The 69,220-nt window shown below is 46.5% G+C and overlaps 1 protein-coding gene and 2 long non-coding RNA genes across 3 annotated transcripts in view; 2 read left to right on the forward strand and 1 right to left on the reverse strand.

Annotated features, from left to right (window-relative positions):
- Window positions 1–514: 514 nt before the first annotated feature.
- On the reverse strand, window positions 515–33,573 carry SHH (sonic hedgehog signaling molecule). Its single transcript, XM_080974202.1, has 3 exons — window positions 32,770–33,573; window positions 24,160–24,421; window positions 515–2,470 (listed from the first exon to the last, which is right to left on the reverse strand). The coding sequence occupies exons 1-3, from the start codon at window positions 33,070–33,072 to the stop codon at window positions 1,767–1,769; spliced, it is 1,269 nt and encodes a 422-aa protein (XP_080830328.1). The 5' UTR covers window positions 33,073–33,573; the 3' UTR covers window positions 515–1,766.
- On the forward strand, window positions 30,108–34,712 carry LOC308459211. Its single transcript, XR_013977904.1, has 2 exons — window positions 30,108–30,850; window positions 34,255–34,712. It is a non-coding gene; the product is annotated as an uncharacterized lncRNA (long non-coding RNA).
- Window positions 34,713–62,199: 27,487 nt separating this feature from the next.
- Window positions 62,200–69,220, forward strand: part of LOC308458976 — an 8,074-nt gene continuing 1,053 nt past the window's right edge. Inside the window, exons 1-3 of the long non-coding RNA XR_013977798.1 lie at window positions 62,200–62,349; window positions 65,261–65,428; window positions 66,548–68,303. This is a non-coding gene — a long non-coding RNA (uncharacterized lncRNA). The remainder of the gene's footprint in view (window positions 62,350–65,260; window positions 65,429–66,547; window positions 68,304–69,220) is intronic.

The following is a 69,220-nucleotide window of genomic DNA, read 5'->3' on the forward strand; positions in this document are numbered from 1 at the left end:
AATTCACACACCTCCCAATCAGTTCTCCAACCAATCAATGTGTGCAAAAATGTGTATATTTGGATAAAAAGTGTATGTGCAAAGGAATACATTAGTGAGCATAATATAGAAAAAAGAGCATTGTGCTAAAGGAAACGACTTGCAGAGATGTGTATATTAGTCAAAATCGCATATAAAAATGTGTACATTGGGATAAATTTACGCTAAAATACTGATGAATCTTCATGAGTATTATTTTTTTTTTAAAAAAAATGCAGATGGCTGCAGAAATTTAGAGAAACTGAAATTGACTGATTCATCCATCTTCAGTTACCTAAAGATCAGAGATTTTAGCACAGCTCTGGAAATGGCCACGGGAGTGTTCAAAGGTGACTACGTTATTTGAGAAGGGGACTAAGTAATAACGAGAGAGCTTTGGCCATACAGCAGCCCTTGGAATGTTGATGTCAGATATTCACATTTTCCTACCTCAACAGCAGTTTAAAAAGAAAAAAACAATGTGATGCACCAGGAATCCTTTGTTATTATATACTAACCAGACTGTGCATGGCACATTTTATTTCTATAAAACTATTAAAACTATTACAAAATATTCAAAAATACATTTTAGTAAATTGACAGCGGTTATTTATCAGTTTATTAATGCAAAACATCCTTTCCCCCCCCTCCTCTGTACAAACTATTCTCCATTGTCACATAATAGCCAACATGTGCGCTTTTTAAAAAATATTTTCTCATAAATTTCTTCTTCTTGATTTTGAAGGTAAAAATAAGAGAGTTTCTCCCCCACCTCCCCAGAGTTTTGCAAATGAATCAAGGTGTGTGTAACAGTCTTGCGTTCCAAGAGTGTGGTTGAAAAGGGGTGGCTGTTATCTTTTATACAAAGCAAAATATTTCCAAAGACAATTAGAAACAATACAGAAGCTGACATTACATTTGATACTATTTAAATTAAAATAATATATTCTTATATTTTACACTATTTCAAAAAAAATGAAATGTGACTGTTAAGTATTGATCTCTCTCTCTCTAAAAAAAAATTGAATTTACAATTCTGTGTATAAAAATATAATTTACGGACCCCCTCCCCCCCTGTCTATGGAGTAGTATGTCTTTCGTTTGTTCCAGGACTCGCTGTTGTAGAAGAGCAAAGCAACGTACAGATGGGAGGGACAGAAGTTTTACTTTTGGAAAGTCTGGACGTGTGTCACACATAGAAAAATAGAACTCTGTGCACTTTTGCTTGGCCTTGCAAAATAATTTTCTTCTCCCCGTTGAGTGTACAGTTCACATGATAATAAATTATCAAAGAAACTATTTAAGGCTCTTGAAGGTCGGGTTCATATCCTTTAAAACATCTATTTCAAAATACCAAACAAATAAATATCCAGGAGATGAGGACAACAAAACAATCAAACAGACAACAAAATAGAAATCAAATAAAAAATATATATATTTCTCAACTAAACTGGGGGGGGGGGGGTATTCCTGGGCTCTTCCTGCTCCTTAAAGTCTACTTTGGACTGTCCTACTATTATTATTATTATTGTTTTAAAGTCTTTCATTCTCTTTCTTTCTTTCCTTCTTCATCTTAGTTTTCTCCCCTCCCCGCCCTTTGTACTATTTTCATCATCGTCATTGTTCACTTGCAGGCCACTTTCCCATGGTAAACCATGCTCAGAGTGGCTCACAACACCAAGAAGTTTACCTAAGGTGATTCTCTGTTCTTATGACAGGTCAAGGTGGGGTGTGGAGAGCCGTCCCCCTCAGCTGGCCATGCCCAGTGGGTGTATCATCTCAGAATCCAATACCCAGCGGCCAATGTGGTAGAGGAGGCGGGAATACCAGTGGACTCCTGCTGGGGCGTCGTCCAGGGCAGCGGCTGGGAAAAGGACCGGGGAGGAGAGGCCGCTGGGGTACAGCATCGCCAGGAGAGCGTGAGTGACTCGGAAAGGGGCAAACGCCCAGTGGGCCCAGCTATGCTCCTCAATGACCGCATAGCACGACGCCAGCACCTCGTTGATGAGGATAGTGCCCTGAGCAGTGAGCGGGGCGTAGGCGCCCAAGGCCTCTTCTTGCAGGGACACGCTGCGCACCTCGGCCTGCAACAGTGTCTGGCTCCCTTTGCCCAGCACGTAGACGCGTTGCCCCGGCTGGACACGGCTGGCAAAAACAGGCTGGGGCTTGGAGTGGTTCTGCGGCGGGGCCACGAAAAGCAGGTGAGCCGCCGTGAGCAAGAGGCGCGCCCGGGGCCGTCGGGTCTCGATCACGTAGAAAAGCTTGCGGACGGGAGGCTCCTCCTGGTCCAGGAAGGCGAGGAACTCGCTGTAGAGCAGCTGTCCTTGCACATCAGCCGCCAAGACCCGGTCTCCAGGGTGGAGGTCCTTCACCAGCTTGGTGCCCCCTTGCTCCAGGGTCACCCAGGCCGATCCAGGGAAGCAACCGCCCGATTTGGCCGCCACTGAGTTCTCTGGAGGTGGAAGAAGGGAAGGAGTGTTAGAAGAAAGCAAGGGCACCAATGAGAAACAGAACAAATTGGGACAATTGTCAGGGACCTATCAAAATCCGGATCCTGAATTTTACCAGGAGCAGGAGGAGAGTATAGATTTGGATCAGTGGTTTGCAGAGGGACATAGTTCAGAAGGCAGAAGCTGGGAAATACTGGATGGGGAACAGCTAGGAGAAGAAATACTGGGGGAGAGAGGGTTAACAGATTCACAGTCTCTGGGCAACGTTCACCAAAGTGAACGCTGCCTTCTCCAAAGTCACTGAGAGCTCAGAAAGTGGCAGAACAGAAAGCACAGCGGGTACAAGCTCAGATTACATGATGTAGGAGTGATGTAGATTAATAGGGACAGAAGCGGGTGGGATCCTTAATTGGGAGCACCACCATTCTGAGTGCCACGGGGGAGGAAGCCGGTTCCCGGAAGCCTGACAACAACAAGCAATTCCTAGCAACAACACAAGTGAAACTCAGAGTTATCAGGGATACTAAACTGCCGCCACCCTGTATCTCTCTAGCTCCTCCTTCTGCACAATTTCTATGACATCACATGGTGCAACGCAGTTGAATGTACAAGGAACAGGGATCTGAGAGACACAGGCTTTTGTAACTCTCTAGCCAATTGTTCTGATATAATGTGCACCAAAGTCAATAGGTCCCTCTCAAATTTGGCTCAATTTAAAATAAACATTGGAAGCATCGGAACTAATTCTACTGTGGCTTCTCTAATAGTAAGGTGGTGATGAGAATAATAGTAGTAATGTTGTGGTTGTTGTTGTTGTTGTTGTTAAACTGCCCTTCAACGCAAAGTTTCCCAAGACAGGGTACAAATATTCCAGTAAAGCACAACAACAGCATTAAAACCAAAAAATATTACTCAACAAGATGGTAACAAAGCACAGCTGAAGATATTCCCTACAAGATAGCCTGGCTGCAAGTTTTTCTGTCCCTCAAAGCCAGAAACAAGAGTTTCTGATGTTCAGGCTGTGAGAGCCAATTCTTACAAATCGAAAATGGAACTTTCCACGCACAAGTGGGCAATATCAGCAGGCTTGTGGGGTGAGGGGTACCCATTATTTGCAGAAGTACATAAATTCGGTAGGGAAGGAACCCTAAAAAGTGGGGGAGTCTAACCCCCCCCAACAATTCTATGTTTCTGATAAATCAATAAAATAGGTATTTTGAAAAATGAGGGCCGAGCATCCTCAGAGGCCACAGAATGTTGACTGATGGCCGGAGGATCCTGAGGTCAAGCCATACTCTCTCCCTCTAGTCAGCCCTGCCTCTTTGAGTGTTTGTGGTTGCCTGGAATGTGTCCTTGAACTCAGTAGTGTTTCCTGGAGGTGAGGATGGAGGAAAGAGAGGAGAGAGTGAGTTTGTGTAGAAACCAGCCTACGGTGCACTGGAAAGAGATACATTGGCTGCTCAGCTCACTTTTGCTTCTGGTACCACACACCACTTGGTGGGGAAGGTGCCCCACCTGTGCTCTAGACTACAGCACTGGGGAAGTTCAAAGGGTGGTTAGATACAGCCATCCAGGCTACATTAGTAAAGAAAAAGCATTTTATATGTGTTATAACACTGTGACACCAGATGGCGCTGTGGGGTTCCATCTTTCGCCAAGTGATATATCCCACTTTGAGGTTTACAACGCATTTTCCTGAAACGCTTTCTGGACGTGTCTAGATCCAGCCCAGCATTGCCTGAAGTGCTGCCACCACAACCAGAGCGCACCACGACACACTGACGCAGCAGGAGGCCCCACTGTTGTCGCTTTGCTCAGGGCTCTCGTCAAACCTGGAGCTGGCCCTGGGAAGGACTGACGTTTGTGATGAAAAGGGCTTTCTGGCAGCTCACTAAGAGAATTGGGCTGACTCCTCCTTCACTACTCCTTCCTGAAGATGGTCCCTGAGTAAGAGTATTGCCATTCAATCCCCTCCAGCAGAGCACAGTCATCCTTTTGTGGCTGGGGCAGAGGCTCTGTGTGACTCCAACAAATGCACTATGCTGCTTCTATTGCATCCCCTGTGTGGGGGAGCGAGATAACAGGTGCAGGAGCCTTTGGGGGACCTCTGCTCTGCAGCAGGAGAGTGATGGGACCTGTTGATGGCATTTTACCATTGCACGGTGGAGAGTGTATTAACTTATGGTCTGTGTGTGTGGTTTGGGAGCTGCACGGCCAGGGAAAAAACAATGCTGTCCAGGGTTGTAAAGACTGCAGAGAGAATAATTGGGTGCACTCTTCCCACCTTAGATCAAATCTATGCTGCCAGGCACCATAAGAAAGCGGCAGAGATAGCGCAGGATAGTACGCACCTGGAAATGATCTCTTTCAGCTTCTGCCTTCTGGAAGAAGGTATAAGAAGAGAAGAGTTTGGATTTGATATCCCGCTTTATCACTACCCTAGGGAGTCTCAAAGCGGCTAACATTCTCCTTTCCCTTCCTCCCCCACAACAAACACTCTGTGAGGTGAGTGGGGCTGAGAGACTTCAGAGAAGCGTGACTAGCCCAAGGTCACCCAGCAGCTGCATGTGGAGGAACAGGGAATCAAACCCGGTTCACCAGATTACGAGTCCACCGCTCTTAACCACTACATCACACTGGCTCTCCAGTATAGGGTTATAAAGGCCAGGACTAGCCGCCTGAGAAACAGTTTCTACACAAATGCAATTCTGGTTCTAAACGCAGCACAAGGGGTCTCTATAGTATAGTGCATTTTAAAATGGGGTTTCAGGGTTTTTAGGGGTTTTTGAATGTTTTATGTAGTTTTTCAATTTCATTCTTCTGCCTGGGACAATGACAACAAAGATATCGTATATCGTATATATGGGCCAATGGGCCTTCAGGTGGCCCTGCAAGCAGATGCCTTCACTTTGGCCTGCAGCTTATTCACCTTGCTGCTAATCTTGCACCAAAGTGGAGCTGCTTCTGCAAAGCTCCCTCTCCTTCTGGCTGGGGTCCATGTCTGCTCCTAGATCACTACTTGTAATTATGATTCTAATACATTCCTAAGTGCAAGGGAAAATCCAGGATTTAATTTGAGTAGGGATCAGCCCAGGAACTTGCCTTGAATGCCAGAGGAATAATTAAGAAGGGAGTGCTTGGAACGTGCGTAAGGAAAGCCTCGTCTCCTCACCACTGGACATAGGTATTAAATATCTCAGGTTGATTACTTCCTGCCTGTCCTTTTTGTATTTAAATGCTCGGTGCCTAGGTGAGACTGGGAAAATCCCAGCTGCGGCCACATTACTGATTCTCAGAGCTTGCTGCCGTCATTTCCCACAAAACTCTTATTGCCACAACCGCAGCCCTTCCTGCTTTTATCCTCACTGGTACATTGGAACAGGCTAAATCAGGCATCCCCAAATTCGGCCCTCCAGATGTTTTGGGACTACAGTTCCCATCATCCCTGACCACTGGTCCTGTTAGCTAGGGATGGTGGGAGTTGTAGTCCCAAAACAGCTGGAGGGCCGAGTTTGGGGATGCCTGGGCTAAATGCTAAATCACCAGCTAAATTAAAATGGGTCAGAACAGCCATGGTCTACCTCTGCATATCTGGGGTGAGGAGACCAGCTTCCAGATTCAAGAGTGTAGTTCTGAGCCTTGCAACTACGCCTCCCCCCCCTTTTTTTAAAGATTAAATGCTGGGAAAATCCCTACCATTGGCAACAATGCCGGGCTGAGTGGAGGTGCATTATAATGCCAGACGAGGAGTTTCTAGCAAAACATGCCTGCCTCCTTCCCAGGACAGGCTAGGAAGCTTTGAAATCTAATCTCCCTCCCGCCTTGTTCCTTTCCCACCCGTGCATGTTTATACACCTGCTCCCTTACCTATGAAGTTAGCACGCATCACAGTGGAATGAAAGAAGGAGCAGAGAAAGTGTTAAGGGGCTCTCCCTTCTTCCTCCTTTCTCAGCTGCCCAGATGCTACTCACACAAAGTGATTACAATGAAAAGCAGCGGGGGAGGCGAACCCCACCCAAGGCAGCGTTGCCCTTTTCCCTTTTGTCTTTAAAGTTCGCACATTGGAGACACCTGCCCCGGGGTTGCCGGTGTAAGGTGTGCGATGGGGACACAGATTGGCTTTCACTCGGGACGGGAGGATCTGTCAGTTTGGCTTCATTGATGTCTCTTGTTTTTCCACTCTTAAGCTCAGCTCGTTTCTGCAGCAGTTTGCAACTCGCGAAAATCAGCCAGCGTTTTAGTGTTCGTATCTTTGGATGCCGTTGCCCCCATTAATAACATTTACCCACCCCATTTTGAAAATGTTTATATTTTCCCTATTTTAGCAACTCTTTCATATATGCCCTTTGCCCCTTCATACACGCATTTTTGGGTTGAAGAACTGCATTGCAAAATTCAGGGAAGTAAACGTTTCTAAGGATGGCTGCATTTTGGTGCTGTGAGCAACTTAAAATGTAAAGGGAACTGAATGTCTCTCCTATTCCAGGCTTGAACTCAAGGGTGTGAAACCAGCTGTCCTTCTAAGCAGAGCCAGATTTACGTATAAGCTAAATGGCGCTGTGGGTTAAACCACAGAGCCTAGGGCTTGCCGATCAGAAGGTCGGCGGTTCGAATCCCCGTGACGGGGTGAGCTCCCATTGCTCGGTCCCTGCTCCTGCCAGCCTAGCAGTTCAAAAGCACGTCAAAGTGCAAGTAGGTAAATAGGTACCACTCCGGCGGGAAGGTAAACGGCATTTCTGTGTACCTGCTCTGGTTTGCAGAAGCAGCTTAGTCATGCTGGCCACATGACCCGGAAGCTGTACGCCAGCTCCCTCGGCCAATAAAGCAAGATGAGCGCCGCAACCCCAGAGTCGGTCACAACTGGACCTAATGGTCAGGGGTCCCTTTAAGGCCCTACTCTCTTGGGGGCCCCCAAAAAATTAAAGGAAAAACAACCTGGATGTACATTTCCAAAATATAAGATAAAAAACAAATAGAATAAGGCCTACATACAGCAACAGTGTTTTGTGTTGTGTAGGCTCCTGTGATGTAAGTAATGGGCCTTGCCTGCTCCCTAAAATATCACTAGTTTGCTCATTTCTATATATAGGGTGCCTACATTCTGCATGGACTTTGCGTTCTACATGGACTTTTCAACAATTACATTGATAAAGTACATATTTTGTTATGTGCAAATGGCTTTAGATACCTATTAGGTCCATAAATTACCATATAGCACATATTCAACACAAAAACAGCGACAATTTGTTGTTGACAAAGGACAACTGGACATATAAAGGGCCCCATTACCTTCAGTAGTTTAGGGCCTCATCAAACCTAAATCCAGCCCTGCTTCTAAGGTTGGGTTGCCACATTTATATGCAATGGTGCTGTCAGGGAACAATCGTGAGGCCGAAGTCCTGAGCCCTACTCAGTAGGAGAGCAGGGCTCACCACATTTTCGAGTTCAGCAAGTGAAGGAAAACGCATCAAAAGGGTGGGGTTGGGGTTGTACATGAGCATTAAGTCCAGAGTCTAAAATCAGCTCACTTAAGCTAGAGTTTATAGACAGGGTTTCACGTCCAGGGATCCATTTATTTCCCCCCTCCCTCAGTTTAATATTTTATTATTATTGAATTAAGAGTTGCATGTGAATGGATATGATGAATCAAATCAAAAACAGGCCCCCGGTGACCGGAATTTGTTGACTGAACTTATATTTTAAAATGTCTTAACAACAACAACAATTCAATGCTTAACACTGTCTGTCTTGCTCTGTGCATTTTTAAAGATTATAATCAGAAATATGTACATTGAATAGGCCAGTTTTTATGCTCTTAAGGTTTAACCTAGTTATATAATGAACATTGAAACCCTATACATCTCAACTCAGGAGGTTCAGAGCAATCCAGACTCCCTTGCTAGAAGGCAAGAGGAGCACAGGAAGAAACTCCCCACCTAAAAAAAACACACGGGTCATTCTGAGAGGAGGAGGGACTGAATTAGCCCTGGATCCCAAGCTGATTTAACTGCAATCTAGTCAAAAGTAAACACCAGGTGAACATGTGCCCTGCAACTCTTTTTTAGAGTTCTCAGTTTCAAGTCCATCAAGAACTGTAAAAAGGGAGAGAAGATGGAAAAGGCCCAGTAATTGTTATCAGACACACAGGGTATCTGATTGTGGTGGTATCATGTGTTGTAGCTATATTTCAGCTTTAGCAGTGCTTTCTAAATGTGCATCTATACATATGAATGGGCAAATCTATCCTTTTTCTGAGCCATGCATTCCATCTTTTGCTAATGGAAAAGTGCCCCCCTTAGTTAGCCTTCCACACTATCCCCCCACCCCTATAAGCACCCTGCCATGCTCACAATCATAGGGAGCTATTCAACTAAACCAGGCATAGGCAAACTTGGCCCCCAGGTGTTTTGGGACTACAACTCCCATGATCCCTAGCTAACAGGACTAGTGGTCAGGGATGATGGAAATTGTAGTCCCAAACATCTGGAGGGCTGAGTTTGCCTATGCCTGAACTAAACTCACTGAAATGAATGAACATGACTAAGTTAGGTCTATGAATTTCAACAGGTCTACTCCGAGCAAAACAGAGCTGAATGCCACTCACAGAAATCAAAAGGGGATTTTTTTTTAATTTCCATGAACACTTCAAGCGTGTAGATAGTGATCTTGAAAAATCCACCCTGAGCCAAGGAAACATTTGTGTGGGTGCTGCTTTGGTCTGCCAAGTGGGTAATGTTTGGAACAATATCAAGGGCACCAGTTGCTGCTGATTATTACAGTGGTACGTCTGGTTATGTACTTAATTCGTTCTGGAGGTCCGTTCTTAACCTGAAACTGTTCTTAACCTGAAGCACCACTTTAGCTAATGGGGCCTCCCGCTGCTGCCATGCCGCTGCTGCCTGATTTCTGTTCTCATCCTGAAGCAAAGTTCTTAACCTGAGGTAATATTTCTGGGTTAGCAGAGTCTGTAACCTGAAGCATATGTAACCTGAAACGTATGTAACCTGAGGTACCACTGTATTGTTGTTTTTTAAACCAGAAATGTTCCAATTCTAAAACGAAGCCCTCATTGTTAAACAAAAACTGTTATGTCACAAATTTAAAAACGTCATTAGAATTCTCTTCCACCTTTCTTCAAAAGTGGCACACATGGTTTTCCCGCTCCCCATTTTTTCCTCACAACAACCATGTGAGGTAGGGTGGCCTAAGAGAAAGTGACTGGCCCAAGATCACCCAGTGAGCTTCAAGACTGAGGATTTGAACCCTGGCCTCCCAGGTCCTAGTCAACAGTTTAACCACCACACCACATTTGGGTTGCGTGCTTGTTTCTGAACATTCCTTAGCCGGAGCAGCCATCTGCTGGCCTCACCTCAGCTATTGCCGTGCTTGAATGGCCCATGGTCAAGAGCAAACACTTTGGGCCAGGTTTCCTGACTGACCCTGGGGTCTGAGGCCATAATATGTTCATGCAGGAGATTTATCTTCCTAAACAGGCTGAGCACATATGCCCTGCCCGCTCTCCCCTTCTGTCAAACAACCAGTTATTTGCACATGCAAAAATCCATCCTATAAACCGGGGGTCACCAGTGCTGCACTTGCAGGTGCGCCTGTGCCTCTATAGACCTCATCTGGTGCCCATGGGACCCACAACCCCACCCCTTTCCCCACTGAAATTTATGCTCAAAAGAAGATTTCTTTTGTAGCTAACAGAACACTTTTTTTCAAGCACTTCCCCGCTAGCTGCGGCCTACTTTGAAATTGCCCCAGCCTGCTGCAATTATGGTCGGCTTTAAAGAAACCCCTTCTGTTGATTCCAGTAGAAGACTATTCAGCTGCTTGCTGTCCAATACTTACACACACACACACACACACACACACACACACACACACACGGTTTTGCACAAGACTCATGTTTGCCTTTCCAGTGCCCAACAAATAAAACTACGTATATTGCTGCCATACTTCCTGTGGCAGATAATATACATGGGTGACTGTTGGAATCAAGGAAATTTAGGAGGGAGGACTGATGAGGCAGGAGGATAAAAAACAAATAAATTTGCTGTTTATTCTTCAGAACAACTCATACTTTAAATAGGTGCCTCCTACTCCACTCCATCAGCTAAATCTGTACTGTGAAAATATTATTTATACGTTTGTGGTTCTGTGTCTGTCTCTGTGATTTGTTTTGCTTTGGTTTTGGTAATAATTTTTTATTATCTGTATAGAGTGGTACCTCTGGTTAAGAACTTAATTCATTCTGGAGGTCCGTTCTTAACCTGAAACTGTTCTTAACCTGAGGTACCACTTTAGCTAATGGGGTCTCCCACTGCCACCGCGCAATTTTTGTTTTCATCCTGAAGCAAAGTTCTTAACCCGAGGTACTATTTCTGGGTTAGCGGAGTCTGTAACCTGAGCGTCTGTAACCCGAGGTACCACTGTATTTAATTCCAGATCTAATCTATATGCATATAAAGTTGCTAGGGTGGCCATTTACACATTACCAAAGAAGAGGAGATTCGCCAGCACAAAAAATGAAGACACCAACGAGTGTAAAATTTGCAAATGGACAGGTGACCTCCATCCCTGCTTAGTCTGCCGTCCAGGTGCTGAAACTGTTGATGGGACAATTTAAAGCCCTTTGCAAGTCTCCCTTCTGATGGACCTCTATCTATGCAGCAGACAGTCCTTCAAATTGACCATCTTCTGATCGCTCTTCAAGATAGAGGATTGACCTTTGCAGATTAGGGCTCCAGTCCTGCTAAAAGTTAAGTACCAAGCAATGTTCCTGTTCTTGCGTAAAATTAGAACTTACTTGGGAGAAAAGACAGCTTCTCCCACTAATATATGAAGTCTACATGTAAAAATCACATCCTATATATCTGCATCTATACAATGCACACACACACACCTTTCAAAAATAAAGTCTAAACATTCTTTTGCCACTCTGCAATGTCTTAAAAGAGCAAAAAGGTGTGGCCGGCCAAATGACCTCAGCGAGCCAACTCTCACCCTAGGGTCATTTTGCTGTCTCTATCAGATTTATCTGCCAGATATAAATTATCATCATCATTGCACCAGGCATTGAGTGCAGCTGTGTGGTAACTGCAGTAAAAGCATTGACTGGAGGGGCTCATATTTCTGTTTCGTCCAAAGCAAGCAAATCCATGAGCGCCACCTACACTTAAGGACCCACTAAAGTCAATACAGTGGTACCTCGGGTTACGTATGCTTCAGGTTACATACGCTTCAGGTTACACACTCCGATAACCCAGAAATAGTGCTTCAGGTTAAGAACTTTGCTTCAGGATAAGAACAGAAATCGTGCTCTGGTGGCGCAGCGGCAGCAGGAGGCCCCATTAGCTAAAGTGGTACTTCAGGTTAAGAACAGTTTCAGGTTAAGTACGGATCTCCAGAACGAATTAAGTACTTAACCCGAGGTATCACTGTAGACATGTTAAGTCATGCCAATGGTTCTACAGTGGGTAGGACTTAGCTGACTACAATCCTTACATTGTGTGTGTGTGTGTGTGTGCGCGCGTGCGTGTGCGTGTGTAAGAGCGATAAATTTTATAAGCATATATATGTACATAAAACCTGTGCAACTGTTGATGGAATAATGTAGGGGCAGTATAAAACTAGGGAGCTGTACTCTGCGGTAGCCACTGAAACTCTGTTACTATGGAAACGCAGTTGCCAGGGAGAAGAGGGACCTTGTGCCCTCGGATTTGCTTCAAACAGCAGACAAAATCTGTGGTCCTCCTAATGGCTTCACAGGTCCCATGTCAGCACACTTTTAATTTGACCCATTACTGGCCCAGTTTGAACAGGCATATCTCAGCTCAGAGAAGATGAATGCAGCCACTAAAAGGTGTGCACACCAAGATTTCTTCCTACCCATCTCTGAAATAAAGACACTATTTATCCTGGTCTGTCATTTTGTGACCTGTCCTTCCCCCAACCCCAAGCCTGCCTTGTCCCCTGCATCACCAAATCAAGACTGTAAGATCTTTGGAGCAGGGATTTTTGACTGAATGTTCTTGCATTTTGCCTGGACATGAGCCTTTTCACTCTCTTGTAACATAAGGCCAAGCCCAAGCTAAACGGACTGTGTTCGTCTTGAGCTGACTGACTACGTTTGTGTTGAGCTGATTCTCTTTCAATACTGAAGGGCAGGAGAACAAAGAAAATAAAGAGTCTTCTGTCTCTCCCAGAACCTGAAGCCTCAATTCCTTCTCATAAACGTCAGCCAATACCATGTCTACTGTAATATACCAACTTCCTTGGACATATTTATTGCCTGAAACAATTTAACACCTTTCTCCAAAGAAACCAAACATATTGGGTGGGTCTCTGGCTCTACCCAGGAAGTTAAACATCAGAGCTCAAACAAATGCTTTTCAAGCTCAAACAAGGAGCAGTTTTCAAATTCAGATTCAGATGTGGGTTTTTGTTTCTTGCTGAATACTTGTATTCAGATCAAAAACCTTTGAGGACTTTCTCTTGCTTACCGACACCCCAAATTCACCCAGGGTCAAGCTACTCTCTCACGGAAGACACAGCAGCCACCCCCAGAGATTGTGAGATGAAATCCCAGCTCCTTAGAAAACTTGGAGGAGATACTTAACCTTGTGCCCTCAATATAGCCTTGCTTTGGATCACCATAGTTCACATGGGCCAATTTTACAACATTAAAAAAAAAAAAAATCCTTAGTATCCATAGGACCAGGAATAATAATAGTCCATCACAAGTTCTCCTTAGTAATTATTCATGGTCAAAGCAGATATCCAAGGAAGGGGACAGATACTACAGTTTTATGAATGAGGAACTTCCTCAAGGTTACACAGAGAGTTCATGGATGAAAAAGGATTTGAACTCAGCAAGTCTCCCTACTTCAAAGTCAACACTCAGTTTGTTGCACGAGTTGGACAAGAAAGAACATAAAAAGCACGCCATGATCCCAAACACACTTGTTTGGAAACAAGTGTTTTCCCCATGACATAGAGATACCATTTCCATGGTGCCACTATTGAGTACCAACACACTGGGACTTTCAGAAATAACATGCACCAGGATGTAGTTCTTTGAAAGGCCACCACAGGATGATAATTTTAATGCATCTGGTGCCATAAACACTTCCTATCCCTGGAACTGCCTTCCGAAACACCTCTGTGCCTCTCTCTCCTACTTCAAAAAACCCAACTCCAAACCCACATTTTTGGTGTAACCTTTGGCACAACCAAGTAGCCACTTGTTGAAACACAACACTTGAATGAAGCTCACAGACCACTGGTGGTCCATGGACCACAGTTTCTGAATCACCTGGATCAGCCCATCTGCTGGCAATCTAAATGGAGTCATATCACAAGTCAGAACATTCCATCCAAGGAGATCTGGGTTCCAGCTTCATTGCTATGTTTAAAGCTGCTCTTGACTGTGGGTTAACCGGCTTAGACACATGAAGAAAGGTGGTAGCCAGGCACCAGAGGGGAGCCTCAGGAACAGTTAGCAGCTGCCAGACCTTTTCTCAGTCAACTGGAATGAAAGACTCAAAGGTTGCTTAATACCCTAAGAACCGTACCATCATCCTTGAATGTCATAGAAGCAGCAACCTGTCTACACCAAAGACAAACAGTGCAATCCTGTAGGTGTTACTCACAAGTAAGTTGCATGGTGTTGTAAATTGCTTCAGGACTTTTTGTTGTGGGAAGAGAGTTACAAAGTTAATTAACCAATAAATATAAACAGTGTTCAGTGGGGCTTATTTCCAGGGAAGGGGCACTGCTCTCAGTAGGTATCTGAAGGACTTGAGACACATGTCACATTTGTGGCATTGTCACAAATCTATATAAAAATTGCACGTGGTTGCAGGTAGTTTGGATCTTACCAGAATTGCACTTTGCAAGCGCATCCAAACTGCAGAAAAATATTAAAGAGGAGGGAAGCAGGCAGATTTGGGACTTGAAACAAAAGATTGTGGCTTTGTTTCCATGTAAGTGCGCATAGTGTTGCAGTCTTAGACTGACTACTCCATCTCCCCAGAAATCTTGGTGAGTCAGGAAGAGGAAGAGGGATGACTATGGGTATCAACTAGAGAACTATCAAGTACCTGCACAAAACTACAATTCTCACCATCCTCTGGGAAAGCTGTTGCAGTTAAACTGGTATACATTTGGAAATCAACAAAGAGTTTCAAAGGGTGGGCCAAGAAGACCCATCTGAAGATCGCTGGACACCCCGGACTCTCAGAAAACAGCACCAGAAGGCAGGATGTGGGCATAAGTTGCCCTCACAGTTTTCTCTCCAAAGGAAAAAGTAGAACTGAGTGCTTCTGCCATACTTTCCAGACATGAGACATCATGGTAGATAATGAGTACAAGCCTTCCTACCCCAGGGGTAGCCAAGATGGCACCCTCTAATGTTGGACCCTGACTCCCATCAGCACCAGCCAGCATGGTCCATGGTCAGGGATGATGGGAGGTGGCGTCCAACAACATCTGAAGGGTGTCCTACCCCCCCTCAACATCAGGTGTAGTGTCCAGGGAGGATGTGCAGGGCCTCACTGAGTGAGAAGGAAGATGCTCAGATGCACTAGGGAAAGATTCCCAGACACATCTTGCCAAGGGTTCCCCATATGACCATTCGGTCCAGTATCTAAAATTACCTCACGGTCCCACCCTCCAACATCAAGAGCTTTTGCAAAATAAGCTGCGTGAGCTGGCTGAAGTCAAATGCCACGCTGGGTTTCAACGGAGCCAGGATGTTGAAACCCATCTTCCCTCTCTGTCTTTCAAGTTCCCTCTTCCTTCCTGAGTGGGCTATTTCCAGAGCAAATTTCCTCCTAAAAGCAGGCTGGGTTGGGGCAGCCAGTGGCTCAGCTCCCTCTGTGGCTAGCCGGCTGAGCAATTACATTTCGAAATCAACCCTTGGAACCTTTCCTAATGCCTTTTCTCAGGAAGGGGTAAAATAGGAAAAACAAAACAAAACAGATTGGTATTGATCGGCTAACAGTTTTATCTCCCCGGCTTGGGAGTGGAGGATGGGGAAGGAACTGAACAGAAATCTTCGAAGAGGGGGACATGCCAAAGAAGAGGCAAGGACGCCCTTTGCGAGGAAGCAAAAAGAAAAGTTCCTGACACCTTCAGACAACCTCCCTCCCCACCCCACCCCCGCCAGCCCCCACCCCGTTCCCCCCAAAGTCCCAGCTTCTTCAGCCTAGGCTTTATTTGCACACTCAGAGGGGCCTGATGAATAGGTCCAGTTGTGTAGCAACTCAGTAAACATGCCAGCAAGCTGGCGGAGGTGTGAAAATCTGCTTCTTTGAGCAGGCCCTTATTTGGGTTCTCTAATTAAAATCCAATAAAAGGCCAGCATTGTCATTCTGATCTGTGCAATAAAAGGGAGGCACTCTCAGAAGAGAGGACACTTCCAACACTCCACCCTGCCGCCCCCTCGGGCCCCCTATTTGTTCAGGTGTGGGGGGGCCCTCTATGCCAATTCACACACGCATACTTTTGCAAAAAGAAGACCCTATACAACCCTGCCGCCCCCTCCCCACCAAAGGCCTTCCAAGAGCTATTTGCACAGACCAAGACACTTTTCCAAAACACTCAAGATGTGTATTTGAAATTGAAATGGAGGCGCTTGCTCTCAGTCTCTCTCCCCCCCCCCCATCCGTCTTGTCTCTTATACGGTGCCTTTCCCCTCTTGACAGTCATTCAGGCCTGGGGGGGGGGGGGGGAGCAGCTCGCCTCTTTTGCATTCCAATCTCCGGGATCATACTTTTTGCAAACAGAGATGGCAGCTCAGAGAACCTCCCCTGCCTGGACCGCTTTGGTTTTTTAATCTCCTCATCGCATTCTCAGTCATGAAACCAGCACTCGGCCATTGGAAACCAGCTGGAGCAGACGGGATTCAAGCCAGCGCTGGGGAAATCCACGTTGTACAGTCACACGACCTCGTGTGACATGCCCTCCAAGTTACTCCCCTCCCTTCCCAAATCCTGAGCGTGCCCTGAATCTCAATGCCCAGATTGAGCCTGATGGGGCCATTTGCTTCTGATGGAATTGAAGATGGAACTGGATGGTGCTGAAGATGAGTATGGGCACCCAGCCTAGGCTTTACCAACATGGCACCCTCCATGCTACAAACCGGGGCTGATGGGAGTTGTAGTTTAACAATCTTTGGAGGGCACCCAGTTGGCAAAGGCTGCTTTGGAGTACAGCACTTGAAATGGTTGTTGAAAGATCTATCAAGGGTGAATTCTTCCCTGATGTGAAAGCCCTATAAAACCATTTATTATTGTAGTATTGTTCCTTTTGTGTTGACCTTGTGGGTGGTAGCTCAGCTAAGAGATAATTCACTCCAGAAGGCAGGTGAGATTGAAAACTTGGATTAGAGCTGATTTGACTCCTCTGGCAGAAACCAAACTTTAAAAAGAAACATTGCTTAAGTGGGGGTTTAGAACTGGACCTAGGAGGCATGGGCGTAGCCAAAAGGGGGGTGGGGGCAGCTGCCCCCCCCAAATCAGGTAAATCAATAAAAATACTTAACTGACTGAGGTTCTTCCCCCCCAACACACACACATAAATCCTGACTATGTGCATGCTGGGAGGCAAGCTGCAGCAAGATTTGTTGATCAGACCTAATAAGTTCTCCATATCCCATCTGCCCCTGATCCCCTTTCCTATGTCAGGTCTCACCATGTAACAATTTGGGCATCAAAACTATGGTTTCCTAATTCCATTTAACAACATGAAATTCTAGAAGTAAGGGTGTTTTTTTTGGGGGGGGGGGTGAGAGTAAAAGTAGTAACTTTGGCACCTTGATATAAAATGGTAGTGCCTTAAGATTAAATGAGCAAGACTTCAAATCTAAGTTTCATTTAAAAAGTAATGCTGAAGGACAAATTTCAGTGAGAACCTGGAAATGTTTGAGAGATCCATAGAAATTCTGAGATCAATGGGAATTTTTAGTTCCAAACTTGGACAAGATTTTGTTGCAGTTCCCCCAGTTGCCTAATTTTAATATTATCATTATCTTGTGATCCACCTTTGAACAATTATAAGGTGGAAATGATGTATTTACATTTGTATATAAGCAGACTACAAATAAATATTTATAATCTAAAACTATTTGGGTTCCTTTACTTAGAAATGAACAACTTCTTGAATACTTATTTTGTGCCCATGGTGTTCTAGACTACAGCGGAGATCAAATGCTATGAAAACCTGCCAGTTCCCTATCAGAGGTCCTGTGCTTCTAGTAACTGAAGGACAGGACATTTTTTCAAAAGGTGCTAATTTTCTCAACACAGAGCTGTAACAACGGGCAAAGCTATATGTGCTGAGTTTCCCCCGTGTCATTGGAGCTAGTGAATGTGCAAAAGTGAGACAAAAGGAACTGGCAAGTACTATTACATCATAAGAATAACACTATTATACCATTCCACATTATTGCACTGCAATTGTCCTTCACCTCCGAAAGAGTCTTGGGGCAAGGCCCTTTTAACCCTCACGCCATCTAGATTCTATGGCTTGCCTCCAGCTACACTCTGCTCAAAGTAGACCAACTGAAATTCATGGTTTGTAATCAAACTAGGTTCTACTCAGAGTGGATTCTAATGGATAAACCTAAGTTAGACAAGTCCGTGCACTTCAGTGGGTTTACTCTAAGTAGAACTTAGTTGGAATCAACTCAGTAGTCCATTTTGTTCATTAATTCAGCCTTTGCCCACCTGGTGCCCTCCAAATGTTGTTGGACTACAACTCCCATCAGCCCTAGCCAGTACACTGGCTGGAGCTGATGGGAGTTGTAGTCCAGCAACATCTGGACATCATTGCATTGGCAAAATCTTCCTTAATCTACAAACTACAGTACAGGTCTGTCTGTCTGTCTATCTATCATCTATCTATCTATCTCCTGAACTATTTTTGTACGTATATCTTATAAGGACAAACATAGATGGTTCTAGGCTGCCACCACAAGATGTTCCACGCTCACTATGGGGATCATTAAAAGTATGGGAAACAGAAATTGCCACAGCCCATTATTCTTCCTATCTGCAATGTCCTAGACTTCTTGATGCTGTTATGGACCAATCTAGCTGTTATTAACTCTGGGTCCAGATTTCAACCATTTCCATGCCCTCTTCAGTGATTGAGTAAGGCTGCAATCCTAACCATGCCTTCCCAGAGGTTTATCCTGTCCAATCTAATTGGGTTGACTTGCAGGTAAGTAGGGCCAGGCGGCAGCCTAAATCTCAAACACCTTTAGATGTAAATGGTACCTATATATAAACTTGATGTTGTCCAACATGAACCACCAAGTCCTTTGGGGATTTCCAGTGATCCTGCAGCACCCAACATGCACCACAATAATGGTTAAACTATCCTGTATGAGTGTGTGTGTGTGTGTGTGTGTGTGTGTGTGTGTAGGGACTTAAGTTCCTGTTTTGGAAGCCAGGTTTTGGGGGATGGGAAAGTCTACACAATACAAATGTGTAAAGATAGATAATTTGCAAGAGCTACAGGGTGGAAATCCAGTTGTAGTGCCTTTTTGAAGGGAAATGAATAATTTGGGTCAGTTGTTAATTATAGTAATAATCATTAACTGGGAGAGGGCTATCAGTGGCTACTAGCCACAGAGGCTACACTCTGCCACCATAGATGGAAGCAGCAATGCTTTTGAATAACAGTTACTGGAAACCACAGGAGGGGAGAGTGGCTCCTGTGCTCAGAAACTACTTGCAGGTTTCTTACTGGCATCTGGTTGGGCACTGTGAGAATAGGATGCTGGACTGGATGGGACCATGGCCTGATCCAGCAGGCTCTTCTTATGTTCTTAAATCCAGCTGGATTCTGAAAGTTATAGATGAGTACCCCTGAGCATTCCCTGTGTAGGAAACTTAACCCTCCCTCCTGCCACTGCCTCTTTGTTTAAGTTGTTTATTTATTTATTTTTGGCGTGGCAAAAAAACAAGGAATATTTAGGTGCGTCCTCTGCCCGGGGAGGGCAACCAGTGACTCTCAAAATGTCATTGGACTACAATGCCCATCGTCCTTGACCATTGGCCTGGCTGGCTGAAGCAGACAGAGCTGAACAGCATCTAGAAGGCTGCAGTTTCCTCATCCCTGTCTTATGCACATATTCTTACGCATAGATGAAAATATGCACACCTTTTCATCTTCTTCCCGTAAACTAGCCTCGTAAGGCTCAGGTGCTTTGTTTTCACTGCTTAATTAAATAAGCTGATGCTGTTCAAGGCTTTTTAAATGTTACCTCTCATAGCCTGAAGCCAAAGAAATGTGGGATATGCTGTCTGCACATGAGCAGGGACCCTCTGCTAATTGTTATTTAAACAGGGGCAGTGAATTTCCTACTCATTTCATGGTAGGGTTGGGGGCAGAGATGGAACTCTGTGTGTGAGGGTGTGGAAGGGGAGAAGTGGGAGAGCATACATTCAGGGCTAGGAACTCTTTTCATTAGACATTAGAGCAGGCACCCCCAAACTCGGCCCTCCAGCTGTTTTGGGACTACAACTCCCATCATCCCTAGCTAACAGGACCAGCGGTCAGGGATGATGGGAATTGTAGTCCCAAAACAGCTGGAGGGACGAGTTTGGGGATGCCTGCATTAGAGGCTAGTTAGAAGAAACCCGAGCTGTTTCCATCCTCTTCTCAATGAAATCATCTCCATTGACTTAAATGGGTGGCTTCTCCCCGCCCTCCTCCCAAACACGGGCGCGCCGTTAACTCTTGTTTCTTATGTCAATCGATATATTTAGAGCAAGTTCATTATTTTTCTTTCGCGAATGCGTGTTTCTTGGCACGTTTAAAGTGGTGGTGGGGTTTTTTTTGTTTTTTTGTTTTTTTGCCCCAGCTGAAAGCTGCCATTGAACTACTGTTTAAACTCCAGGCAACAAACAAACGAGAGGAGGTGGCAAAACAAGCGGCCTGACTCCTCCGAAATAATTCACCGTTAACTGTTTTGCTAAAAAGCGACAATTTATGCAGATAGCTTGAGGGGGAGGGGGCCGGCCACATGCGTGCATTTCTCCGCCGGACCAGCAGGTGGCGCTGCAAGCACGGGGGATTCCCAGTACCGCCAGGTGGATTGTAAGAACGAAGCTGAAGGGGTGTGTGGAGGGTGTGTGTGTGTGTGTGTGTGTGTGGCCCCTACACCCTGTAGGTTTGGGCTCATCTAAACGGTGGCCATTTGTGATCCAGATTAAAAGAATCTGCCTCATGTCAATGTGCCGATTTACAATCCGGATTTGAGAAAACAACTTTTTTTTCATCGGAACTAGGGTGGTTTTATGGCAGATGACAGAGAAGCAGGAACAAGAAGAATAATGAGGAAGAGGTTTACTAATTAACCTATTTTAGGATGAATATAGGGCGAGGCGTGGTGGGAAAGCATTTGAAATCCAGTCGACACAGGACTTGGCCTCTTCCAGCTCGTTGCGAAAGAAAACGGGGTCTTGGCACACCCTGTCTGTCAGAAAACAGACCTGGCCCTATGTAAGAGCAATTGTGCCGGGTAAATTAGTTTGTGGGTCGCACTGCCTGTTGGAGAGTCAAACACTTGAGAATTCTTACTAGAATATTTTTCTTCTTCCCAGAAGAGCCACAAAGGGGATGCGCCCCAACCCCCCCATCCCCAAATCCCAGTGCCAAAGTTGCATTTGCTCCGGAGTATTTGGAAAACCTGGCTTGCCTGCAAGACTGAAGGATGAGCAGCAAACGACTGAGCTGTCCCTGCCTGAGAGTTGTTTGCATTTGAAGCGACGGATGGGCTTGAGTTGGGGGTGCCAGCTGCTTACAATCCCAAGGAACTAACTAGGTCAGGCCTGAAAGGGCTGAGTCAGTTCTAAGACAGTCTGAAGGAGCTGGAATTGGATTGTCAAGCCTCTAATCTTACTACAGGTGCAGCAATGCACTACTACTCCAGTTACATTTACTCCAGATAAATTGAACACTAGGCCAGCTCAACTCGCTGATGCTCACCAGGGAGTTAAAAGTGTGCTGTAAAGTAAAGGTAAAGGGACTCCTGACCATTAGATCCAGTCGTGGCCGACTCTGGGGTTGCGGCGCTCATCTCGCTTTATTGGCTGAGGGAGCCGGCTTACAGCTTCCGGGTCATGTGGCCAGCATGACTGAGCCGCTTCTGGCAAACCAGAGCAGCACACGGAAACAACGTTTACCTTCCCGCCGGAGCGGTACCTATTGATCTACTTGCACTTTGATGTGCTTTCGAACTGCTAGGTTGGCAGGAGCAGGGACCGGACAACGGGAGCTCACCCTGTTGTAGGGATTCGAACCGCCGACCTTCTGATCGGCAAGTCCTAGGCTCTGTGGTTTAACCCACAGTGCCACCCGCGTCCCAGGGAGTTAAAAGTGTGCTGAGGAGTGAGTTAAACTGCATCAAGGGCGACCCATGTTGTAGCCACGCTGAGTTGGAAGCCTGCGCCCTTCGAAACCAGCCTCTCTCACTCACTGCACCTAAATCCATCTTGCAACTTTGGCTCGCAGCCTCAAGTGCATTTGCCAGTGATTCAGCAGAGAAGGAATCCTGACTGCTAGGGGCAAGCCTGGCCTATGACCAGTGCGCTTTGACTCTTCCTCGGGATAGGGTAGGGTGCGTGGGATCTAATCTCCTTCCTTCTAGTGAGAACCCAGCATCTCCCTGTCTAAACACAGTCCTGGAAAGTAAAATGCTGTTGCTTGCAAACAAGACGGCTGCGCAGATTTTGTACTCGGGAGTTGGAAGTAGAAAAACAAAGGGCTTAACTGGCTTGGGGAGAGAGGTTTTCAAGGAGCTCTCTGTATTCAGATTCCTAGACAGTTTTCCTTGGAAGTAAGTCTCACTGACTTAAATGGAGCGGGCTTCAAGTGGGCAGCAAGACTGCAGCCTTTAGATCTGGCAGGCAAGTCTGGGATAGCCTTTTCTCTGGTAGTTTCCAGAGGAGGGTGGGAGCCACATCTCAGTGGATGGAGTCTGGGGCAAGGTCTTCCCATGGCAATGAAGGACAGATCCGTCTGTGAGAGGTGGATTCTCCCTTACATTATGGGTTCAATGGATATTCAATGCAGACTTCACATTGGAGTTTTGTCCATTAGGGCAATTGGGGCCCTGCCCTACCAAGCTCAGCCTTGATTCCTCCCGGCCCATCTGCTTGCCTTCTTACACCCAGCCCAGCAGGTGACACTGCCTGGACCTCAGCCTCAGCATTGGGCTTGTACAATTCAGCAGAGAGGACAGTGGAGACCAAAACCAGTCAGCTCTCCTTTCATTGGCTCTGGCTCCCAACTTCGGTTGGGCTCCCTGCTTTCTGCCCTACCATTTCCACAGGACAACAGCCGCCACCACTTCTCCATAAGCCTGGTTGGGGAACCTGTGGGCCTCCAGCTGTTGCTGGACTACAGCATCTCTAACCATTGGCTATGCTGGCTAGGCCTGAAGGGAACTGGGATCCAATGAGGTTTGGAGAGCCACAGATTCCCCAGTCCTGCCCTAAGCACCATTTGTTCTCCACACAAGGCACAATGAAGTCAAGTTGATGGACACCAGCAACCAAGGATTTGGCAGATTTGTGGAGAATGGGCCTGCCAGTGGCTTGGCAGACCAGCCATGATAGCTAAGCAGAAACCTCTACACATAAAGGCAGCCTACCTGTGGACTGCTGACTCTGGGCTAGCTCAACACCTTCACACCCACTTTGTGAGTTTCTCAGAGGCATTTGTCTTGCCACTATTTGTGACAGTATGCTGGGTTAAGATACGCCTGTTGTGTTGCCCATGAAATCACACATCACAACAAAGCTCTTTGTCTTTTAAGATGCTATAGCTCCACTGGTGCTTCTTAAATTATCTGGCCAATTGCCAGGGGTTGTTCCACCTCTCCATTCCTTGTTTCTCCCCCTAATACAGAGTAGGCAGTATTGGGAATACTAATCCTAAATAATTATAGTTGTCGCAACTGTCTATAGCAGGACTAATTGTTGGCTGTGAGATCCAGTGACCAGTCCTTTTCAATACTTCAACTAGAATGTCCCTGGCACAAAGTGAATGTCAAGTACTACTAATACTAGGATTTGCTTACTACTAGCAGCAACAGTTACAACAAGCTGTTATGATCGAAGACCAATCCCTTCTGCGTGATCTATACAGTACCTGCTATGTTGTTTGGAATAAAGAAACAGATGTGAACTACTACTGTACTTACTACCTGCTTACTACTAGGAGTCGGATCTTAGCACTGCCCCTTCTCTTTCTATACAGGCCAAGCTATGTGTGTGGTTGGCATCCGTCTGTCTATAGAGAGACAATGGAGTGCGTTTGGGGGGGCGGTTTGAAGTGGAACCACTGCCTTAGCGGCACTGAAGTGGGATGCAAGCCTGGGCAGTGTGTCTGGAGGTCCTGGGCTGCCCAGGCGACAAGCCTTGGACGTCGCTGATGCGTCCAAAGGAAAGCAGAGCAAGATTTTTGGCACCAGCTTGGCTGCAGGAGTTACCCGAAGCACAAGGAGTTACCCGATGGCACAAGGCGCCATCCAAACGTCTTGGAGACCAAGCTATGATTATTGTGAAATGCTGCTAAGAGGTTAATAACACAGCAACATCCATATTTATTGGGAGGGGGTGTTAAGGGTCGGTTCCCGAGTCGAATGAGCCGCCCCCCAGCCCCTTCTTACCGGCCTTGACCGAGCAGTGGATGTGCGCCTTGGACTCGTAGTACACCCAGTCGAAGCCGGCCTCGACGGCCAGGCGCGCCAGCATGCCATACTTGCTGCGGTCCCGATCCGAGGTGGTGATGTCCACGGCGCGGCCCTCGTAGTGCAGCGACTCCTCCGAGTGGTGGCCGTCCTCGTCCCAGCCCTCGGTCACGCGCAGCTTCACGCCAGGCCACTGGTTCATCACCGAGATCGCCAAGGCGTTCAGCTTATCCTTGCAGCGCTGCGGGGGGGGGGGGTCGGGGGCGGGTCAAGCAGAGCACAGGAGTATCGCGAGGGGAGGAAAGGAAGGCCAGCCGCTCCCTGCTTCCCCACTCCCGCCATCCCAGGGTAGTAATAGCAGCAGCAGCAGCAGCGACCCATCCACACCTCCCTTCCGCACGCATCTTTCTGGAGACGCGCGAAGGCTGCAAAGGGTTAAACAGCGCTCCGGTACCCGAATCATATCGCTTCCCTACTCCTCGCATCAGGAATGGGGAACCTGTGGGCCCCCCAGGAGCTGCTGGGCCCCCTATTCCCCGCCACTGGCCATTCTGGCTGGGGGTGATGGGAGCTGGAGCCCTGCAACAACATGGTGGAGATTCTCCATCCTTCAACCCTAAACCAGATCGGTGCACTCATTGATATCGATCTGGTGCGCTTCTGTTAAGGCCAGGATCCGGAAGGGATGTCAGCTAGGATAGCTCCTCTTCCTCTTGCACCCCTAAATGGGCTCCAATCCCTCCCCACCCCACAGCAGTCTCGCTGCTGTTGGGCGCTGGTGCGCTCTCCCACTCTGCGTGGACCCCGGATTTCCACGCAGAGTCAAGAGGAAGACTCAGACTGCAAAGGCATCCATGGCAACCATCCCAGCGGCTACCCGTGTCTCCCGGCCTGTGGCCCAACTGGCTAAGCCCACCCCCCTCCCACGCCAAGGATATTGACTCACGCACGCACATACACACACCTTTACTAGACCCATACCCACGTTGCTTATTTCTAGGGAGCGTTTGAGAGCAGAGCGAATCGAATATGAGAACATCTTAGAAGGCAGGGCGGGGAGAAAGGTGCGATCCACAGATGTTTTGTGGGTGGTATCCTCCAGTGACCGAAGCATTCCATCGCAAACATTTTTTTAGAAAATCTCTTCCGGAAGTGGAGGTAAGAAAGAACCGTGTTGATTTCGAAACCGGGAAGGGGGGATCGCGGTCTTAGGATCGCGGCCTTAAAGCTTCCCATCCTCTCTCCGAAAACCAACAAGACTTATTTACTTCTTAAGCCATCTCCTCTGCCCACTCACTACGGAGGAAAAACCCGTGCGCACCCATGATTTCATCCTGAACGTTTCTGCCTGTTTAGGATACATCGCAAGTCGGTTTTGCGAGCAAAGGCTCCAGTTGGGGCTGGCAAAGAAGCAGATGGGTAGAAAAGACGGGAGCAGGAACTACCCGGCAGAGACCCACGGCATGAAAAGGAGGCTGTGGATCACGTGGAAACTTCCTTGGAAATAAGTCCTTCAGTAGAACTTGCTCCTGTATAAACGTGGATAGGATCGAGCTGCACGAAACGTGTGTGTGTGTGTGTGTGTGTGTGTGTGTGAGTTGCGGTCTTAACCCTTAACCCATCACGGAGAACGTACGCATAGGCTCTAATCTCTGCCCCGAGGATCGCTCACAGGCACCCTACGCTGGAATCTCCCAAGAAGAATAATTTTGGATCCCATAATTGGAACGTGGTGATATAGGAAGCAGCTGACACTGAGGGTCCTTGTAACTCCATACCGTCTACACTGACTGGCAGTGGCTCTCCCAGAATTTCAACAGGAGGCTCTCCCAGCCCTCCCTGGAGATGCGCGGAATTGAGTATGGAAGCCCCGGCAACGCTTCCCACTCGCGTCCCCGGCCCTTCCAAGCGCCACGGGTGTTCGTTCCTTATGCTTTTAGTGTGTCGCGGGAGGGCAAGACCCCTTTCTCCACACTGGCAACCGAGCGAAGTTTACCGAGGGACACAATTGCCTTCTGTACCTCCCCGCATCTCATGATCTCGTGTGTTCGATCCAACGGGATCCAGCTGCTGTAAGGTCAAGAAACTCACGCGCGGACCCGCACGTTTAAAAATGTGCCTTTTAGATAGGAGTCCCAGGACTGAAACAACGAACCTTGGACAACAAGCAGGTGCATCCCAGGGAGAAAGAGGTGGGAGCAGAGGTTGGCTTAAGCTATGCCCCACTGGAAAACGCACCCACAAGGCCAGCCTTACCAACAGTCCCGGTTATCTGATAACCCAGGAGGACACCTCTAAATGCGTGTACTCCGAAACCAGTTAGCTTCGCCTTCTTGGAACCTATTTGCGAGTAAAAGTTGTGATCCTTACATGGCAGTAAGCCTTGCTGGACACAATAGGACATACTTCTGAGTAGACATGCCTACTAGGGTCCTGCCCTTGGTACGCTTAAAACAGCAGCTGCTGGAATCCTCCCAGGTGTCCATGGGACTGGCCATCCCATATCCTAATATTTTTACTCCCAAGCAGAACTGAGGTTAAGATCAGGGTGCTAAGTGGGGAAAGTCCCGTTTATTTCGGTGGGGTTGGCTTTTGAAGCAAACTGACGGAAGGCTAACTTTTAAGCTTTCCGATATATCAAAAGCATTGATTCCAAGGTTCAGTCAGAAGCGCACAAATAGCCAATGGGACTTACCCCTTGCTACGCAGGATTGAGGACTCAGCCCCACATTTTCTGCTCTTGGATCTACTCTGCCTACCACCTTATTCAGAATAAAGTTGCAACCGTAAAGCCTTTGCTAGACTGTGCCACTTCAAGCTGAAGTTCTGTGCAGGTCTGACGGCTTCTTTCTCCAAACAAACCAAAACCTCTCTGTGCACTCAGAAAAAAATAAGACCAGGCCAAACCCATCTTCTTCCTGAAATGCTGTTTCTTATCTGCATGAAGATTCTTTCCCTTTTGTGTGGAGGAAATTCAAACATGCAAACCCCCACCTGTAGCCTGAGATTATAAAATCCAAGAGCCGCTGCGCCACTGGATTCTGCTCAGTGTCTATACTGGCCTCCTAACCTAATACAACTGGCAAGTGTCAAGACTGCCGTTTCCTTCCTGCATCTTGCTCAGCAGATATTGCTGAATGTGCTCTCTGGGGCCCATTTGGGTGCTAATGCCTGTGGGTGCTCTTCGGCTGCTTTTAGGGATGGAGAGAGACAGAGAGCCGTAGGTCGTCAGAAGAGCACCTGCTTTGAATGCAGAAGGCCCCAGGTTCTGACTGTCCCCAGGTGGGAGGGATTCTTGGCCGAGGTCTTTCTGCGTCATCTACAGCCCTACAACCCCTCAGTTGACTCTCTGCAATCGGCAGCCGGGGAACCTCCTGGCGCTCGCTTTCCCCGACCTCACTATAGCTATCGAAGCCCCAAGAAGCTTTGCCACAGGCCTGGATTGGCCAGGGGAGGAGAGATTGCTTGAAGGACAGAGAAAAGTCCAAAGACACATACCAAAACACAGGCCATTCTTTCGATTATATTTTTCCTTTTCCCCCCTCCAGACATGTATAATCTGCCCCCAATTAAATAACAACAATCCGGGCAACCCGCTTTTCTGTGCATTCCGAATTGTAAAAAGACTTTGCCTTTCTTCGGGGAAAAGCACCTCCCCCCTACATTGGAGAGAGCGTCCACTAAGTAGCAAACTTTGCAATAAGTAGCAAAGGACGTGAGTGTCCCTTTCAGGTCCTTCAGAAAGGAGGGAGGTGGGGTGTTGTTGGTTGGTTTTTTGTTTTTGTTTTTTTTTTTGGAGGGGGGGCGTTTCTGCTGCTCAGAAGGAGCTTCTCCCGCGTCTGTTCCAGCCTTTCCAAGAGAGAGAGCAGCCAGCCGAGGCCTAGGTTTTCGCTTCCTACGAGCAAAAGGCCACCGCTTAGCATTGCCGGGAAGGGCTTTGTATTAACAGTGACATCATCACCGCCGTTATCATAATTGTGGAAGGAGAGGCGAGAAGCTGATCACGCAATGACTAGAAAGTGCCCAGACTTGGCGCAAACTCCTTGCGCAGCGTGGCCCGGGTCGTGGCGCATTCCGCCTCTTTCCTTTCCCTTTGCACCGCGAAAGAAAGAAAGAAAGACAGAAAGGGGAGGTGGGGACCTGAAACTTTGACCATCGCAGGCTAGGCTGAAAGGGGGGGCGGGGGCGTAAGGAAAATCTTACACCCTCCGAGCCCAGACACCTGAACTTCCAGGGCAGATTCCATTCTCAACGGGAGGCCTTGGAGGGACGGGGCGCGCGGTGGCCGGCAGGGAGTAAAGGGCAGCTTCGGGGATTCTCTGGCAGCTCCGAGCAGCCTCCTTGCCAAGCGCAGAGAGGAGGGGGAGGGAAAGACCGGCTGAGCCGGGATTGTCAGAGTCAAAAGCCGTGAAGCCTCAGCTATTTATTAATTCATCGGGTCGTGTGCCGCCGATCAAGCCCCGCTCTGCTCAGCCACCGTGAAGCGCAGCAGGACCGCGTCGGTGGGCGCCGTGTGCGTCTGCGCGCGCACGCCAAAGGGGCCTGGCCGAGGGGCTCAACAAGCCGCCCGCCGCCTCCCTCTTTCCCCCCAGCCAGCCGACCCACACTTCGAACAGGCACCTGTCGGGCCCGCCGCAGCGCGATCCTGTGCCTGCCTATCCCCAAGCCAGGCAGCGTTCGTTTTACCCGAGAGTAAGCCCCGCTGGCGGTGGCTTCTGAGTAGGCAGGTAGGCATAGGATCGCGCTCCTATGCACCAGTCAATACCTTCATAGCGAGGCTGCGGGGAGCCGTCCTCGCCCCACTCTGTGTGAGATTTACTCTCGAGTAAACAGACAAAGTCCCGGGCTGCGAAAATCTGCAACCCTTGGGAGTAAAGCTGCAATCCTATATATCGCTGCTCAGAAGTAAACCCCACTGAGCTCAGTAGGATTTACCGTACTCCCGGTAAAGAGCAGTCCCCGTCCCCTTGAACTCGGTGGCACTGACTTCCAAGTAAATATTCATAGGATCGGGCTGCGAGAATGACCTTCCAGACTAGGTCTGCGTGCCTCTCTTTGGCTCCCGGGAGCTCAGAGTTCCCGGGAGCTATGAAGGGGGCGGCGGTTCCTTAACGGCTCCCCTGGGGTTTATTATTATTATTTCAGACGAATTCCAACTTTATCATAAAAGAGCTGGCACCCTTATCTTGCCTGCAGATCCAGCCAATGGCTGGCCGCGTGTGTGTGTGTGTGTAGGGCTGGGTGTGGGAGGCGGGGTGGGGAGAACCCTTCAACCAAGAGCTTCTGTCACCTGTAAACTTAGGAATCACCCGCCAGCTCCGAGCTCTCTCTGTTTGCGCTCTTCTCCCCCTCCCCACTCCCGGAGTTAATATTAACCAGCGGCTAATGCATTCAAGCAACTGCTCTGAAAGTTTAACAATTCCGTCCAGGACGTCAGATCTCTCCTCTCTCTCTCTCTCTCTCTCTCTCTCTCTCTCTCTCTCCTCTCCGCCCCGCGCCTCCCCCCCCCTTTCTTCCCCCCTAGGTTGAAAGGAGCAGGCGAATGCTCGGCTGAATCTCGGCTGCGCCGGGACGAAGCAGGAGGCAAGGCGTGGGGGAACAGATCTGATGAGGTGACCCACCAGACTGGGATCAATTCATACTGACATTCTGCATCTCAAAGGCACATCCCGCCCCACGCTTTCTACCCCTCCCTCCCCACAACCTGCAGCGCCGCATCCACACTTGGGGTCGCAGCAGATTCGCTTCCGCGGATGCCCTCGAGGCGGCCTTTGCGCTCCGCCTCGACGGACTTGGCCACCGAGGTCTGCTTATCCGGCCCACCCAAACCGAGGATCCCACTCTCCTGCTTGGTTCTTGCTCTCTTTTTAACCCGCCCACCCCCCAAAAGTCTCACCCCCACCCTCGAAATCCCCACCCAGCGTCCTTCCAAGTCCATTGGACGAGTGGCATCGCTGAGGCGCCTGGCGGGCGCAGCTCTCCTCACCTTGCCCTTCCTCCCATTGCGCACACACTCCGCACCTCGCATTCCCAGGTGCCCCCTTTGTATACAAGGGAATCAGAGGCACTGCGAAGCGTGTGTGTGTGATGTTGTTTTTCTGTTTCTTTCGTCTGAGGGAAGTTGACAGAAGGTCAGAAGTTCAAACGCTGCTAGCTAATGCAGCAAAGGAGGCCAGCCGAGTAGAAGGAAGGGAAGCTTTGCTCTACGCTCTGCGCTCAGAGAGAGACCCCAAGGCGCTTGGGAAGAAGGCTGCGGGGCTGGAAGGGGGGGGGGGTCGTGTGTAGAGAAGCAACCTAGAGCCGAGCAACAGAGGCCGGCATCTCCTCCTTGCTGCGCCCCCCCCCCCAATTGCTCATATGCATCTATGCCCTGTTCCCAAGCTCGTCCCATGCTCTCTTGAGAAGGAAGGAACTTGCTTGCGATTGCTTTTCTGATTGACTTCGCCTAAGAAGATCTAGACATAACATGTTAGGCTCGTGCTGTGGGGATGCGCGCACAGAGGGAGAGAGGGAGAAGGCGGGAGGGGGGGGCGTCTGTTCCTGGAGCTTCCGCGCCACACAGCAAGTCAGCAGCACCAGAAGACGGCAGCAGCAGCAGCAGCCGCCGCCTCGGCCGCCTTTCAAAAGGATACAAACTGAAATTCTAGCCGTTGCGATCGATACAAGAGGAGTAAGTGGAGCTGAAAATGCGAGATGGGCTGGACTGGCCGCCGCACAGCTACCCCCCAGTTCTTGCGTCTTGGCAGATGAGGAAAGTGTGCGCGTATGGGGAGGTGGAGGCGGGGGTGGGGTGGGAGATGATGGAAGGAGACTGGGAACTGGAGCAGAGGAGGAGGTCGCCCACAATGGCACCCCTCTTCCTCGCCGCTGGCCTTGCCCTCTCCATTTGCGCTTCGCCTTCGTTCTCTCTCGCCTTGCAGGAGGCGGGATCGGGCGCTGAACTCTCCCCAAGCCCCGCGCGCTGGCCTGTCCCTGGTTAAGGGAGGCTCGCGCGCCTCGGCGCGGCGCGCGCGTCAGCACCCTCCTAAGGTGCAGTCAGATTTAAGGTGGTCGGCTGGAGATCGCGGCGGACGCCGCCGCTCTTCCGTTTGGCCCGGATAAATCTCCTAAACGTGCGGAAAATCAGGCCGCGGGAGAAGAATGGGGAGGAGGAAGAGGAGGTGGGGAAGAGGAGCGGAGAGGGCAGAGTTTAGGAAATCCCCCCCACCTCTTCGTGGAGACTCCAGCTGAGCTCTTATTATAGAAACGAAGGTGGGGCTTAAATATATTAATAGCGACTGAGGTGCGGGGAGGAGGGGGGCTACGACTGTTGACCTATATTTGGAAGGAAACCCATTTCTAGGGACTGGATGACATTGCAGGTAGTTGGAAGAACTCCGAAACTAGGAGGCTGGTGCGCGGGGGCGGGGGGGGGGTTAGAGTTTATGGCAAATAGCACCACCACCCCTGAGCAAAGAGCAATCATTAGCTATGATTCAGAATGATCAGAAGAATTCTTCACCTAGCAAAAGGTTGATGGATAATAGTTCCAGGATCCAATTTTTAGCCCATATCCAATATTTATGGAATCGGGTGCGTTCAGAATATGTATATATACGTATCTATATATGCATGTAGATAGATAGATAGATAGATAGATAGATAGATAGATAGATAGATGCACCAACCATACATCGGATATTCTCCCTTTCTCTCAAACAAGTGATGCAATGCTGGTTAAGTTACTTGTCCCTCCCCCTCTTGCGGTGGGGGCGGGGACGGGGAAGGAATATAGCTCTGGTGGTGAGCATCCTTAAAGGAAAATCGATAGATTAACGCTCTGTTTGGCACAGTTGCAAAAGATGGTTTTGCAGCACGGCGATAAGTCGAACGCGCATAATAACGGTGATCACGCTGTTATTATTATTATTATTAATTATTATTACTATGATTGCCACTGAACTTCAAGCTAGCCTTTCGGAAGTGAAAGATCCCGACCTTACTAGCAGAAGCTTGCAAGGTGCAATTAGGGAAAGGTGGTTAATTTAAACTGTATGTATCTAAATTTAAAAAATAAAAATAAAATATATGCCCAAGGGAAAGAAGGGGTTTGGCACAGTCGATATGCACTTAGGGGCCCCATTAGCGCCACCCTATTCGTTAGATCCAAGTAGGTCCCTTGGGGGGTGGGGAGGGGGCAGGATGCACTCAGAACCAGCTAACCAACCAACTCCCAGGGAAGGGCATAGCGTGGTTCTCCCTGCAACTATCACACCATTCACACGCGCGCGCTCCCCCTCTCTCCAGCCTCCCTGGTCACAGCCCAGGAGAAGGAATAAATGCACACAGATAGGCAGACAGGTAGAGGCGCCCACCCGCCCACCTTTCTCTTGCAAACTTATGGAGACCCATTGAGAAAACAGAGCTAAGGACGAGGAAAGGGGAGGATGGGAGGAGGATGCCGGGATGCCTTGAAGGAGAGGACGCTTAAACTCAGGGGGTCCCCCCTCCCCACCTCTCCCCGCCCCGCCCCGCCCCGCATACACGCACACACAAAGCGCGAACGTCTGAACGAGAAGAAGCGGAAGGGTGTATCGTTTTTTTTCTGACCTGTGTCATCAGCCTGTCGGCTCCCGTGTTCTCTTCATCCTTAAAAATAATGTCAGGGTTGTAATTGGGGGTGAGCTCTTTAAAGCGCTCCGAGTTGCGGCTGATCTTGCCTTCGTACCTTCCACTGGCGCCCAGCGTCTTCTCTGCCACGTTGGGAATGAACTGCTTGTAGGCTAAAGGGGTCAGCTTCTTCGGGTGCCGCCTCTTGCCGAAGCCCCTGCCCGGTCCACAAGCCAGCCCGCAGGAGAGCAGCAGAGCGCCCACGAAGACCAGCAGGAGACCAATTCTCCGCAAGAGCAGCATTCCGTCCGTGGAGGAAACGGCCACTTTCCACGCGCGCGCACGCACGCACACACACACGCGCGCACACGGCTCCCTGCCTGGCTGCTGTGTGTGTGTGTGTGTGTGTGTGTGTGTGTGTGTGTGTGTGTGTCCTCTCTGCCTCTTTCGGTCTGTCTATCTGTCTCTCTCCCTCTCCCTCTCCCTCTCTCTCTCTGGAGATCTGCGGTTCTTTCAGAGCCTGCTATCGCCTTTTCGCTGCCTGCTCCTTCGGATACTCTCCCCCGATCCCTAGCCAGACAGGTGCTGGAATGGCAGCTTCGAGGAGGTCGTTTGTGATAACGGAACTCATCGGAGTTGGGATCGTGGCACCGGGAGGCAGAGACCCCCCAAAAAAACGTTCAGGAAAGCAAGAATGAAGGCGGAAGGAAGGGGGAGGGAAAAAAAGGTCTGGATTCTAATGGGAGCTCAGCTACAAACGCTTGTGAGTGGAGCCTGCCTTTAGTTCTATATTATAGCTGCCAGGGCTGAGTTCTGATTGGCCGAGGCGGGAGAAGCTCGCCTTCTGATGTATTAACCCTGAAGAAGGCAAAAAAAAAAAAAAAAACACCATCAACAACAAAAAAAAATCTTGGAACATCTCTCATTCTCTCGCTCTTCTCCTTGTACCTGAAGGGCTTGGAAATGAAAGGGGGTGGAGACTGAGCTTTCTTGGGATAACATCAATTACATGTTTTCTTTTCTTTTCTTTTTTCTTCTTCCACTCCTCTTAAACTTTTTTTTTTTTTTTTTGGCAGAGTGGTAAATTTTTGTTAGGAAGAGTAACAGATGCTGGTGTGGAATATATGGAGCGGAGTGGAAGCGAGTCACCTTGCTATCTGCCCATCTAGATAGAAACACAATGGAAAGGACCTTTTGAAATCGCGGGGGGCGGGCGGGGGGAAGAGAACTTAAGGGGGCAACTTCCCAAGAAAGTTAGACTTAGCACCTCCGCCACCTTGGCCTCGAAGACAAGGAAGGGGGGGGTATTTTTTTAAGGATTTATTTTTACATAATAAGGTTGACCAAAGCTGCTTATGTTGAAATAACTTTGCGGATGAGGTTATGATATATGCAAATAATATAAAATACGGATTTGGGGGGGGGCGGAATCCGAAAGTTTTGAAAATAACTTTTTGCTTTATCCAAGTTTATTTCTTCCCCCAGTTGCCGTGGGACTCCTCACGCGTCATCAAGTGAACGGCGCGGATGGGGCTAAGTTTAATGTGAAATTAATGGTTGTCTCCCGCTGGCTGGCAACGGTCGCCTTTATCCTGGGCTGCAGAAAGCTCCTGGTCGGACAAAGGTGTTGAGAGACGAGCAAAATCGTGGAGAGATGGGCCTGGAGATAAGAGCAGCTTCAACGGCCTTTGCCGAGTCCCAACCATGAGCAAACAGGTTGGTCGTGCCTGTTGTTCGCTTTGGAGGTTTCCAAAGAAAGCATCCCACAGGAATTCAACAACGTCAACTCACTGAAATAAATAAGGACATTTTTTTCCCCCGAGGAGGGGGGTATAAAAAAAGTTACCACCTATTTACAGAACGTCTCCAGACTTTTCACAAGACTCTCGTTACTTGCAAGCCTTGCTTGGGAAAAGGTGAATTATCATAAAATCTCAGACAGACCCCAAGTTTCGAAAGAAGTGGGTCATTCTGCAAAATTATAACAATCTGCAGCAAGCATACGTTTTCCCCTACCTACTCTGGAGTAGTCCCATTGGTGTAACAAGATTGTGTATATTTTAAAGCACAGATGCCTACAGGAATTGCCACGTTGAGCCCCAAGTCCCAGGTTGGTTTTGAACTTCGTTTACCCGTGAGAAACGTCATGTCGACTTTTACTTGCAAGTAAAGTTGCTCTAGGGCGGAGCCCCGATCCATCCCGTACTTCCTTAGAAAGTAAACTCGGCGGGAATCAAGGGACTTACTCCTAAGTAAACCAAACGTATTTACTGGAGTCCGGAGCCCCAGAGTGTAATGACTCTCCTTTATCATTTTACTGCATCAGCTTAACCAGTTTGGGGACCGGCGCTTTCCAGGGCGAACGCTGGGTTGCCAATCGAACCTGTTGCAGCCAGATGCATCACGCTCACCCGAAAATTCAAAAATAGAAGTCAGACACAACCCCCCCCCCGCCTTTACATTAATTTATTTTAATGCGTCATCATTGATTTTCTGTCAACAACCACCCAACTCTCGACGTCTTGCTGTGGTTCCTAGCTAGAATGGACAGCCTTTAAAAGTTTGTGACGTCCCGTCTAACTTTTCAAAGAGAAGCACGAGGGCTGGAAACTGGCTTGACATTTTTTTTAAAAAAAAAATTATAATAATCACACGTCTTATATATGCTCCCTGTGTGTGAAAACAGATCCGAAGCATCTCCGTCTACAGAACCTTATTAGACAAGAAAGACGGGTATGGCCTTTTGATGTGGCTTTTCTTGGAGCTCGTCGATGAAACGGGGCCAGGAGTCAGAAGGAGCAGCTACTCCTGACTGGCGAGGAGGATCAGGGCTATTGCAAAACTTGGATCGCTCCCCCCCTCCCGCCCTCTACCCCGCCCTCCTCTTCAACGTACAACGGGGCTCGAGCCATAGGTCTGGGGGCGCGGGAAGGCGCGGAGGTTGCGCGCCCAGCCAAGCGCGTCTCCTGCAGGAACAAGGAAGCGGGGCCCCCATCCCGACCTCGCTCTCCCCCCCCACCCCGCGGTCGCCTCCTTTTCATTATCAGCTCGCCATATGTACAAACCAGTGACCCAAAGATCACTGCAGGAGAGGAAACGCGCCAAGGAGGAATTAATTACTACGCGCGAGTAATAAAAAGTGGGTGGGGGCGGGGGGCCGGGGGGAGGGAAGGAGGAAGAAAAGTTGTAACGAGGTAGGAAGTTCAGATCAGCTCCGCTATCAAAGGGGAGATGAAAGAAAACAGAGCTGCTCTTCGCTAGGGCTGGGTCTAGTCAGCTTCACCTAAGCTCTGGGGCTGCAGCTGTTCCACCCTCCTTCTATCCCCCCCCCCCATCTCTTAGAAATGATGCAAAGGAAGGTGGAAGAGAGAAGCGCAGACGGAGCCCAAGGTGTCCTTTATGCCAGGACTTTCTCCTGAAAGGGGACATTCCGTGCACACACAAAGAGGGGTGCGTGCCCAGTCATTCTTGAGAGCCACCCAACGAAGGAGCGATTGTGCGTAAATGTCACTTTTTAAAACTGCTTCTATACGGGAACTTTATAGGCAGCGTGCTACTTGAATAAAACTTCCCCGTATGCCTCCTTCATGTTGTCCTACCTAGGAGCGGTGGCGTGAAGAACGCTTTTCCTTTTTCGGGGGGGGGGCATCGCAGAAGCGAGGCGTGAAAGTTGAGTTCTGGCCTACACTGCAATGCTATTGGCTTCAATGACTCCAATATTCCTTGCAGGCTTCTGAAGGATAAACATCTCAAGTCGAGCGGGGGGGGGGGGGAGATATTTGGAGTTTTTGAATATTCAGCCTGATTTATGTCTTTGTTCAAGACCATTTCTGTACAGCTTTATGGTACAAGAAAATCCTCTGACAGGTGTACAACGACAAAAAAAAAACAAACTGGAAAATTACCAATATGCAGCAAAACAATCAGAAGAGCAGTAAAAAGGAGGCAAAATGTACAAAAATGACAGGGTGCAGCTGAATGAGCAGGGAAGGCCTGGCGGTGGTGGTGGGATTTGCCTTCAAAGGACACCTGAAGCAGGTAATTGCTGATGTTTCCCATAGGGTAGGGAAAAACGTCTGTGCATATGTAATACCCACAGCCATACACACAACGTGTGCGCCTGCCTGTGTCCAAGCAACTCTAACCAATAGATCCTGGGCCTAGATGAACTCTGTGTGAGGATTAATCTCTTAGCCTCTTGAATTAAAAAAAAAAAGAAAATCAATGGGAAACCAGTTGCCTTTGAGATCTGAAACTCACGCTATGGTTGGCTCTGTCTTCTGAAAGAGCCCAAGAAAGCTGCCCTCATATCTGTCGAATGAGATGAAAAATATACCATAGAGTTGTTCAGATGAACGGCTCCCCACTCCATGACCCAGGATGAGGGACACGTGTCACCACTTAACCTTTTATTGATGTATATTCATATATGTTTATGTATATAGCGAGATAGATAGCGAGATAGATATTTATGTATATAGAGAAGCAGTTAAAGAGATAGATGTTTTGACACCACTTTCTTTGGTCTCGGCGTCTTGAAGGCAGGAAAATCCCCCGTCCCTCACAAGGAGGACTGCCCCTCTCTCTTTATGGGGTCCTCCATACCTGAGTTCTCCCCCCAACCAAGCAAAGAATATGACCCTCCCTTCCTTTCCCTGCCCACCTGTCTGTTCAGGCTACACATAGTTCTGGACTTGAACCCTTATTAAATTCCCTACCCAGTCAGATTTTTTAATGGAATAATAATGGTTGCTAGCAGCTCAGTAGCTGTTGCTAACCTGCACTTTCAAAATGTGAATAACAACAAATAGTTATTCCATTAAGGACAGTCAAGATGAAGAAAGGGGGTGGGGGTAGGAGTGGGTGAGCTAGGCGGACCAGTGGTCTCACCCGGTAAAAGGCCGACTCCTGTGCTTCTTCACTATGCATATAACCCTGTCCCTCTGAATTTGCATTAGAGACTCATAAAAGTCCACCAGGCTCGCTCTCTTCTCATGCCTTTCCTCTCTGGCATCTGGCTTGCCTGCAGAAGGCCCCGGGTTCAAGGCCTGACACTTCGAGGTAGGGCTGAGAGAAACCGCTGCCTCAAACCCTGGAGAGCCACTGCCTGTCCGTGTGGGCAATACTGAGCTAAATGGACAAATGGTCAGTATACAGCTGCTTCCTCTTTTCCACAGGCAGGCGATAGCTCTTCTCTTTATTACACCACGCAAGACCTACCGCAACCTTCCTCCCACCCCATGGCAGTAGCACCGAACGTCTCCTTCCTGTGAAATTTCTAGCATCCCGTAATAGCGGCGCAGATCCTAGCTAGCAAATCTGGAACCTCTTTGTCCCGGTATCCACATCCCTGAGGCTTCTGAAAACCCCTCCGCCCAGACATTTGCATTTATGTTCCCCCGACCTCTGTTTTATTATTCCCCTTTTATTGCAAGGCGCTTTTGCGCTGAATAAAAACGAGTTCTCTCAGAAGTGAGTTGCACTGATTTAAAGTTGCACAGACATCCCAATGTCGTGGTGGGGAACGCAGCATTTTAACCATTTGAGCTTGAAAGGGTCTTTCCGTCTCTCTTCTCTGGTGCAAAGGCTGTTTATCTGGCCTCCCCTTTGTCCGCAGGTAGGGGCGTGCCCTCATTAAAAAGGAAAGTTACTGGTCCTCAGTGTTTCTCCCAGCCAGCCACGCACTCCGCATCTCTACCTTCCTTCCTCTTTCAGAATCCTCCCCACTATCCCCAGCATCGCTTTCATTTCCACTGCTGAATTTCCACCTTGGTGGGGAAACGGCCAAGCTCGGAGTCGCTTCGGGTTCTTCTCTCCTCTATTAAGTCGAGGAAGTTGGGGGGGGGGGGATCTCCCAACTCCCAGCACTCCGACCCCTCGCTTTCTCCCAGGTCCCTGCCTGCCAGTTCCTTTCCGAAACGGTAGGAGGCTCGCTGGCCACGGCGCGCCTTTTATTTGGAGCAGCCGTAGCAGGATGGCGCGGGGCGCGGGGGCTAGTCTGGTGACCTGCGAAGTTTCTCCCGGGGCCTGGGCAGAGCATACTCGTCCCGGGAAGCTCCCTCGTCCCTCCCATGCCAGGGTCTCTCCTTGGCAATCAGGCCGGGGAGTTTACAGCAGCGCCCTCCGAGAGGTTCCGCTTCCAAAAGCGTGCGCTCTTAAGCGCCCTTATGGCGCACAGCGGCGCTGCCAGGCTACCCTTTCCAAGCTATGGAGAAATCCACCCGGAAGGGCCTTAGCTCAGTGGCACAGCTCCTGCCTTGCGAGCAGAAAGGAATAATAATAATAATAATAATAATAATAATAATAATAATAATAAAAATAATCTCCAGGGCGGCTTGGAAATGATCCCTGCCTGAAACCCCGGAGAGCCGCCGCCAGTCCGTGTAGACATTCCCAAGCCCGATCGATGGCCCAATGGACAAGCAGATGTGCGTGCTTTGGGGAATGTGCAGAGTGCCTTTCCTTCTCTATTCAATTTGCTTTGCTGCACCCAAGCCATCTGGAATCAAATGACTCCGGCACAGAAGGGTCCTTTTCTAGGCAACGGGGCGCTTTGTGGGCTTGTCTGTCTCAGGGACCCGTACCACCTGACTGGCTTTGGGGGCTCTTGGTTGCACCTTGACTGGGTAGCATTTCCTCAGGCAGCACGACATCCTGGGCCGGACGGCCATACGAACAGAAAGCAAAAGATTCCCTCTCCGTTGCGCGCAGCCGGGTCCTTTCTACGCTCGGGGCGAGGAGAGTGGCACCTTGGCCATCCTCCCGCGCGAGGTCCGCCTTTCCCTCCTCTTGGTGCGCAAGGAGATTCCCGCTCCAGCGAGCACAGCGCGCAGGGCCCGCCTCGTCCTCCTTTGGGGATGCGCGAAGGATGCGCGTCCTCGTCCTCTCTGGTAGGGCTGTCGGGAAGGGCTTTGCTGGATCGCAGTCATGGTCAGCAGGATCAGAAGCGAGAGAACTCAGAGTTTTAAGAAGCACTGGAATGTGTACAGATGTAGTGCCTGCCTTCTGTACATAGGGATGGAGCTTAATTAAACGGAGAATACTCAGCTGGAGACCACATTATAGCTAACCAACCTACTATGAATTTCTCTTGTCCAGGCATTGACTAGACCCAGAACTACTGAGTTTCAGGAACCTAAAAAAGTCCCAAAAGGAAAAAAGAAAAAAGAATAATCATGTGCCTTAATACCATTTCCTGGAACCACCTTCCCAGGTACCCAGGAAAAAATGAATAGTTTTCTTGGATAACAACCCACCTCCCAAACCTGCTTTGCTGCCTTCTAAGTATCAATCCTTCAGGTATTTGAAAAGTTCTTCATTTTCTCTTTCTCCAGTGCAGCGTTTTCTGCACTGCTCATCTTTCAAGACAGTGGTGGGAGACCTCCAGCCTGCAGGGCTCATCAGGGCCCATTGGGGGTGAGGTATTTTGGCCAAGCCAAGCCCATCTGCCCTACAGGTAAAAAATCTGCTTGAGCCAAAAGCAGGGGGTGGGGTTTGCAGATACTGCAGATCAGCTGATCAGTGGTGCTTGCAAAGCACTGTGCAAGGCACTGTGCAAGGCACTGTGCAAAAGGGTGCTTTGAAAGATGCTCTGCAAGACCTGGTAATTGTTGGGTCTTCAGAATGCTGAGCATTATCTGGAGGCGGCCTTATCACGTTTAACCAGGTGGATTTGCCTTGTTCTTTCCTCACCCAACAACCTTGTGAAGGAGATTATGCTGAGAGACAGTGGCTGGCCTAAGCTCATTCAGTGAACTGGATGTCTAGGTAGAAAGTGAAGCTGGGTCTCCTTAGTTCTTAGTCCAAGCACTACATCACACTGACTCTCCTATTAGCAAAAGGCAACATGAGGTGGCACCACCTCGGATGAAGCAGTCTGTAGGCTATGAAGACATGAAGATTTTTACTAGGGTGAAGATGGTCATGGAAATGGTAGCAGCAGCCATTCTCCACCAGTGATAAGGAAGAGACTTGAGTCACATGACCTTGTGGTACTCTTAAGTCCGTGTGATCTCTGCTGTTCTCCAAATCAACTTGCTGTTGTCTGAGCATTAGGACTCTGGAAGGAAGCTCTGCTCAAGCATTTGGCAACCTGGACTTCTTTTGTTTCTGGGGATCCACAGCAGATATCACGCAACCATGTAATATCATCCTGCTTTCTTTGTATTTCTTGATTGGCTAGGACAGGGTTAGCCAATGTGGTGTCCTTCATATGTTGGCTGGGGCTCAGGGGAGCTGTTGTCAAGCACCATCTGAAGGGTACCATATTGGCAACCATCCTGGACTATGATGCCTCCAGAGCGCTTTAGAGTGATTGAGAACAATGGAAACAAGACCACCTTTCCTATGGACCACCTGCTTCTAAAGTTGAAGAGCTCAACTTAGTTCTTCACCCTTTGCAGCCTAGCTATAGTCAGTCTAATGAGTTTTCTGAAATTAAAGAGAAATGGGTACGAAACACATACACTATGGAACAATCCACATTTCTGGGCTTGTTGTTGTTTAGTCGTTTAGTTGTGTCCGACTCTTCGTGACCCCATGGACCAAAGCACACACCAGGCACTCCTGTCTACCAAACTTGGTCAAACTCGTGCTGGTAGCTTCGAGAACACTATCCAACCATCTCGTCCTCTGTCGCCCCCTTCTCCTTGTGCCCTCCATCTTTCCCAACATCAGGGTCTTTTCCAGGGAGTCTTCTCTTCTCATGAGGTGGCCAAAGTATTGGAGCCTCAGCTTCAGGATCTGTCCTTCCAGTGAGCACTCAGGGCTGATTTCCTTAAGAATGGATAGGTTTCATCTTCTTGCAGTCCATGGGACTCTCAAGAGTCTCCTCCAGCACCATAATTCAAAAGCATCAATTCTTCGGTGATCAGCCTTCTTTATGGTCCAGCTCTCACTTCCATACATCACTACTGGGAAAACCATAGCTTTAACTATACGGACCTTTGTTGGCAAGGTGATGTCTCTGCTTTTTAAGATGCTGTCTAGGTTTGTCATTGCTTTTCTCCCAAGAAGCAGGCGTCTTTTAATTTTGTGGCTGCTGTCACCATCATTTCTGGGCTACTGCTGTGCAATACTTCTGGAAAGCTGGCATCTCTTTCCTCTCTGTAGCCTCAGCGCACGACACATGGTGAAATAAGGTGGAAAGACCTTAGAATCATAGAATCATAGAATCATAGAATCATAGAATCATAGAGTTGGAACAGACCACAAGGGCCATCGAGTCCAACCCCCTGCCAAGCAGGAAACACCATCAGAGCACTCCTGACATATGGTTGTCAAGCCTCTGCTTAAAGACCTTATAGAAAGGTTCATCTGAACTGAACCTGGTGGCTTTGGTGGGACTCAACAGGTTGCCCCATCAAACCTCATTGCTCATTTTCCCAGTGAATTTCCACTGCGAGCCTGACTGCATCATTGCAAGAGTCTCCCCACCCCGCCCCTTGGGTAAGCCCAACTGTGAAAGACCTCAGCAGCTATACTTTGCCTTCATTATTCCACATCATGATTCGGTAATAAAAAAAGATGAGAGATCTCATCTATTTTTATCTGTTTTAGTTTAAAATAACTGAACTGGTAGCCTATTACTTTGCATTATTTAAGGGCAGGGAGAGGCGCTGGAGCATCTTCCCTTGTAGTGGAGTTTGCAAAAGTCTTATTTTTAAACTCTCTAAGGTTCAATGCCTTGATGTAATTTGCTTTTATGAATGCAGTGGCAACACGGTGGATGAAGATGGTTTCTCTGCAGAGGGAGGGGGGCAACCCCAGACACTATATTTGTGTAGCTCTAAGACTGGAGTTTAATTGCTCTCCTAAGAAACACTCCTTCTGCACTCACCTCCTATAGATAACAATTATCACTTTAAGTGAGTGTTAAAGCTGGATTTTTGGAACCTTTAAAAAACTGTGATATTTATCATGAAAAGAGCTTGGGCCAGATTCTTCTCTCATTTCAAGTGAAAGCAATGTATTAACACTGGGCACAATCCTTTGGGAATGTCTCCAGTACATGCTCCATTGAAGTGAATGGGATTTGTGAAAGGGGCACATAATGGCCTTGAGCAGCTCTTATTTATTTCAATGGGACATGAGTGCGATCATTTCTTAATGAGTTGTGCCCAGCTGTGTAAAATTTAGCACGAAAGAACCATGCCAGAAGCTTAATCTCCAAATTATTATTTTCTTCACCAACAAGATTAGTTTTAAGGTCCAGTCGCGGAAGACTCTGGGGTTGCGGCACTCATCTCGCTTTATTGGCTGAGGGACCCGGCGTACAGCTACCAAGTCATGTGGCCAGCATGACTAAGCTGCTTCTGGTGAACCAGAGCAGAGCACGGAAACACTGTTTACCTTCCCGCCGGAGTGGTACCTATTTATCTACTTGCACTTTGACGTGCTTTTGAACTGCTAGGTTGGCAGGAGCAGGGACCGAGCAACGGGAGCTCACCTCGTCGCGGGGATTCGAACCACCGACCTTCTGATCGGCAAGTCCTAGACTCTGTGGTTTAACCCACAGCGCCACCCGCATCCCTTAAAGATTAGTTTTAATGCTCACTATTCACAATTTTTTCACAATATTTTTTGAGAGTTTCAAAACATGTCTTCCTTTTTTGGCCTATGTGATCCTTGGTTGGCTACGATGACCCAAGAGATGAGGAATATACAACAGTAAGAGGAAAAGTCAACAACACAGTTCAAGGGGGGGGGGGGAGATTGATATTCAAATAACTGAAGTCTTCTTCAGGATATATTTCTATTCAACTGAAATTTCTGTTTTTGAAAACTAAAAAGGGAGACTATTCAGTGGAGTCATAGTAAGTATTAATGTGCTATCCTTACTGACGGTAGCCAAATGGTTCTTTCATAACAGTGATAAAAGAGACACCCACAGACACAACCCATTTTATCCTCACAATAACCCTGAGAAGTTAGAAAAAGAGAAAGTAACTGGACCAAGGTTTCCCAGTGATCTTCACGCACCTTCTCCTTGGTCCAATTCCAATATGCTACCCACTGTACAACATTTGCTCTTTAACATTCCTGACTCAAAATATTACATTATTTCAGGATGTTAATTAGAGTGACTAATACAAAATGTCAGGTAATAACTTTTGCAGAAGACTAGTAAAAATGAATGCTATAGCTTTTAGCTGTGCTGGGTGCACCTCTGAAATGTGCCAACCGTTGTACAGCACATGATACAGTAGCTAGCTTTTGTTCCTCGATATCTTCACTCACCTCCCCCCCCCCGAAATATGTAGGCTCAGCAAGTCACAAAGTACCCCTAATATGTTCACACAAGACATGCCCTCTCCCGTGATGACACTCATGTTGACTTCACCACACAACAATAGCCACTTGAAGGAAGCTTGAGGATGAGTGGCTTATGCATAGTTCAGACCCTAGGAAAGATATTGGGGTGTCTGGATGTGGAGGAAACGAAGGATGTGAGGGGAGATGGCATGTAACTGTGTAGGATTTAGAGAAGCAAGTCCATGCTTGGGATCCTTTCTGGTGGTTTGGGTTTGGGGAAGTGAGTCGGGCAAGATTTGAGAGGATCTAGGGATGATTAGAGAAGTTTCACAATTGTGAACATTTTGATGTTTTGATTGACTTCCTGTGCTCCACCTTATCAACAGAGGTTGTTAAGAGAAGAGGAGGTTGTTATGAATCTCTGCAGGTGTCTAACCAAGAAGGGAAGCAAAAGGATAGACTGGAGCATATAGCCAAGATAGGAGCAGACTTTGGTCTTTCAACCATACCCTGTGAGGCCAACATTTAGCACCCCCACAGGTAAGAGTACAGCTAAGCAGGACCAGGGCCAGAGTGAGGAATGAAGTTTGGGAGCCCTACAAGTGGAGTGCTTTGTTTCGGAGAAAAAGTCTGCTAAGACATTTGGGGAGTTATAGGACAGGAGGCCAATCACAATGAGGAAGGATGGAACAAAGCAGAGAGACATGAAAACTACTTGGGCCCAAGAAGCCTATTATACTTTCCCAAAGAGATACAATGGCTCAGCTAACATCCTGGAAGGTTTATGATCTGTGTCCACCCATAGACACTGCTTCCCCTGACAACTCCATCTGCAAGACGTTCTCAAGCATGAGGTTCTGTGGCGTTGGCACCTTGGCTGGTAACAATATGCACATTCAAGGAAGCCACCGCTTCCTCTGCATGCTAAACGGCAAAAGCCCTCCCAGCATAGTTGGTAGCAGGGTTTGTTTATTATTAGGATCTACATTTTAACTTCTTTGTCTTCTTTGGTGAGGGAAGCAATGGTGGGCTTAGCATGCAGGTCATGCTTCCAGTTGCATTTGATTAGGCAAAAAAAATGTTTTCCGGGTCACATTTTGGATTTTCTGAACGATGAGATGTTACCACGTCTTCAGCACACAATCCCTCAAAAGGGAGATGCTATGAGAAGCCCGAAGGCATGAGTTACATTCAGCCTGAAACAATCTTCTTAGCTCTAGCAGGGCAAAGTTGGCTTGCCTAAAGTACACAAACCTGCAGACTGGATCAAGACTCACTGTTTGGGTAAGGATGAGGAACAAAGCCTGCTCTCTGAAGTCCATCACCCAGCCATGGTAACCACTGTATTCACTGGCCCATGGTAGCAGGCGAGGTATGTGCAGGATTGTCTTGGGGTTTTCTTCTTCCCGTATGTTTGCAGACCATTTCTGAACCTGGCTTCCATGATTTCTTTCACCTCTTGACATATTTACACCCTTGCATTTCAAGATACTTTGCCGGATTCAGCGGAGAGGTTAGCAACCTGTTTGTGTGAAAGTTGCCTTTTCCTATATGGGGATGTGAATGGAAATGGCTTTTTAACGGAGGGTGTTCCCATGTGACTGTGCTTTTGAAAGCCCAACAGCTGGGCTGGAAGTTGCTAGAACCACACACTGGGTGGGTTTGTGGAATAAGAAATTGGATAATGGAGCAATTTCTGCATTTTGCAAGAAGTGTTGGTTTACTATACTACTGCAGGTGGGTGGGTGGGTGGGAGAACAAACCCCAACCGGAGTCTTGGCAGCATTTGACAAATACATGTTTCCACACACATCTCTTCCACGTATGCAAGATACAGTTTAATCTCAGTTGAATGCACATATGCCTAATCCACCCCCTTTTAGAGGGAAGGATTGTGGGGGGCAGGCAGATGCAGATGTATGCATGCCTCAGCTACCACACTGTCTCACTTTTTTTTTTTTTAAAGTGATTATTCTACTTAGTTTGGTGACTTTTTTATATTTATTTATAATTTTCAATTATAACAAAAAAGAAAACATTTCACACATCTATCAACAGTAATTCAGTCATTTTGAATCTCGACTTTCCTCCCCCCTTTCTGGGGTTCCTTAAACTTGTTTTCGTCTTTCCCTGCATATCCCAAATTGTCTCAACCTATTCTTTTTTAAAAAATAAATAAATATAAATCTGCTATTATATCTTTTTTAAAAACTGCAAGTTTTTACAATAGTCCTGCTAATGTCTTGATCGGTTTGTAGGTATTCACTAAACCATTTCCATTTCTTAATAAAAAGTTTGTTATCTTGATTTCTTATTCTTCCGGTAAGTTTTGCCATTTCTGCATATTCTATTAATTTCTGCAGTCATTCTTCTCTTGCCAGGACTACTTCTTTCCATTTTTATGCAAATATCATTCTTGCGGCTGTAGTTGCATACATAAATAAGTTTCTATATTGTTTAGGTAGCTCTGATCCCATTATCCCAAGAGAAAAGCTCCTGGTTTGTTTGTTTTTTTACAAATGTTATCTTAAACATCTTTTTCAGTTCATTATATATCATTTCCCAGTAAGACTTAACCTTACTGCAAGACCACCACATATGGAAAAAGGTACCTTCTTTCTCTCTACATTTCCAATACTTATCTGATTTTGATTTATACATTTCTGCCAATCTACTAGGTGTTAGGTACCATATATATAACGTTTTCATATAATTATCTCTTATACCATAGTGTGCTGTAAATTTTAACACTGTCTCACATGTTTGATGGTAGGCGTATGCATCTTGATGCTTTGCTATGAATACATGAATTCTGACTAGCCACAGTGTGAGCCAGCCTTGATCCTAATTTGTTGGTATATATTAACCATGGCAATGAATGGCAGGGGGTTGGACTCGATGGCCCTTGTGGTCTATTCCAACTCTATGATTCTATGATTCTATGATTCTATGAATGGATTAGCATGTGAGGGGTTGTAATGATCAGTGGCCCAAGACAGCTGACTGCAAGGAATATTTTATCTACATTGCAAGACGGATGAGAACACGGTTCATCCATGGTAGCATAGTAGATCACTTTGAATGCTACTCATCTGGATGTGTATCTAATCAATCTACATCTAATAAGAACATAAGAAGTGTTGGGCCAGATCAGGACAAAGGGCCACATTGTCCAGCATCAGTTCTCACAGTGGCCAACTGGATGCTTGTGGGAAAACCAGAAGCAAATCCTGCCTGCAACTCCACACTCCCCATTTCTGATTCCCAGCTGTTGGTACTCACTCACTCACTCACTCACTCACTCACTCACTCAGCAGCAGAGCTAGCTGCTCAGGCACCCAGAGCAGCACACAGGCAGTGCACCCGGAGGCGGGGCAATCTGCCCAGGGGGGGTTGTCACCCCACCCAGGGATGACACCTGGGGCGGACCACCCCCACCGCCCCTCCTTCCTACGCCCCTGCACTCACTCACTCATTCATAATTATACAGTCATGCCTCGGATTACAGATGCTTCAGGTTGCGCATTTTCAGGATACGGACACACCGAAACCCAGAAGTACAGTGGTACCTCGGGTTACATACGCTTCAGGTTACATATGCTTCAGGTTACAGACTCTGCTAACCCAGAAATATTACCTCGGGTTAAGAACTTTGCTTCAGGGTGAGAACAGAAATCACGCAACAATGGCGCAGGGGCAGCAGGAGCCCCCATTAGCTAAAGTGGTGCTTCAGGTTAAGAACAGTTTCAGGTTAAGAACAGACCTCCAGAACGAATTAAATACTTAACCTGAGGTACCACTGTACCGGAATGGGTTACTTCAGGGTTTTGGCGCTTGCGCATGCTCAGAAGAACCAAATCGCAACCCGCGTGTGTGCAGATGCAGCACTGCGGGTTGTGGATGCTGTGGGTTGTGAACGTACCTCCCGCATGGATCACGTTTGCAACCCGAGCATCCACTGTATTTGTACGCTGCTTTTCCACAAGAAAGAATAACGTTCAAGCTGGCGAAAAGAAAACAAGCATGTATCGTCTGAAAACCAGCCATTGCAAGAACAATTTCATAATAACATAATAAAACAACAGCACAACAGCAAATATGGCAGCATGCGAAAAAGAACATTTCAGTACTATAAATATAGCAAAAAGCACAAGGGAGCTTAAGAGTTTTGCATTGGTCCTAGAAACATCCCTTCCAATTCGAAGGGGCATTTGAGAGTAGGAAGAAAGTGGGAGGTAATTCCACTTTTAAAAAAGTTACTGTTCACTGTTAGTGGGAGAGGCCCTCTGTTATGTTGCCTTTTTCATTCCCTAGTGCGATAGCACAAAAACAGGACAAGGAAACTGGCCCTCCAAAAATTGCACTCCAACTCCCATCAGCCCCAGCCAGAATGGCCAATGGACAGGGGTGATGGGAGCTGTAATCTAGCAATATGTGGAGGGCTGCAGGTTCCCCCTCACCAGCCTAAAAGATTCATAATAACTTCAAAATTAAACAAGTGTGTCCTTAACTCTCTCAAGGCCCATCAATGAAAACGGGCCTTTCTGCAATTATCCAACTAAAGTGATTTCATTGATTTGACTATTGATTAATGCTTGTTGCAGGCATCCTAAAAATATTAAAATCTCTTAATATTAAGAGGAGATTATCCTCAGACTGCCCACAGAAGGGATCCCTTTGTTTTGTTCAGAAGCAGCTGGGCATGAGATATGTCCCAGGTTTGGTCTTGAAATTCTCTCTTTTTCCTTATATTTACTCTAAGGGACTAGAATGTGATACCTTAATGCAAGCAGAGAGCTGTTCAAGAACCTCAGCAAAAGCATCCAGTCACAGCAAGTGGAAAGCAGGGATTGCCACAAATTACATTAACTTTTTGAGGCAGTGATACCTTTTGAGTAATTACAGCAGTGTGGCTCAAATCGAGGGTAATGTGACAACTAATGCATTGCTCAGATTTGTTTGGAAGATTTAGTCAATTTTAATCGGTAATTGCATTTGGGCAGCAATTCAGAAATGCCCTCATCTTTTTTGGCCCCAAGTATTATTATTATTATTATTATTATTATTATTATTATTATTATTATACTATCCAAAAAAGTCATTTGGGCATAATACCATACTACCACTGCAATGCAATATGGACAATACTTGCATAGATGATGTTTATTGAAGCCACACCTCTAGAGGTCCACCGCTCTCATCAAGTGCTACATGTCTAGAATGCATGGGAGGGGCTTAGGGGATCATAGAATCATACAATTGTAGAGTGCGAAAGGGACCCAAAATGTCATCAAGTCCAACCCCCTGCAGTGCAGGAAGCAGAATAAAGGTTGCTTTCTGGGTCATGTGGCCAGCATGACTAAACCGCTTCTGGCGCAACGGAATACCATGACGGAAACCAGAGCGCACAGAAACGCCATTTACCTTCCCGCCGCAGTGGTACCTGTTTATCTACTTGCACTGGCGTGCTTTCGAACTGCTAGGTTGGCAGAAACTGGAAGAGAGCAACAGGAGCTCACCCCGTCATGGGGATTTGAACTGCCAACCTTCTGATCAGCAGGTCCAAGAGGCTCAACAGTGAGCTTGATTGACCAATGGCCTCACTCAGCATAAGGTTGTTTGCTATGTTCTTAGGATGCTCATCAGGTTGCCTTCAACAACGAACCCTTTTTGCTGATGCCCGCTTTCCAAGATTCATGCTGATTTGAACAAATAAATACAGTTTAGACACCTCCACCAGTGGCTATTAGTCATAACATCTGTATTCAGCCACTGTTTGCTACTAGAATGCCAACTGGTATAGAGCAGGCTTCCTCAACCTCGGCCCTCCAGATGTTTTTGGCCTACAACTCCCATGATCCCTAGCTAGCAGGACCAGTGGTTAGGGATGATGGGAATTGTAGTCTCAAAATATCTGGAAGCCTGCTGTAGAGCAACAGTGGGTGAGGGCTATTTCCTTCAAGCCCTGTTTCTGAGATTCTCAGAGGCATCTGACTGACCACTGTAGAAAGCGGGATAGTGGACGTCAGTTTAACCCAGCAGGGCTCTCTTTACGTCCTCATTGTAACCCAGCCTGTGCCTTTGGAACATAGTTGGGGCAAAATCTGAAAACTGACTTGGCTTCTCTTCCTTTACTATGCTTTTTGCAGTGTCCCTTTGGAGGAACTTTGCTTAGGTGCATGAAAAAGCCTTGTGGATTGACAGCTTGCATGGTTAATGATCTCAAAGAAGCCATCTTTAATGTCTCATACCAATAATTATTAAGAGCGATGTTCCAAACCTGGCACATTCATATAATCTATCACTGCAAAGTTCTGCCCAGGCATATATTGACAAAAGGCATTGACAGGGTCTAATGAGACAAAATCGCTGCCTGACAAGGTCCTCATACTGCTTCTCTTGATGATACATTGCAGTGGCTTACAGCGGCAGTAGTTCTCCTCAGTGTAGTGAATCATGCTGAAGTCATGAACCCTACTTTCCCACTTCAGCTGTGGATCAGCTAGTGCCTGGATTTCTTCCAAGGTTCAAGTTCCCACTCAAAGCTCAGTGGCAGATCATCTGCCTTGCCTGCAGAAGGTCTCAGGTTCAATCTCTGGATTGATCTTGACTTAAGGATCTTAGGGTAGAACAACTGGGAAAGAGCTCTCTACTTGGAACCTTGGAGAGCCACTATGTTGTCCATTCAACACTTGCACAAATGTACGCATTGGTTCATCTAGCCAAATATTGCCTCCACTAGTCTTCACCAACCTGTTGCACTCCAGATGATTGAGAAGACAACTTCCATCAGCCTAACTATTGCATTTGTACGTTGTTGTAATACACCCTGGGACCTTATGGTGAATGACTGATGGTGATAATAATAATAATAATATTCAGTGGAGTAATGGTTTCATAATGTGCTGTAGAGTGCCATTAAGCTGAAAATATCAAAAATATACACAGCACAGATAAGGAGACAATGGATCTTCTCAAAAAACCAAAATTTTAAAATGCAGGTTTGACAAATATATACATTTTTGCAAGCATTTTCTATGTTATTTTCAATAATATATACATTTTTAGGTTTGCCATACATCCAGAATCTCCTGGACATATATGGAATACTGTAGTTGGAAGCAGTGTCCAGGCAGAAATCGCGAAAACGTCCGTGAAAATTTGGACGTATGGCAACCCATGTTGTTTTTCTCGATTTTCCTTAAAAATTGCTTTTAAATACTTTTTATTTTTTTGCAACTTTGCCAAAAAATCTCAACAACTTTTGGGTCCGGATTTTCACTTTTTGAAATATAGCAACCCTAATTTATATCCGCACTTTGCTCTATCATATGCATTTTTGTACATACTACTTGGCTAGAGAATTGTGTTGCGAAATTCAGAGAAATGCAAAGTGCAAAGGATGGCTGTGTTTCAATCTGTATATTGTTTCAGAAAGTACAAATTAGACCAGTTCACCTTCAAATGTGAATTGAAATAAATTTATCCCCGATGCCTAGTCGGTAGTGAGAAATTGAGCTGATGTTCATTTTACCTTTGTACAAGGAGGCTAGTTTAACAACCCACACTCACAGATTGCTCTTGATCCTCTATTCAGGCAAGCAAGAGGCACCATCAGAGTTCGAGGACACATTCCAGCCAGACAAATACATTCCAGGAGGGGGTGAAGCAGGGCTGGTAAGGGGAGTGGCCTGGGGGAGTGCCAAGGGCCAGAAAGGGAAGCTGCATTTGCCCCTGGGCCTAATATTCCCAGTCCCTGCTATATAAAGTCAGTTTAGCCCACATCTAATTCGGTCTCCTGGTTTATGAGTTGTTCTCAACATTGCACCTCATCGGTCTGTTTTAAACTGCAGTAATGGTCACATTCTTTTTAGAAGAAGAACAACAAAATCCCAATGTTCTTCCAAGAACTGGCAAACCATTGTTTACTGTATCCTAGTGTCTGTAAAAGATATGAAATGAATATCCTTTAAGTGACTATTGAAGAGGGCAGCAGTTTTGCACCTGATGTCAGATCTCTCTTGTTTGCATTCTTAAACAACAACAACACACGCATATACACACCCCTTGAAAAGCTCACATACCAGGAAAAAACTGCTTTCATGTGCATTAAATAAAGGAAAGGTTAGACACGTCCAGGTATAAAGCTGTAACCATCAAATTCACTCTTCATGTCTATGGGCTGCTGTAACGGTGTGATTCCTTTTATGATTGTATCCGTCACGCTGTCAAAAATGAAATCTTATCTTCACTCATTACTAAATATACAAAGGGCTGGGATTTCCACTTGGCAAATGCTCCTGTTTACCTGAAGGCTTGAGCTCTGCCTGAGCTTTGATAAAGTTCATTTACAGCTGTTTGCAGAGATAGATTCAGCTTTTAAAATCTTTAAGCTGCTTGAGTTTATAAGCCAGGGTGCGCTCTGAATTGCATGGGGTGGGGTGGGGAGGGTGGGGGTCTGCTTTGGAAAGGGAAATTGGAGGGGAGGGGAGGGCGGAATGAAGTTTAATAAAACTTTGCATTTATGGAGTGTGCTGTGAGTTGAAAGTGCTCCCCACACATTATCTGATGTGGGAGGCAAACAATGGTTTTTAAGAGAGTTGAAAGAGCTTTGAGAGACGCTTTGCTTCTCATTGTGTACACACACACACACACACACACACACACTTCTTTTGGCGCACTGTTGCTTCTGGTGAAACAGGTTTTGCAGGTTTATGGGACCGTGAAAAAACCTGGCAAACCTGCATGTCCAGGAGCAAAAGTGGGAAGACTATGTTGTTAGTTATTTCTCTCTCAAGATGCCTTTAACCCTCCAGAGGACGGGTGGCGGGGATGGAGGAATGGTTCTTGTTCTCTAGCCTTAGAAAGCTGTTACATTAGCCTTCCCCAACGTGGTGCCCTCCAGTTGCTTTGGACTACAGGTACCATCATGCTGCCTAGGACTGATGGAATTTGTAGTCCAAGACGTCTGGAGGGCTGCCTTACACAGAAAGAACAAATGGACCAAAAAAAGGCAAGAGGCAAGAGAAGCGATACCTGTTGAATCTATTTATTTTATTTATTGCATTTATAGCTCATCTTTCCTCCAAGGAGCTCAAGGTGACGTACCTGGTTTTCACCCTCCTCATTTTGCCCCACAACAACCCTGTGAAATAAGTTAGGCTGACCCATAATTGCCCAGTGAGCTTCATGGTTGAGTGGGGATTTGAACCTTAGTCTCCTAGGCCCTAGTCTGACAAACTAACCTCTTCAACACACCTGTTAAAGGTTCCCTCTTTTTCAGCTGGCCACCCTGACCCTCACAACACCTCTGCAATATAAGCTCATGTCATTAGCCTTATACTGCAGATGAAAAGCCCAGGTTTTGCCAAGACTCTAAGGCTGCCAAGTGAGTTCCTTGTCTCATGGCATACTCTTCCAGTCTGATCCTGTGCATATGTACTCAGAAGTAAGTCCCACAGCATTCAAATGGGATTCCTCCCAGGTAAGCATACACTGGGTTGCAGCCTTAGCCACCAACTTATTTCGGCTCATGTTGCGTCAGTGACTCAAATCTGGGAATCATATGACACCCAATCTGCAATATCTTCTAGCACAAGGATGGAGAATCCCTCCAGAACCTGCTCGATTACAGCTGTAATCATTCCTGACCATTAGCCATTGTTTGGAGGATAAGGCTACCAATGGCTTTATTGTACACATTTATGATTGTGCTTTACATGGCACCGAACACTTTTAGTAGTATTAGTAAGTATACATAAATTCAAATGCAGACAGAAGCATGATTTCACACACACACACACACACACACACACCAGGCTAGGCAATCCTCTGCAAGAGGATAGGATTCACCCAGCCTACCTCATGGCTGCTGCCATCTAGCTCAGGGGTCGGCAACGTGCGGTCCATGGACCGGATGCGGCCCATGAAGACCGTTTTACCAGCACACGAGCTGCCCCTGAACCGAGCTGCCTGGTCGGTGAGTCCCCTGCGCACTGCGCTAAACCAGCGCAGTGCGGTGTGGGGACTCACCGAGCAGTGCTGGAAATCGCATCTGCGCACGTGCAGATACCAGAAAGCACTTCTGCACATGCCCAGACGCTGAAAATCACTTTTGCGCAGGTGCGACTTTCGGCATCTGGGCATGCGCAGAAGCGATTTCCAGCGCTACGCTGCGCCAGCGTGGCCCACGGATGATCTCCCCGGGAGTGATCTGGCCCATGGCCGGTAAGCCTTGCCAACCCCTGATTTAGCTGTTGCCCTCTAACCAGGCTGACTGGGGCTATGAGGAGAAGAAGAAGAAGAAGAAGAAGAAGAAGAAGAAGAAGAAGAGGAGGAGGAGGAGGAGGAGGAGGAGGAGGAGGAGGAGGAGGAGGAAGAGGAGGAGTTTGGATTTGATATCCTGCTTTATCACTACCCAAAGGAGTCTCAAAGCGGCTAACATTCTCCTTTCCCTTACTCCCCCACAACAAACACTCTGTGAGGTGAGTGAGGCTGAGAGACTTCAGAGAAGTGTGACTAGCCCAAGGTCACCCAGCAGCTGCATGTGGAGGAGCAGGGAAGCGAACCCGGTTCACCAGATTACGAGTCTACCGCTCTAAACCACTACACCACACTGGCTCAGGAAGTTGGAGGGCACCAAGATGGGGAATACCCAATCAGAGCTTTTCCCCCGCCCAGACTGCTCTAAAGACCCAATCACAAAGCTGCTGGGTTGAACTATGGAACTTGTTACCATGGGAGGCAGTGGTGGCCACCATCTTGGATGGCTTTAAAAGAGGATTATACAAATTCTTGAAGGATAAAGCTATCAGTAGGTACTAAATCTGATGGCTGTGTTCTACGCTCACTGTGGGAGCGGTGTGCCTCTGAAAGCCAGGTGCTGAAAACTGTGGGAGGGGAGAATGCTGTTGTGCCCATTTCCCGATGGCGGGATAATAATAATAATAATAATAATAATAATAATAATAATATATAATAATAATAATAATAATAATAATAATAATAAATCCAGAGCCTGGCTCACCTTTCACATTTACAATGTCTGTTGCCAACAAGCTATTGTAAGGCTATAAGTTAAGGAGTCTGCTATGCCCAGGCATGATTGCTCTGAAGCGCTGTTGACTATCTTGGGTTAAACAATAACTTTCTAGGTGTTCCCTGCTCTCCTCCTGATTAATGTTCCAAATAACTTCTCTACCAATGGAAGAGATTGAAAATTTAAGACCTTCTAATTTTCTTAAAAGAAAACTTCCTCTTTAAGAAAACAATTCAAAATATACAGGAATACAATTATGTGCTCTCTTGTGAACGTGAGGCCTTCAGAAGTCTGCAAACGTCTGCTTGGGCTTGATAACCATACAGCTCTGATCTTTGATTCCTGTCCACCTCCCCAGTTCTTACTTTCCCCAGTTGCTTCAGCCTTGGCAGTTTATCACACTCACACCCCATTTTCTTCTAAGTTGCCCAGACATGGTGCTGCTTATTCCATTTTATCCATGCAACAACCTTGTGAGGCCAAGCAATGCTTACTTGCCCTAAGTAACGCAGTGGGCTTCCAAGACTTGAATCCCAATTTGATTCACTTCACCACACTTTAAAAACCACACTTTAAAAATTCTCTACCATCTTTGCTAAACTCCTCTAAACCCTTCTGAAGTTGAGTCCATCAATTTGATTTGTTTTGATATCTAAATATGCACGTAAAATCTTTATTATTCCCAGAGCATGTGGAATACAGATTTAAAATTCTGTTACTAGAAAACTCCTAATTGGTTTTCTTTGTCCAGATTTTGGATAATAGTAGAGCAAGCATGAAAAGAACTTTTTCGGAGCCTTTATCCAAGTCTACTTTTTGTATTTCATGATTTTCTGTACTACAATGAGAGCTAGAAACTTGGTTTTTGTAAACCATTAGTTCCCAGATTCTCCAAGTTCAAAAACACCTCACTAACTTATTTGCTCAAAAGTCAGCTCTTGTGAATTATGACGTCGTCGTGGCCATTCTAGGTGGATTCAGATTTTTTGTTGTTAGTTATTCTCGGTTGTCCTGTGGTTGTAATCAACAACATGTGGCAATTCACCAGAGGGAGCTAGAGGGCAAACACTTCATTAGATTATGCTAAAAAGACTTCAGATGCATATTTAATTATGGGGACATAATAATGGTTGCTGTCCTTATTGTGAAACTCAGTGCTGAATCTTTTGCCCTCATCATGTGTGGTTTTTAAAGCTACAAATTGCGATGCTTTCCTATTTCTGCTCTTCTGTTTGGTTGGGTTGTCTAGGTATAAATGATTTGCATCTTCCCTAAGGGAAACTTGGTGGCATGAATGAATATGACTGAATTTGCCCTCTACAGCTCTCTAAATAATGTTGCTGTTTGAAACGAACCTCCTGTTGCCTATGCTTTGCTTATATGGAGAGGTTTGCTTGGCCCATGTCTGTGTTTCAGTGTCATAACAAGGAAGTCTGAGGCAATGCCTGCGATGAGAAACTATGGACTGGAACATGTATGGAATCAGTGCTGGAATCGGTAATGGGTTGAATGAGTGTAAACTGAAGCGCCATCTCAACATGATGGAAGTATTATTGGTAGGTGGTGTTTTGATGGAGGGAGAAGTGGTGTTAGAACCAGTACCTAAAGGTAGAAAGTTCAAGTTTGCAACTTGCAGATGCTCTTACGTTGGGCCCTAGCTTTGAATGTCCAACTCAGTCCAGTAGACCAGATGTCCAGCCCATTCTTCGCCATCCTCTAGGAACTTCCATGTCACACTGTTGTAATGTATTCTGTTTGGGGCTGCCTTTGAAGACTTCCCAGATATTTCAGTCAATCCAAATTATGGTGCTGTAAGGTTCTTGGCCACAACAAGATACATGGAACCCATTTCACCTTGGCAGGTGCTCTGGCTCCCAGTATGACTCTAAGCACATTTCACAGGGCTGGTGCTAACCTTTAAAATCCTGCATGGCTGGGAACCTAGGTACCTGAAGGCCCACCTTCTTGTGCATGAAGCTGCTTGGTATTTAAGATACATCAATAACTGGACTCCCTTGCCTTTGGAGATTTGGCTGATGGTGAGCAGGGAGTAGTCTGGCCATGTTTTTTGGTTTCTAGAGGACAATACCCTATTTCAAATAAATCCTCTATTTGAATGGCTATCTGGCCCAAGGCCAGCATGTATGTATGTATGTATGTATGTATGTTATTTAGATCTCCATACAGCTTAATAAAAAATGATAATCGGTGGGCTCCTTTGGGAGAAAGAGTGGTATATAAATTCAAGAAATAAGAATATACACATACATAAAATATTATTTCAAAAATAGCAATAAAAAGACAAGACAGCAGACATAATAAAACTATGGTAAAAATGAATGCCAACTATGCAATATTTTTCTTCATAGCATTGGACTTTCCTTTCGCTTCCAGGCGTATCCACAACTATACCAACTATACAAGCCAACTATACATATATATATATATATATGCCAACTATACAAGCAGGGATTAAAGTCTATTTCACTTATCCCACTTTCCCTTGAGAATTGTATGTATGAGATTCTTACTTCGCAGTGATGAGGTTACCTTTGTAACTTTTCCGGGGCAAGTCAACAAGAAAACACCCAGTGTCAGTGAAGTTAATTCTTTTTTCCCCCAAAGAAACCAAAACTGATCAGGCCTAGTGATCATAGCAACTCTTCCCAGGAGGCCTTTACCCCAATGAGGCAATTGCGATGACTAATGGTTCCTGCCTTCCCACTGCACTCTAAGGCTCCTCCCCTGGTTCCTTCCCCAGCAGCCTAAGGCTCCTTCACCTTGTCTCTCTTTGCTCCACCTTCTTCATTCCTCTTCGTGTTCTGGGAGATCAGCGGAGAGGGGAGCTGGTCACAGCAGGAGGGGGAGATTCCCTGGCTTCTTCAGCAGCCTGCCTCATCTCTTTCTCTTGGCCCCTCCTCTGTTGCCTCTGGTTCTGGACTGCCCTCTGCCAAAGCCTCTTCCTGCTCACAAAACCCAGTTACCTTTTCAGCTTCCGACACCTCCTCCTGCCTGAGTGCTTCCTCTTCTCCCTCTGACTACTCATTGTCATCCCACCACCAATCACCTGGCTCTGAACCTTCTTCCCCTGCAGATTCCCTTGGGGCTTCCCAAGCAGGTTCCCCACACCACTGGTCTGCATCCAGCCAGTCCATGACATACGTAACTTTAGGTGTAAAAATGAAAGACTTGGGGGTTACTTGGGTGAATTCCATTTTCTGCCCAATTGCTTACTGGGAGGGAGAGGCATGAGGTGGTGGGGAGATCAACATGCTGTAAGCACACCAGCAGAAGGGCTAGATTGGCTCCACCAGTGCATTTGTACCATGCCAACCTACCCACCGCCTCACCTGTCTCCTGCTTCCTAGTAAACAATAGCAACCCAGTTGATGGGAAGCTGGTATAGTACGTCTGTTCTATCTGGTGGGCCACTCCTGTGTCTCTCCCATGTTTCTAGTCTCTTGCCTTCCTGGTTTGCTGAACATGAGCAGAGCCTCATGCCATCTCATCAGGATGAAACCGGTTCTTGAAAACTGCATGTCTGCTTGCAGAATGGATAGCTCCACAGCATTTTATTTTTAAACAGCTCATTGCCATGTCGAGGTCTAAAAGGTTCACAGTGGTTTTTATTGTGTAAACAGGAGCACCATCTTTCCCTAAGATTCCAGCAAGCTGAAAAGCACTGCATTGATTTTATTTTTCTAAATCATTTGTCCAGGAAAAAACAACAACAGAACACCACAAAACAAATACCTGGATTTCTGATAGCTGATATCATCTTAATGCACTTGTTCCAAACACACGTTTTAAAGGTAAGACGATATGGGCAGCCTCTACCATTTAGGGTGTCATTGTGTCCAACTTTACAGAGGCCAGTCCTCTATTTGAAGGGCTGTTGGAGGACATTCCTCTATGACTGAAGATATTGTCTATTTCATGGGTTGGCTGATCAAAGTCTGGCTTAAAGGTGAAAAGCAGAGGGCACCTGGAGTTACCCATCGACAGCACCAAGACAGTAAATCCAGTCACCTGATCTTCACACTATGTTTAGGGGAATGCTACCCCCATCCAAGTATATGCTGCCTGAGGCAGTTGCCTCATTCTGCCTAACGGTAGGGCTGGCTGCTGTTGGGCCCTGCTTGTTCCATCAGAAGATAGACCAAAGGGAGGATCAGGGTAGGAGAAGCTGTGAGAAGGACAAGAGATCCATTGTAACAACAGGATAGAACAGAGCACATCAGTGTTCTGGTGGTTCACATCGAACCTACAAGGGCAAAGCAATTCAGTGCTTGCATGAAGTGGTGACTATGAGCAGCACTGAAGCTGGCCTCTGTCTTTGCTGGGAAAGCAACCATTGCAATTCAAGGCAAAAAGTAGGATAGAATCTTCAGCTCCATTTGCAGCCCATCTAGATGAGGTGGTTGATTTCTTCTTCCTCTTCCTCCTCTTCCTCTTCAAAAAGTATAAAATATAAAAATAACGCGTTGGATAATCTCCAACAATAAAAAGGCTTCCAAGTAGTAGATCATTGCCAGACTCTTTACTGTAGATAAGTTCAAGCAAAACAAGTGTTACACCCAGTGAATTCTAGTGTGACCTCACCATACAAACAGGTGAAAGATCAGGAAGTTCATGATTAAAGGCACAGCACTGTGTTCTTTTCTCTTTCAGGCATGAGTAAAAACCAAAGTCTAGGTTCTCAAGGGAGGTCAAGTCTGTGTAGAGGTCACTGGAAGCCGACTATTTGTCCATATCCAGCACTGACTGGCAGAGGCTCTCTGGAGACTCAGGCATAAGCAAGCCTATTGCCTCACCTTAAAAAGGATATTGTAGAGTTGGAAAAGGTTCAGACGGAAACCAAAATGATCAAGGGGACGGAGTGAATCCCTTATGAAGAAAGGGGACTTTGGAGTTTGGAGAAAATACAAGCAAGAGGGGACATGAAAGAAGTTTAGAGAATTATGCATGGCATGGAGGAAGTGGGTAGAGATAAGCTTTCCCCCTGATCTCATGATGCTAGAACTCATGGACAGTCAAGGAAGCTGAATGGTTGGAAGTGTCGGGATAGATAAAAGAAAGCTCTTTTTCACACAGAGCATAGTTCACCTGTGGATCTTACTCTCATAAGAGCCAGTAATGGCCAACAACCTTTAAAAAGGGGATCTGGCAAATTCATGGAGAGGGATATTGATGGTTACTAGCCATGATGGCTAGGCTCTGCCTCTACAGCTGTAGGCGACTAATATACACACAATAATTACCAAAATGATTATATTCTTTATCAATCTTCTGAGAAAAATACAAAACCTTATGCAAAGCCACAGAGACTTGCAAACTACCCAACCCAAGATGAACTTATGTGAATGTCTTATTTCAATGGATTTTTCAAGTGCTTAACTCTGTCTTTTGTTTTCTTTATCTTTTCAGGTAAGTTCACGAAGACTACCAGGGCGAAACAGGTGCAAAACAGGTACAACGTCATTAACATCCATCTACAACCTCACTAGCATCTCTCGGTACTGTGAACAACACTGAACTTACCTTTTGTTGGTATCTTCATGAACTCACCTAAAAAGCACTTGAAAAATCAACTGAAATCAGACATTATAAGTTCATCTTAGGTTGGGTAGTTCGCAAGTCTCTGTGGCTTTGCATAAGGTTTTGTATTTTTCTATCAGCAGCACAGGTTGCATTTTTCTAGCTCTACAGCTGTAGGCAGCAATGCCTCCGAATAACAGTTATTGGTAACTACAGGAAGGGAAAGTGCCTTTGTGCTTGAATCCTGCTTGCAGATTTCCTACAGGCACCTAGTTGGCCACTGTTAGAACAGGATATGGCACTAGACGGGCCATTAACCTGATCCAGTGGCTCTTATGTTCCTGTCAGCAGTGGATGGCATTGTAGGCCTGTGCTGTACACAAGAGCTCTGTTTGACTGAGTGCTTGATTGGCTCTGCCCATGCATTCGCACTGCACCAACCTCACCACCACAGTAACCCTCCCCTTCCCTCTCTCCTGCCTGGTATGCTGCAAAGACTCAGGGAGACAGAGGTAAGGTGAGTGACACAGTCCTTCCTGAATCTCTGGAGAGCCACTGCCAATCAAAGTAGACAGTACCAGGCTGGATGGACAAATAGATCCATTTGCAAATGAATTCCATGCATGTTTTCTCAGGAGAAAGACGCACTGTGTCCAACAGGGCTTATCCCTCCCCCATATCAACATGCATAGGACTGCACTCACAAAGCCCCACTGGGTTTTGTTTTCTGCTTCAAAGCAGCTTTGATCACTATAGTGTTAAGGGTTGGAACAGCAGGGGTGTACATAGCCAATAGCTGGCTAGGTTTCGCAAAACTGAACACGTTTGAGGGAGGAAGTTGCACCGCTCATTATCTGTACCATGACATCACAGATAACGTCCAATACATGCCTGTGATTCTCGCACAGCAATTCCAGCCAACAATCTCATCTGCCAAGTATGTGTTGTCTGGGGGAAGTACTGCCTTTTATACCAAAGAGTGCTTGGAGTGCAATATTCTCCATTAAGGAAGTGCAAACTTAAGGGAAGATATATGGATTCTGCTCAGCAAATGTGAATGAGCTGTTATTGTGCAAAAACATTATTGTGCCTTGGGTCATGCCTCTTTTCTTCTGCTTTTGGGAAGGAAAAAAGGAACACAGGGGCAAAATTGAGGGCGGGACTCACTTGAAAAGGAAGATATGATGTATCACAAATGGACCCCTCACCATACTGTACTTCAAAGCTAATATTGTTCAGTGATTATCTCAGTTCTGTTCCTCACAGCCATTCCTTTGAAGCCAGTATATAGCATGGGACAAAGATCCCAAGCTTTTGTCTGATGTTACAAAATGAGGGAAGTACTGTCAGAGAGACATAAACCCCACTTGTTAGCAAAGTCCTTAAATAATACAGATGGAATCCAAAGAGAAGAGAAATGCCTAATACTTTACTGGGTAAATGGAAGAATACAAGTATGGTACATCATATGAGAAGAAATAAACAGAGGAGTGTTAGTCCTTCTTAGCAATTCAGGCCTAGTTGATACATGTATGTCAGTCCATACAACTAACATTCAGATGAAAACTCCCTCAACACTAACTAGCCAATCAGAACTCAGTTCACCTCAGCAAGGATCATGCCATTCTGACCGGTTGCTAGGCAGCACATCCACCCCCACCCCCACCCCCCCTCTTGTTTGGTTGACTGTTAACAGAATTAATTCTTAGGTTACTAACTGAATGATCTCAGCTCTTGTACTTCCAATTCAAGTAAGATGTATTTCCTAAGAATCACACATTCTGTAGGAAATGTTGGGTAATTTGAGGTACTTAGCATTTCAGTGCTTGTTTAGAAATCATTGTAATGATCTCTGGAGGCAAGTATCTGCAGCAATAGAACAGTTTATGTCTTTAAGATCAGGAACATTGCAAGAGTATTGACAAACAAGGTGACCGCAGGTTCCTGTCAAATGACATTTGAGCGGCATGATCAACTTTCATAGGAAGGATGCCAGACCAAATATCCTTCTCTTTAAACCAAAAATAAATTTGCATTATCTCCATAACACTTAGTCCCAAATTATAGCAGGCTGAATTTGATATCTGTTTCTAGCATTATGTATAGAATTTGTTTTGAAATATTATTCCTATAAAAATTTATTTCCTGATAATGTAACCTCTCTGCTAATAACCTCTCTGCTTCTGCCTATTTCTTTTCTTTTTTAAGAAATCTGGCACAGAAGGATAGTAGCCTAAATTTAATCAGAAAACAAGAAGCAGCACAGTTTTGTGATCTCCTGATGGTCCGGCAGTCAGACAGAACTATAGATTGTAATTTACAATAGAATATGAGCTCTCTAAGCAGCCAGTTCAATTTTATAAGTGCCTTCCTGGTTTAGGTTAAGGTAAAAGCCTCTGGAATAGACATCCTTTCCACAACCCTATAAATAGTGAGCTGCTAAAAAGTGTCACTCAGCTCTCTCAACACACAGGAATGATTGCGATGCTAGGCACATATGCAGGAAAAATATATAAATATATATATATAACAGACAGCTTCATCCATCTCATCAGATACTGGCCTATATATTATTTATTGCCAAAAGAAAAGGAAAGATTTGAAGGCCTAATGAGACAGAGAAGTGAAAATTCTGTACATTGGACAAACATACCCTTCCAACATTTCTCCAGTGAAAATAGGGACGTCCTAATCCATAATACTAATACTAATACTAATATTTATACCCCACCCCTCTGACTGGGTTGCCCAGTGGCTTCCAACATATATAAACACAGAATAAAATATGTAACATTAAAAAACTTCCCTCTACAGGGCTGTCTTCAGATGTCTTCTAAAGGTTGTAATTTAGTTATCTCCTTGGCTTGGGGGTCTCATAACTCCATACATTTCTTCAATGAAAATAGGGATGTCCTAAGGAAAAACAGGACATTCCAGGATCAAATCCAAAACCAGGATGGCTTCTGTAAATCTGGGACTGTCCCTGGAAAACAGGGACACTTGGAGGGTCTGCATTGGACAAAGGCCATTCCCATAAAATTAGATATTTGTAAAAGGAAGCTCCAAGGTTTTGGGGTGCCTCAGGAGGCAGAGAGATCTGTGGTCTTCCTCAGCTGAAGGGCATGGGGCATACATAAAACCTGATGGAGCAGCTTTATACATCTTGCAGATACTCAACACAGCCCTTCCTTTTCAGGCAGAGGAGATGCTCTATAAGGCCAGTGTAAGACTCTTGATAGTCCCATGGACTGCAAGAAGATCAAACCTATCCATTCTGAAGGAAATCAGCCCTGAGTGCTCACTGGAAGGACAGATCCTGAAGCTGAGGCTCCAGTACTTTTGCCACTTCATGAGAAGAGAAGACTCCCTGGAAAAGACCCTGATGTTGGGAAAGATGGAGGGCACAAGGAGAAGGGGACGACAGAGGATGAGATGGTTGAGCAGTGTTCTCAAAGCTACTAGCATGAGTTTGACCAAACTGCGGGAGGCAGTGGAAAACAGGAGTGCCTGGCGTGCTCTGGTCCAGGGGGTCACAAAGAGTTGGACACAACTAAATGACTAAACAACAGCAACAACAACAACAAATACATTGCACCTCCTGAGGCAGCCCCCACTGCTCAACTGCCCTATTTGCTCCCCCCTCCACTTACTTGTCAATTGCTAATGTGGTGTCAGCACTGGCCATGCTGACACCCTTTCCCCTCTGTCTTGCTCTGAGGAAGGCCTAGGTGTCCTTCAAAGCAAGGCATTATGGGCACAGTAGCCCAGGAAATTGCTTGTGTCATGGCAACCAGAAATTGTTGAAAAAATAGTTGAAAGCTGCCTGAAGCAGTTGCCTCATTTTGGTTCATGGTAGAGCCGGCTGTGGCTCAGGATTCATTGCCTCAAGCAAGGGATTGGACAAGATGCCTACAAGACCCCCTCCAACAATGCAGAAATCAAGACTGAAGCAAAATCTGCTGGATTTGTCTGGTCTCTGGCACCAACCATGGAAACATCAACATAACTGTGTATTCTTAAAACAGCTGAAAAAGTTAGAATTCTGGGCAGTGGATTCATATTTACTGAAAGTCTCATTCTTATCTTGCAAATTCACCTGAAGTCTAAGAACACAAATCCCACCCAGGAATTTCTAAATATCGTCTGTATTGATTCTATTAGTCATGCTTTTTCCCCCAAACAACCCCCTCCAAATGACACAGCTATTCTTAAAGATGGTAAACATTGGCTTTCTTGTCCTATCATCCCAGGTCATGTATAAATCTCTTGCTTTTGATATACACACATTGATTTTTGTTCCTATTATTGTTTCATGACTCAAAGCATTTTAATGATGATTTACGGGGCTATATATTACCAGACTATAAACTTCTCTTTGCAATTAAAAACAGTTAAAAAAGAAACCTTCAACTTGAAAGCAGAGCCTCTGTTTGTTCACTGTGGTTAAAGCACAAAAGACTGGAATGCTGTATTTCCCAGGACAGACAGTGTTGTGTGGCTTTCAGCAGTGGAAAACTTCCCTGTATTTGGTTACGTAGCTCTGGTGGACTTTCCCTGTGAAGATTTAAGCATGAGAGCATTTCTGAAACCCTCCTTCCTGCTGCATTTTATTACTGTCCTTGAGCAATAGTGAATTTCATCTCACTTTACATTTCACTCTAGGAAGAGCTTCTGATCCTTCCTTTTATCAACACCAACTTTGAGATGGACAAGATTTCCAGCTGTTCCACATCCAGAAGCTGACCAGACTGACCGCCGAATCTTCAAAATTAGTGAAAAGACAGCTTCCTCCATTGCACCCAAGGATAGCAGGTTAGCTTGAAGATAAAGGTAAAGGGACCCCTGACTGTTAAGTCCAGTCACGGATGACTCTGGGCTCGCAGCACTCATCTCACTTTACTGGCCGAGGGAGCCGCCGTTTGTCCACAGACAGCTTCCGGGTCATGTGGCCAGCATGACTAAGCTGCTTCTGGCGAACCAGAGCAGCACACGGAAATGCCGCTTACCTTCCCGCTGGAGCAGTACCTATTTATCTACTTGCACTTTGACATGCTTTCGAACTGCTAGGTGGGCAGGAGCAGGGACCGAGCAACGGGAGCTCACCCCATCGCGGGGATTCGAACTGCTGACCTTCTGATCAGCAAGTCCTAGGCTCTGTGGTTTAACCCACAGTGCCACCCACATCCCAGCAGGCTAGCTTAGGACAGGCCAAATGACACACAGTGCCTTGCCCTCCATCACCTCACCATTGTCTCCAGCATCTGCTGTTCGAGGCAGCCACTTCACTCTGGCTAATGTTAGGGCTGGCCCTATCTTTTTTAGAAAAGCAGCTGTGATGTTCTGTGTTAGGTACACAGTCTATCAATCAGGACAGCGAGGCCCAGTTACTGGTGAGGTATACTTACCATTTCCTTAAAGCTGGCTCCCATCTCACCAGCTTTCCAAGAACCCCAAGCTCTTTGTGCAGGTGCCCCAAATTGTGAGCCACCAGATAAGAGCAACCTCCCCAAGCCCAGTGCCATCAGATGTTGTTGGATTGCAACACCCACAATCCCTGACTATTGGCCACACCAGCTGGAACTGATAGGAGCTGCGGTTGATAAAACCTAGAGGACATCAGGTGGAGGAAGGTTGGGCTAGAGCAGCCTTTCTCAACCTGTGGGTCCCCAGATGTTGTTGAACTACAACTCCCATCACCCCTAGCTAGCAAGGCCAGAGCTCAGGGATGGTGGGAGTTGTAGTTAAACAACATCTGGGGTCCCACAGGTTGAGAAAGGCTGGGCTAGAGCATTTGCCCTGACAAGGGATGGGTTCCAGGTACTGGGCTGGCCATCTGCTCACCCAGGCTAGTTATTGGTCCATTTCAACAAGAAGGGCAAAAAGGCCGCCTCTTCAACCTGGAACTTTGCTTGTGTAATGATTATATTTCCTGATTATTACTTGTTTCAGCTCTAGGCTTGTTCTGTGACTCATCACCCTCAGCAGGTGCTTACAGCGATGCCCAGTTAGTAATGTCTGAAGAACAGAAGGATAGGCAATTGGACAGGAAGTCCCCATGACACTCCACCTCCAGCTTTCATCTTCTGACAACTGAGAAAGTCTCTTTCATCTCCCTTCACTCAGAGCTGTAAAACTTTTATATAAGTTGATTTCATGCAATATTAAGAGGACGTTTGTTTGCTTGGATGGAGCAGGGGTGTGAGACTTGTAACAAATGGCTTTCCACTGTGCTCACATCTGAAAAAACCAGCGGAACTTAATAGTGGAGTTTGTTCTAGTTCGGCTCATGAGGAAGATTTTTTTTAATTTTTTTTTAAAGGATTTGGGGACCAAGCTGTGGGAAATATTTTGCATTTGTGGTGTTTCCTGTACTGCTTTGTCTGCTGTCTTGCCATTTACAAAATATTAATTTCATGGAATCCTATGAGTTTGAAGGGACTCCAGCATTCATCCAGCCCAGTCCCCTGCCAATTGAGGAAACGACATATTTTAAATGCATTGAATACATGAAGAATATTTGGCTTCATTTTTTTATATGCATTTCAGTTCTTCCCCTCTCCTTGTCATCAAGATCTCTGAATTTCTGCTTCTGATAAATGTTGCTCAGACACGCACCAATTGTTTTACAGGTGACATACCAACAAATAGGATTCTTGGCTTGCATTTTCTTTCAACAGAGCTGTAATGTACAAAATGAAATTTGTCAGGTGCCTGGTATTTTTCCCCCCTACCCCAGGAGTAAATGCAATGGGTCCATTTGATTTCTGACAGCCTTCATTGCTGCTTTGTTAGTCTCCCTTGCAATTTGTTCATTTAATGCAATGGCACTGACACCTAAACGCTAAATAATAAATGGTAATACAGTAAACTGGCATGTTCTAAATAAAGAAAATGGTTTTCCTCTTTATTTTTTCTTGCTTAGAGGGACATGGATGGCTACAAGGAAGCTCTAGGCTTGCTGTGGGGTCAAACTGCTTCACTTTCAGCAACAAACTATTTGCTCCACCTTCAGTCTCACAAACGGAGAGATCATGAAACAGAAACTAAGGACCACATCTAGACTGTCAGTATCTTGCAGGAGGGACTCAAGGGCCTGCTGGGAAATATAGGTTTGCGTAATTAATTAATTAATTAATCAATCAATTTGGCAGCCCTCCACTGATATTTCCACTACCTCTGACCTGGATTAAAGTGCTCTGTTGCGCAAGCCCAACAAATCTACTTCTAAAAAAGAACTGCCTTCTTGCGGTTAGGAAAGTGACAGGGAAATGCATTGAAAAGTGAGAAATTAACAAATGATTAACAGGAAAAGGTATCAACACAAGCGAAGCAGATTGCCAAGCACTCTGGAAGACAAATGATTGTTGCTGAGCACTTCTAAGCAATGACTTGTTTTTTTTAATAGCTCCTTAAAAAAATAAGAGGCTCCTGGGCTGGTTCAAAAGGCTTTACAGGACAGTTCCAGTCCACAGACAAATGTTTCTCCACCACTAGTGTATCTTAACCGTGCCATGAACTGCAAGGGAGAGCAACTCCTTTTAGTCATCAGACAAAACCCCAACCAAAACTAGACTCTTGCTGATAAATTGCAAGCAGAGCAAGCAGAAGCCGGTGTCGAAGCCGCAGCTGAACAGGAATCCAATGGAAGCAAAGCAAAGTCAAGGTGGTAATTGCTGGAGAAGCAGATCCGGCAAGGGGGCGAGAGGTAAGCACTGTGGTTTAAAACACCCGTGGCCACGCCCCCACCAGCACTGATTGGCCAGGTGGGTGGGCAGGACATCACATGGCTGGGGCTGGCGCGAGGGAGGCGTCAATTCCCTGACCCCGACCTGGATCACTGTGAGGATGATAATAATAATAATAATAATAATAATAATAATAATAATAATAATAATTTTATTTATATCCCGCCCTCCCCAGCCGAAGTCGGGCTCAGAGTGGCTAATAACAGTAAAAATAACACCATTTACATAAAATCACAATCAATTACTGTATTTTTCGCTCTATAAGACGCACCAGACCACAAGACGCATCTAGTTTTTGGAGGAGGAAAACAAGAAAAAAAATATTCTGAATCTCAGAAGCCAGAACAGCAAGAGGGATCGCTGCACAGTGAAAGCAGCAATCCCTCTTGCTGTTCTGGCTTCTGTGATAGCTGCGCACACATTTCCCCTTACTTTTTAGGAGGGAAAAAGTGAGTCTTATAGAGCAAAAAAATTCGGTAATTGAAATACATTCTAAAATCAATTCATTCTAAAATAAGTTCAGAGTCAAATTAATGGCAACCATTCGGCTAGAGTTCTATGAGGATTACAAAAGGAGAGAGGGGGTCAGACTGTGCCTTGCCTTGGCCAAAGGCCTGGTGGAACAGCTATGGATGCCCAGCCACAACGCTGCCCACCGCAAAAGGTGAGCGGTCTTGTTACACTCTTGTGTTCCTCTTGTGGGCTTTCTATGGGCATCTGGTTAGCCACTGTGAGAACAGGATGCTGGACTCGATGGGCCTTTGGCCTGATCCAGCAAGGCTGTTCTTGCATTCATGCCCCAAGGGAGATTCAATTAGGTATATCTCCAGGCATCAACAGCATCATGTCTCAAATTAGGGTGATTCCTGATACCCCA

The sequence above is a fragment of the Podarcis pityusensis genome, assembly GCF_964106645.2.
Source record: "Podarcis pityusensis genome assembly, chromosome: 12".
Lineage (NCBI taxonomy): Eukaryota > Metazoa > Chordata > Lepidosauria > Squamata > Lacertidae > Podarcis > Podarcis pityusensis.

Bases quoted from the DNA above. Each gene is read 5' to 3' on its own strand.
- SHH (XM_080974202.1), bottom strand. From the start codon at position 33,072: ATGCTGCTCTTGCGGAGAATTGGTCTCCTGCTGGTCTTCGTGGGCGCT. The intron at 24,422-32,769 runs GTCAGAAAAAAA...CCCCCCCCGCAG, and splicing joins CCGACAGGCTGATGACACAG to CGCTGCAAGGATAAGCTGAA. The intron at 2,471-24,159 runs GTAAGAAGGGGC...TTCCACCTCCAG, and splicing joins CCACTGCTCGGTCAAGGCCG to AGAACTCAGTGGCGGCCAAA.